This window comes from Myotis yumanensis, unplaced genomic scaffold (genome assembly GCF_028538775.1).
Source record: "Myotis yumanensis isolate MYYU_CA2020_CCGP unplaced genomic scaffold, mMyoYum1.0.hap1 SCAF_16, whole genome shotgun sequence".
Classification (NCBI taxonomy): Eukaryota; Metazoa; Chordata; class Mammalia; order Chiroptera; family Vespertilionidae; genus Myotis; species Myotis yumanensis.
Genome location: NW_027223767.1, coordinates 52,870,254 through 52,922,504, shown reverse-complemented (window position 1 = coordinate 52,922,504; position 52,251 = coordinate 52,870,254). Strand labels below are relative to the sequence as shown.

At 65.7% G+C, this 52,251-nt stretch overlaps 9 protein-coding genes across 11 annotated transcripts in view; 3 read left to right on the top strand and 6 right to left on the bottom strand.

Annotated features, from left to right (window-relative positions):
* GCGR (glucagon receptor) overlaps window positions 1-507 on the bottom strand; it is a 4,598-nt gene extending 4,091 nt beyond the window's left edge. Inside the window, 1 exon segment of the mRNA XM_070395423.1 lies at window positions 429-507. Coding sequence (XP_070251524.1) covers window positions 429-507 — 79 coding nt within the window.
* Window positions 508-9,910: 9,403 nt separating this feature from the next.
* SLC25A10 (solute carrier family 25 member 10) lies at window positions 9,911-16,369 on the bottom strand. Its single transcript, XM_070394204.1, is given in 12 exon segments — window positions 9,911-10,872; window positions 10,989-11,045; window positions 11,546-11,623; window positions 11,850-11,900; window positions 11,902-11,943; window positions 12,241-12,311; window positions 12,508-12,551; window positions 13,173-13,214; window positions 13,318-13,366; window positions 13,445-13,559; window positions 13,944-14,063; window positions 16,162-16,369. Coding segments are annotated over 12 exon segments (864 nt in total). The 5' UTR covers window positions 16,255-16,369; the 3' UTR covers window positions 9,911-10,770.
* A 3,250-nt stretch (window positions 16,370-19,619) lies between these two features.
* On the bottom strand, window positions 19,620-22,615 carry MRPL12 (mitochondrial ribosomal protein L12). The gene is made up of 5 exons (XM_070393003.1): window positions 22,494-22,615; window positions 21,702-21,888; window positions 21,433-21,516; window positions 20,078-20,215; window positions 19,620-20,009 (listed from the first exon to the last, which is right to left on the bottom strand). The coding sequence occupies exons 1-5, from the start codon at window positions 22,565-22,567 to the stop codon at window positions 19,893-19,895; spliced, it is 600 nt and encodes a 199-aa protein (XP_070249104.1). The 5' UTR covers window positions 22,568-22,615; the 3' UTR covers window positions 19,620-19,892.
* A 1,180-nt stretch (window positions 22,616-23,795) lies between these two features.
* HGS (hepatocyte growth factor-regulated tyrosine kinase substrate) lies at window positions 23,796-34,139 on the bottom strand. The gene is given in 23 exon segments (XM_070393374.1): window positions 23,796-24,375; window positions 24,717-24,806; window positions 24,940-25,029; window positions 25,130-25,263; window positions 25,848-26,025; window positions 26,100-26,240; window positions 26,314-26,486; window positions 26,621-26,849; window positions 27,244-27,303; window positions 27,374-27,442; window positions 27,444-27,518; window positions 27,587-27,625; window positions 28,212-28,307; window positions 28,453-28,551; window positions 28,630-28,708; window positions 29,050-29,174; window positions 29,303-29,371; window positions 29,806-29,858; window positions 30,239-30,362; window positions 31,718-31,810; window positions 32,190-32,265; window positions 32,490-32,574; window positions 34,011-34,139. Coding segments are annotated over 23 exon segments (2,325 nt in total). The 5' UTR covers window positions 34,048-34,139; the 3' UTR covers window positions 23,796-24,264.
* Window positions 34,140-34,319: 180 nt separating this feature from the next.
* ARL16 (ARF like GTPase 16) lies at window positions 34,320-36,887 on the top strand. Its single transcript, XM_070393676.1, has 5 exons — window positions 34,320-34,401; window positions 34,635-34,693; window positions 35,132-35,245; window positions 35,594-35,709; window positions 35,864-36,887. The coding sequence occupies exons 1-5, from the start codon at window positions 34,341-34,343 to the stop codon at window positions 36,030-36,032; spliced, it is 519 nt and encodes a 172-aa protein (XP_070249777.1). The 5' UTR covers window positions 34,320-34,340; the 3' UTR covers window positions 36,033-36,887.
* A 244-nt stretch (window positions 36,888-37,131) lies between these two features.
* CCDC137 (coiled-coil domain containing 137) lies at window positions 37,132-41,300 on the bottom strand. Its single transcript, XM_070393675.1, has 6 exons — window positions 41,128-41,300; window positions 40,720-40,853; window positions 39,384-39,603; window positions 38,625-38,707; window positions 38,410-38,489; window positions 37,132-38,284 (listed from the first exon to the last, which is right to left on the bottom strand). Exons 1-6 carry the CDS (start codon window positions 41,253-41,255, stop codon window positions 38,078-38,080), a joined length of 852 nt encoding a protein of 283 aa, XP_070249776.1. The 5' UTR covers window positions 41,256-41,300; the 3' UTR covers window positions 37,132-38,077.
* A 132-nt stretch (window positions 41,301-41,432) lies between these two features.
* OXLD1 (oxidoreductase like domain containing 1) lies at window positions 41,433-42,928 on the top strand. Its single transcript, XM_070394098.1, has 2 exons — window positions 41,433-41,525; window positions 42,356-42,928. Exons 1-2 carry the CDS (start codon window positions 41,466-41,468, stop codon window positions 42,773-42,775), a joined length of 480 nt encoding a protein of 159 aa, XP_070250199.1. The 5' UTR covers window positions 41,433-41,465; the 3' UTR covers window positions 42,776-42,928.
* Window positions 42,355-47,533, top strand: PDE6G (phosphodiesterase 6G). 3 transcript variants are annotated; one of them, XM_070394099.1, is made up of 5 exons: window positions 42,355-42,423; window positions 43,969-44,170; window positions 45,354-45,559; window positions 46,744-46,784; window positions 47,144-47,533. In XM_070394099.1, exons 3-5 carry the CDS (start codon window positions 45,414-45,416, stop codon window positions 47,218-47,220), a joined length of 264 nt encoding a protein of 87 aa, XP_070250200.1. In that variant the 5' UTR covers window positions 42,355-42,423; window positions 43,969-44,170; window positions 45,354-45,413; the 3' UTR covers window positions 47,221-47,533. The 3 variants fall into 3 exon arrangements, with proteins under 3 accessions (XP_070250200.1, XP_070250202.1, XP_070250201.1); XM_070394100.1 differs by having other exon boundaries at window positions 42,361-42,423; window positions 44,097-44,170; XM_070394101.1 differs by lacking the exon at window positions 43,969-44,170 and having other exon boundaries at window positions 42,357-42,423.
* Window positions 47,534-48,858: 1,325 nt separating this feature from the next.
* Window positions 48,859-50,642, bottom strand: TSPAN10 (tetraspanin 10). Its single transcript, XM_070395422.1, has 3 exons — window positions 50,607-50,642; window positions 49,660-50,234; window positions 48,859-49,213 (listed from the first exon to the last, which is right to left on the bottom strand). Exons 1-3 carry the CDS (start codon window positions 50,640-50,642, stop codon window positions 48,859-48,861), a joined length of 966 nt encoding a protein of 321 aa, XP_070251523.1.
* Window positions 50,643-52,251: the final 1,609 nt, after the last annotated feature.

Genomic DNA, 52,251 nt, shown 5'->3' with positions numbered 1-52,251 from the left:
CACCCACAGCCTTGTGCCTGCAGACCCTCGGGGCACCCCCTCTCCTCCCCCAGGTCTACAGCCGGCGCCCCTCACCCGCCAGGCCCCCCAGCAGCCCCCCGCTCAGCGCCATCACCCTCAGGGTCCCCCCCCACACACACTGTGGGGCCCCGTCCTTCCTGGGCTGTCAGCATTCAGGATGGGACGTGGCCGCTCCTTCTAGAAAGTTCTCCCACCGCAGTGGCTTCCAGGGGTCGCTCCCTCCACTGCCCTCACTGTCCACCTGCTCCCCAGGCGTCCCCAGTGCCCAGACCCCACCCGGGCTGCTCGAGCCCCCCCCTGCACCCCCCACCCCGACCCCCACGGGAACCCGGCTCAGCCCAGGCCGCCTCCCACCGCCCCGCCTGTTTCCTGGGATCCCCTGGCCTCTGTCAACTGCCTCCGGTCACCTGGGCGGCTCCCCGCGTCCTTGGTCCCCCGGCTCCCCGGGCCCTTCTCGACTTCAGTTTTGGGGGCACTGGAAGCCATGGTCTCCCCCGGGGCCCTGCCTCCAGCCCCCAGAGCAGAGCCCGTGCTGCCCAGCCCCACAGATGCTGGCAGGGGCCTTAGCCCAACTGTGCCAGCCATGGCCTGGAGCCCAGGTGAGGGGCGCTCTGGGGGTGCCCACCAGACCCCCCCTTCTTACCAGTGCACCTGAAGCCCTGCCCCCAGGGCGGCCTTTCTGTTTCAGTTCAGGTGCCGGCCAGAAGGCGGAGGTCAGCGGCAAAGGTCAGAGGCAAAGGTCAGAGAGCAGCTCGGCCTGCAGAAGGGCCGCTGTGCAAACGCAGGGGCGGGCGGGGGGAGGGGGCCCCAGCCTGTGCCCAGACCTGGCCTTCCTCCCTCATGCCCCTCTCCCTAAGGCACAGGTCTGGACCGCCCCCAAGGCGGGCTGTGATGTCAGAGGTGGGGTGCCCCCTCCCGTGTGACCCTCAGAGATGCCCGGCCCCCCTGGCCCTTCTTCCCGGAGTCTCTGGCCGGGCACAGGCCCAGCAGCCTGGGCAGGCGCTGGGTGGCCCGAGAGGGGACAGATAGGGGGGTTCCCCCCTGGGCTGGGCCACCTCTATTTACATAACTGAATTCATAAGACATAAACAGAGCGGGGATGGGAACGGACAGGCTGGGCCTTCCCAGAGCCGCCCGGGGGCCTGGGAGGAAGGCGCCTGCCCGCCGGGAACCCGAGGGTCCTGTGGGGCAGCCCCGGAGGTGCGGGCACCCATGCCCGGAGCCAGCGGTGGCGGGGGGGGTAGCTGCCTCTGCCTGCGTCTGCCCAGTCCCTGTGCGCCTGCCTGCAGCTGGTACTGCCCCGCCACCCGGGAGGACCACACCCCCACACCTCGTGTTCTTGGGGGGCCCAGACGACAGTAAGTAGTAGAGAGGGGGGGCCAGACCGGGTGGCGCGGGCAGACCCAGGGAGGCGGGAGCTGGTGGGGAGGGCCCGTCGGGGCTGCCGGTGCCCACACACACAGCGCTGGGGGCACCGGCTGGTCCCCGCCCTCCGGCTCCTGGCTGCGCCCACTCATTCCTTTGGGTGAGTTTTCTCCGGCTTTTCTTGGCTCAGCTTAGAACACAGCATCTCCTTCTGCTGATAAGAGGCCTCACCCGCTCGGCAGGGCTCAGAGTTGAGTGTCGACCTAGGAACCAGGAGGTCACGGTTTGATTCCCGGTCAGGGCTCGATTCCCCCCCCCACCCCCCCCAGGCCTGGCTAGTTCTGCTCCAGCCCAGGCCTGACCACGCGGATGGGCCTTGGCTCACCTGCTCCCTCCGGGGTTCGGGGCCTCCCGCCCTGCTCCCTCCTCCGGCCCCTGCCCACCTGGTCCTGGCCAGTGCTGTCCACCCCCAGCCCCCACGTTTCTCATTGACCCGAGCCCGGAACCATCCACAGCTGCAGCCCCGGGGCCCCTCTCTCCGCCGCCGCAGCCATCCCTCTAAGTGGCCTGATTCAATCGGCCTGAACGCGGTGCCCAGAGCCTAACGACCTTGCTGGTGGCTCGGGGCGAGAGGCGCCGGCGAGACCAGGCCAGGGCCCAGCGCCCTTCCCAGGGGACGGGGGGCCACTCGGGGGGAGAGAGGAAACACGGAAGGTCCCTGTCCCCAAACCCGCGATGAAGCCCTACCCCCAGCAGCTCGGGAGGGTCTGTATTTGGAGGGAGGGTCTCTACTGAGGGGCTTACGTAACATGAGGTCATTAGGGCCCGGCCGGCAGGGCTCCGGGGTTGAGCATCGACCTAGGAACCAGGAGGTCACGGTTCAATTCCCATTTGGGGCACAGGCCCGGGTTGCGGGCTTGATCCCCAGTGTGGGGCGTGCAGGAGGCAGCCGGTCCATGATCCTCTCTCATCATGGATGTTTCTGTCTGTCTGTCTCTCTCTCTCCCTTCCTCTCTGAAGTCAATTAAAATAATAATAACAGTATGGAGGGAGGAGATGACAGGCCGGGGGTGGCAGGGGGGCGGGGGGGTGCTGGCAGGGCCGGGCTTCTCTCCTGTGGGATCAGAGAACTGGCTGCTGCCCAGCTCCCTGTGGGCCCAGGGACGGGGGTGGGGGGGTGCAGTGGGTGGCGTCCATGGGAAGATTGTCTCCCTCAGGGCAGGGCCTGCGGAGCCGAGTCCCTGCGTGTCTGTAGGGTGATACTAAGGTGGGGTGCTCGCGGGGCAGGCGCCGATGGCCTCGGGGAGCCCCAGCGGCAGGAGCTGGACACGGCGTCCTCGCCGAGGGCATCAGCCACCCACGGCTGCAGAGCAAATTACCCCGAATGTGTCAGCTCCCAACAGCCAGCACTTATCCCCTCAGGCTCCTGTGGCTCCTGCGGGTCAGGAATCTGGGTCAGGTGTCAGCTGGGGCTGCAGCATCTGGAGGCCCCTGGAGGGCCCTGCCCGGCTCAGCCCTGGCTGTCTCAGGCCCCGTCCCTGCTGGCCGCTGGCTGCTTCCTCGGGCCGAGCAGGATGGCGGCCACCGTCCGCCCTGAGCCTGATCTCGGAAACATCGCCTCGGCCAGGCCCGTGCGTCAGAGGCATGTCCGGTCGGCGCTGCAGGCGGGGTGCCAGGGGGTCAGTGTTGCATGGGACAGAGCTTCAGTTGAGGAAAATGAGGAAGTTCTCACCGGCCAGTGTGGCTCAGTGGCTGAGCATCGACCTGTGAACCGGGAGGTCAGGGCTCGATTCCTGGTCAGGGCACAGGCCCGGGTTATGGGCTCCGTCCCCAGTCAGGGGCACACAGGAGGCAGCCGACCCATGATTCTCTCTCATCACTGATGTTTCTATCTCCCTCTCCCTTCCCCTCTCTCTAAAATCAATTTTTAAAAAAACACTAAAAACAAAAAAACCTCACTATTTATTTTTTTATCCTCACCCGAGGATATTTTTCCAATGACTTTTTAGAGAGTGGAAGGGAGAGAGACAGGTACATCGATGTTAGAGAAACACATCGATCGGTTGCCTCTTGCACGCGCCCCGACCAGAGCCCAGGCCAGGGAGGAGCCGGCAACCCAACTGAAGTACGTGCCCTTGACCGGAATCGAACCCGGGACCCTTCGGTCGGCAGGCCGATGCTCTATCCACTGAGCCAAAGGAGCTAGACTAGAGCAAAACCCTCACTATTTAAAAAAAAAAAGAAAGAAAGTGGGAGCCCTAACCGGTTTGGCTCAGTGGATAGAGCGTCGGCCTCTGGACTGAAGGGTCCCAGGTTCGATTCCAGTCAGGGGCATGTACCTTGGTTGCGGGCACATCCCCAGTAGGGAGTGTGCAGGAGGCAGCTGATCGATGTTTCTAACTCTCTATCCCTCTCCCTTCCTCTCTGTAAAAAAACAATAAAATATATTTAAAAAAAAAAAAGAAAAGAAAGAAAGCGAGACGTGCTGGAGGTGATGTTGTGACGGCTGCACAACAGTGTGAATGGGCTTCATGCCACTGAGCTGAGGGCAGACACGCGGGTCCCAGCCACGGCCCAGCGGCCTGACACCTGCTGCCCGCCCCGCGAGCAGCCTACCCGCCCACGCACCTGCGGGAACGCTTCGCCCTCGGGGTTCGCCTTCCTGAGCGGAGGGCCGCCGACCTCGATGGACACGCAGGGTCTGCAGTGCCCGCACTCAGATTCATGATGTATTAACATCGTTATATGATTATTACATTTTCCCACAATAAAACCATTTAAAAATATTTTTATTGATTTTAGAGAGAAGGGAGAGGGAGAGAGAGAGATAGAAACATCAATGATGAGAATCATTGATCGGCTGCCTCCTGCACGCCCCCTACTGGGAGTAGAGCCTGCAACCCAGGCTTGTGCCCTTGGCTGGAACTGAACCCAGGACCCTTCAGTCCGCAGGCCAACACTCTATCCACTGAGCCAAACCGGCCAGGGCCGTGGTCGGCAAACTGCGGCTCGCGAGCCACATGCGGCTCTTTGGCCCCTTGAGTGTGGCTCTTCCTAAGCCTTAGGAGGACCCTAATTAAGTTAATAACAATGGACCTACCTATATAGTTTAAGTTTAAAAAATGTGACTCTCAAAAGGAATTTCAATCGTTGTCCTGTTGCTATTTGGCTCTGTTGACTGATGAGTTTGCCGACCACTGGGCTAGAGCAATAAAACCATTTTTAAAAACTATATTTTTATTGATTTCAGAGAGAGGAAGGGAGATTGAGAGAGAGAGAGACATCAATGGTGAGAGAGTCATGGACGGGCCGGCTGTGGGCGCGGGGCCAGCACGTCCAGGTCTGGGATGCGTCTCATCGGCGGGGCTGCTTCTGGCCGCGAGGCCTCAGAATCCCAGCTCCAAGCGGCTGCAGATGGTGGATGGGAGCGGGGTGGGGGGGTGGGGGGCGGGTCAGGTGCAGGCCCACCTGAGGGTGCGTCTCCCAGGGGGAGGCCTCAGGGCCCACAGCGGCCAGGCCTCGAGGGACGCAGGGCCCTGGGCCCAGCCTGGGCGAGGGGACCTGTGGGGGGAGGTGGGTGCCCCCCAGAACTAGCCGCCCCTCTTCCCTGCTGCCGGTGCGGCCCCTGCAGCGGCTCTGCCTGGTGGCGGCTGCTCCTCAATGCCCGCCCGGGAGCTCAGTGTCGGGTGCGGGGGAGAGGACCCCCCGCGGGGTCTGGAGCTGTCGCCTGGGAGAGGAGGCTGAGCCCAGTGGCCTTTGGAGGGTGAGGAAGGACTCCGTCACATGCAGGGGGCACCGGGGTCAGAGTAGGAAGTGGGGGTGCAGAGCCCTTGGGGGGGACACACGCTGCACCCTGCGTCCAGCGCCCCCAGGCCGGCTTCCTCTGCAGAGCCCGCTCCCTCCAGCCGCCCATGTCCCTGCACCGCGGCCACCCCGTCAGGCACGGAGGCAGCCAGGGGCTCGCTCCCCACGCTGCGCGGTCTGCGGGGTCTCCCAGGCCCCGCAGCGGGGTCGCGGGACAGACACTCCTGGCTGGACAGGTTGGTCGCACGGCCGGGACTCGCCCTTCCTCCTTCCCAGCTGCGCTCGGGCCACTCGGACCGGCCCGCACCTGCAGCTCCAACGCGCATCACCCCCGTGCGCCCGGCTCCCGGGAGCGCCGGGCAGGTCGGGGTCGGCCGGGCGCCTCCAGTTCGGGGAGCCCTCAGGGTGGGGGCCCCGCCGGCCGAAGCCTGCGCCCTGGTCCCGCCCGGCGGCCCCCTCCCTCGGGCCCTGCTGCCTCCTCCGCGGGGCGGGCGGCTCGGACCGGACCTGGGCCTGAGTTGTCCAGTTCGTATTGTCTCGGCCAAACCCCGGAAAACGGCCGCCAGATCCCCCTCTGCCGCGCCTTCCACTCCGAGTCCCGGCCCCGCCCCGCCCCGCCCCCGTCCCGGGCCCTGCCCCTTCCCGGGCTCCGCCCCGCCCCTTCCCGAGTTCCGACCCGCCCAGGCCCCGCCCCCTTCCCGGGCTCCGCCCCGCCCCCGGCCACACCCCCGCCCTTCCGCGCTGGCCACGCCCACCCGCCCTGCGGTCAGCGTCGCCCGGCTGCCCCCCAGCGGCCGCGCGGGGAGTGACAGGCTCTGCTGTGTCTGCGGGGGGCCCCCGGTGGTCACCCCCCACCCAGGCCTCTCCATCCTCAACTGGGTCTGGGGGGGGGCGGGGGGAGGGTCAGTTCCTGGGTTTGGGAGACGGAGGAGGAGCCGGGAAGACACACGCCATAGGGCGGTAGGATGGACCCCCGGGGGCGGGGGGGGCCACCCTTGGGGTCAGGGTTTGGGGCCATAGATGGTGAGCGGTGGGGCTCATCGTTGTTAGGACTTCGCCTTATTTAAAAAAATATTTTTATTGATTTCAGAGTGGAAGGGAGAGAGACATCAGAGAACACCATTGGTTTGCTGTGTGCCCCCTTCTGGGCATCGAGCCCACAATCCGGGCATGTGCCCCGACTGGCAACCTCTTGGTGCACGGGATGGCGCTCAACCGAGCCCTGACCAGGGCAGGCGTGACTTTTTCTTCTTTTTAAAAGTGTCTGTCTAGCCCTGGCTGGTGTGGCTCAGTGGACAGTGTTGCCCTGCAGACAGAAGGGTCCTGGTCCGATTCCGGCCAAGGGCACATGCCCGGTTGCAGGCACCAATCGGTGTCTCCCTCACGTGGATGTTTCTCTCTCCCCCTGCCCTTCCACTCTCTAAACATCAATGGAAAAGCATCCGGGGGTGAGGATTAACCAAGGAAAAAAGAGCAGCAGCAGAGGGTGTAAGGGGCACGGAAGCACGAGGAGGCCTGGGGTCCGACTCCGGGCTACGACCTCCTCGAGGGTTCATCCCCGGGGGAGGCATTGCTTGGGCATTGGCCGGTATGTTCCTGTGGCCGCCGCGCTGACGGCCGGCAAACACCAGCCTCGCCCTGGAGAAGCCCCGTCCTGGAGCAGCTCGTGCAGGGCCTGCCGGTGAGGCCCACCTTGCGGAGGCACTTCCTGTGGGACCCGCACTTCCTGTGGGACCCGCACTTCCTGTGGGACACCGGGCAGGCGGGAAGCCCGGAGACTGGGGAGCAGAGCAGCTCCTCCCGGGGGCCTCCACCCATGGGAGTGGGAGGCGGGGTGACCTCTGGTGGCCCCGAGGAGCGAGGAAGGGCCACAAACAGGACAAGCAGAGCCCGTGCCTCACTCCAGATGCCTCGCACCCGGGACAGGGCCTGGGCCCTGGCGTGGGAACGGGGTGAGTGTGAGGACCGGACGGACGGAGGGCGCGTTCCCGGGTCACACGGGCCTCCCTCCTCCCTCCTCCCTCCTCCCGGACTGGGTGCAGGGCCTCTGCCCGTTCCCTCAGGTCCTGCCCACGTCTGCGTGTCTTGCTGTGAGCTCTGCCCTTTGGCTCTGGGATGACTTGGTGCTAACGTCTGCGAGTGCCGGAAGGGTCCAAAGTCGCCTTGTGCATGTGACTGCGCGGCCTCTGGCGCCTTGTTGAACCCTGCGCCCAGCCCGGCCGGCGTGGCTCGCGGCTGAGCGTCGACCTATGAACCAGGAGGTCAGGGTTTGGTTCGGTTCCCGGTCCCCAGTGTGGGGCCCGCAAGAGGCAGCCGAACGGAGACTCCCTCTCATCATTGATGTTTCTCTCTCTCCCTCTCTGACATCAATAAAATATATTAAAAAAAATAAGCAAAGCCTGGCTTTTCCGCTGAATCTGCCTGGTGCCCTCGCTGACATTTTAAAAGAAATATTTTCATTGATTTCAGAGAGGAAGGGAGAGGTAGAGGGAGAGGGAGAGGGAGAGGGAGAGACATCCATGATGAGAATCATGGATCGGCTGCCTCCTGCACGCCCCCCACTGGGGATGGAGCCTGCAACCTGGGCCTGTGCCCTTTACTGGAATTGAACCCCCTTCAGTCCGCAGGCCGACGCTCCATCCTGAGCCACACCAGCGAGGGCCTTTTGTGCAGCTTTTTGTAAACCAGACAAAGTCTTTCTTTAAGGAAAAGGCCTGGGCTGACAGGAAAGGCGGGGCTTGCTCTCCTGAGTGTGCATTTTTTCGCTCCCCCCCCCACCCCCCCCGCCCTCCCGGGGCCAGAGGACCCAAGGTGGGCGAAGCGGGACCCACCGAGGGCAGGGTGGCCCGGGCTCTCTCACGCTCCAGGCTGGTGCTGACCCCAGCAATGCCGGCTGTGGGCCCTGAACCTCCTGGGGGGCCCCGCGTCCAGCCCTGCTCCCATTCCTTCTGCTGTGCTGAGTGCTCTGTGCCAAGAGGCCCCGGGGAGCTCTGCCCACGCCCGCCTCTGTGCCCTGGAAACCTCATCCCGTCCACCCCACCCTCTGCTCTCTGCCCTGCACTGGGCCCCGGCCAGGCCCGTCCCTGCCAAACCGCCCAACCAGACGGGGCACTTTCTCCCTCAGTCCTGGCCCAGCAGGCGTGGCATCATGGGGGCCAGGCTGGGAGGAGGCCGGTGAGATGCCAACTGCCCGCTGCCCAGGCACATCGGCTCGCAGGTGAGTCGGTGCCAGGCTGGTGCTCCAAGTCGAAGCAACTGAAGGAGACCAGGCAGCCCTGAGGCCGGAGGACTGACCAGGGGCTGCTGTGGTCGCATCCCTCAGGCTTTCACAGACAGGAAGTATTTCCCTGCAAATGACCTGACTTCCAGCCCCAGCCAGTGTGGCTCAGTGGATGAAGCGCCGGCCTGCGGGCCAAAGGATCCCGGGTTCGATTCTGGTCAAGGGCATGTACCTCGGTTGCAGGCTCCTCCCTGGCCCTGGTGGGGGCCCGTGCAGGAGGCAACCAATAGATGTTTCTCTCACATCAATGCTTCTGCCTTTCCCTCTCTTCCACTCACCCTAAAAATCAATGGAAAAATATCCTCGGTTGAGGATTAACCAAAAACAAAAGAAACCACCACCAAAAAGTGACGTGACTTCAGGGTTTGCTCCCAAATACTCCAGCGGGTGCGGAGGGCCTGGTGCTCACCGCGGGAGCTGGTGGGAGGTGGGTGCGGGCGGCTGGTTCTGACAGCAGCCTCACTGAGGTTCCGCGGTTTTCAGCGTGGTCACAGCTGTGCAACCACCGCCACCTTCTACAGTCCTACTTACCCGCTCGATGCTCCAACCGGGGTTGGGCCCTGAGGTCTGAGCAGGTTGGGCTGCCCAGACCTCCTGGCCTGCTGGTCTCTATCCCGGGCAGTGCCCAGCTCCCCCGCCCCGCCCCGCCCGTCTGAGGGCCTCCGGTCCAGGCTCTCCCCAGCCCTGGGCTTGCTGGACCAGCACCCAGTGTCCAGGAGCCCGGCTCGGACTTGGGCACCTCCCACAGCGAAGGGGAGGGCCACCAGTTCAGCTAAGGGGTCTCCTGTTCCAGGTGCCGCTGGGCAGGGGTCCTGTGGGGTCCTGGTGAGCGGGACCTGGGAGCACAGCACTGACCAGACCTCTCAGCTTGCACACCTACCCACGCCCCATGCTGGTTTAGGGCTGCCATCCCCACACCCCAATCCCTCATCCCCAACCCCTGACCCACACCCCCAACCCCTGACCCACACCCCAACCCCTCACCCTCACCCCCAACCCCTCACCCTCACCCCCAACCCCTCACCCACACCCCAATCCCTCACCCCCAACCCCTCACCCACACTCCCAACCCCTCACCCACACCCCAATCCCTCACCCTTACCCCCAATCCCTCACCCTTACCCCCAATCCCTCACCCTTACCCCCAACCCCTCACCCTTACCCCCAATCCCTCACCCTCACCCCCAACCCCTCACCCTTACCCCCAATCCTTCACCCTTACCCCCAATCCCTCACCCACACCCCAATCCCTCACCCCCAACCCCTCACCCACACCCCAATCCCTCAGCCCACAGGCCTCAAGGCACCAGCCAGGGCTGGGCTTCCCGCTCTGGCCCCCAGTGAGCCCAGCCCTCCTGGGAGGGTGCAGGGAGCCCTCCTGCCCTCGGACAGCAAGGCGGCCACAGACCAGCGGGCGGCCTGGACACAGGGACCCACAAACCAGGGGCAGCTCACTGTTCTTTATTGCCGTCCCTGCCACCCCCCTGCTGGGGGCACAGCCGAGGCGGGAGCAGAGTGACGGAGCCCGAAGAAGGCCCATTTGGGGAGAACAGGCTGCGCCGGCAGCAGAGCCGGCGGGTTCTGGCTGATCAGCTGCTGGGGTCAGGGAGGACCTGAGGACCCCACAGCTCGCCTCTGCCTGGGGCGCGGGAGGGGGAGGCTCGGCGCGGCCAGTGAGGGACACGGCTCAGCCCAGGGACAGCAGTGGCCTCTGGGCGCCGAGTTTTGGCAAACTAACTGTTGGAGCAGCTGGGGGTCGGCTGGTGTGGGGGGGCAAGGGGCCCCGCTCTCGAGCCCGTGGCGCCCGCCCTGCACCTGGCTCTGTGGTCGGCTGGGCTCAGCTGTGGGTCAGCTAACCGTGAGCATCATGGAGGCCGCCCCCCGCGCCCCCGCGCCCCCCCTGCGACAAAGGTGCAGCAGCCACTGCCCTGAGGGAGCTGTGGACGGTGCTGAGGGCCCAGGAGCTGCTCCATGAAAGAACCCTCAGGGCCAGAAGAGGGGCAGGGACCCCGGAAAACCGGACAGCCCAGCGCACCCACCTCCGGTGTGAACTGCCTGCTGGGGGCGGAACTGGGGCCTGGACGCCTCCCTCTGCCTGTGGTCCGTGTGCAGGGCAGGGAGTGGGGGCGGGTGCAGGGAGGCGAAGCTACAGGGGCCACAGGGGTGGGGGCCACGCTGCTGGAAGGAGCTCTGACCAGGCAGGAGGCCAGGCAGTCCAGCCAGGGAAGGGGGCGGCCGAGCCCTGTGGCCGGTGCGGGCTCAGGGCAGTGCCGGCCGCGTGGCCTCGGGAAGGAGCCCCGTCAGGACGGCACTTTGACGCCGAAGTGCTTTCGCAGCTGCTCCAGGAAGACGAACGTGAGCACGGTGTGCGGCATGAGGCGGATGCCGGCAGGCACGAGGCCCTGCGGGGGGGGGGGGAGTTAAAGCTAGGGGACCCCAGCCCCTACCCACTGTGCGCCTCGACCCCCGGCACCACCCCTCCCCCACCACTGTGCCCCCCACGCACCCTCCCCCGAACCTTGTAGAAGGCCAGCGGCCCGAGCTTCGCCGTCTCCATGGTGCAGTGCAGCACGCCCTGCAGGAACGAGTGAGGCAGATGGAGCTGCGCCCCTTCCACGCGGAGCACAACCCCCTCCCACAGCCGGGCCGCAGGCCAGTGCACAGCGCGGCCGGACATTCAGACACGGGACGTGTGAGCCAAAAGGTCACGGCCGCCCGGCCGCTGCCCGGCTGACTGCTGATGCGGCAGAACCAGAGCCCTGAGGGCGGGGGGGTGGGCAGCAGGCTGGCTGTCGGGCACTGAGTGGGGTGGGGAGAACAGGGGCAGGGCCGCAGGCGTGTGAAGATGCAGAAGGCGCCGTGGGCACCATCCGGGCACCGTGGAGCCCAGGTCGTGCTCACTGGTGGGCACCGGGCCCTGCCAGTTAGTCTATCAGAGACTCTGACTCAGGGACACACGGGGCCAGGGCTGCTGGGAGGCGGCTGGGAGGGACCCATCGGGGGGAGAACAGCTGTTGGCCACCCCAGGGCCAGAGCCTGGCAGCTGCAGGGCAGGGACCCCCAGGCCCCGCTCACCTGGTACTCGCCCTTGGAATTCATCAGGCGGGTCTTCAGCACGTCCAGGGGCTGGCACAGGACCGTGGCACACCCGCCCTGGGGGGGAGGGAACACACACGTCACCCAGGCCTGCCATGTACGATGCCCGGGCGTCCCTCAGCCCCCACAGGCCTGCCCAGGCCCGGGAGGCGACCCAGGGCTGCAGGACCCAGGGCTGCAGGGGGCACTGACTACTCTAGCCTGGGCCTGGGTGCCCCTCTCCCGGCCTGGCACCCCCAGTCTGAGGGGGGCATCCAGCGCCCCTGCCCCGCCTGGCACTTACGGCGATGAAGCTGGCGATGAAGTGCGTGAAGATGCCATCGGACAGGTACCCCCGTGCCCAGGACCAGCTGCTTGGCCTGATCGTAGCAGGACAGCTGTGGGTGCAGGGAGGTCAGGGCCCGGCCGCCCCGGCTCCTGGGAGCGCCGACGGGGCCACAGGGACACCACCCGGATCCACTAGCGCTGCTGGCAGTCACCTCATGTACGGGGGCTGCTGGACAGGTGAGACCCGGCAGGGAGGGGCTGCCCAAGGCCATACACCCGACCTGCCTGTGCCCACTTCCCAGTGCCCACCTGTGGCCACCACCTTCCTCTGTGGTCTCTGGGGGGGGCTAGGCAGGGCAGGGACCCCTGGAGGCTCCCCCGAGCCCCCCTCCCTGTAGACAGCCTACCTGGCCTACAGTGACCAGCATCCCCCGACTGGAGGCCATGGTTGCACCCGAGAACAGCTTCCTCAGACCCTCTGTGGAGGGAGAAGGTGGGGCACCGGCACGTCCGTCAGGCTGCCCAGCTCTGGACGATGCTCCCTTCCCCTCTGCTCCTCGGGCTCTGGGCTCCCAGCTGGGGCTGCCCGGCCCCTGCCCGGTCCCTGCCCGGCTCCTGCCCGGTCCCTGCCCGGCTCCTTCCCGGCTCCTGCCCCGCTAAGGCCTGCTCCTCACCTTCACGGGCCACGCGGTACAGGCCGTCCAGGGCGTGGGCGTAGCTGCCGGGACACAGAACGGGCCCACGTGAGGCTCCCTGCGGGGTGGGGAGGGGGTTCCCCAGGACGAGCCCCGAGACCCTCGCAGAAGCCAAGGGCCGGGGCTGTTCCGGAGCTCAGAGCAGCCTCCTCCCTCGGGGACCTCGGCCCCAAGATCCCAGAGACCCACAGGAGCACACCTGATACCAGGACAGGAGGACGGGGCACCCTGCCCGCCCCTCCCCACCCTGTCACCAGGTCGGAGGGTGCACAGCGGGCTGGCTCGGAGCCACCGTCCCCCTGAACTGACGCCCGTGACGGGTTCACCGGGCGTCTGTCCACAGACAGGCCTCAGTGACAGCGCCTTAGACGGCACGGAAAATGGTGCTTTCGTCGTTAAAAAATCCCAGCTCCCAACCCGTGAAAAGCCCAACTCGGACTTCTAGGCCACCCTCCGAGGAAACATAGGCGAGGCGCCGACCGCAGGCGTGACCGGCCGCCCGCCACCCGCCCTGGTCCCAGACCCTCCCCAGGGAAGCCTCAGCACGGTTGGTTCCCAAAGCCGCGCCCCTGCTCTGCTCCCAGCGAGTCCCCTCCCCGCACAGCGCCCACCAGCCACACCCAAGGGCCGAACGCCCGACTCACTTCCGGCGCTGGCTCTGGGGCAGCTTCACGTCGTTCTGCATCCTGAAACAAGGGCGCGGCTCAGGGGGGCGGCCCCCTCGGCTCGCCCCACGGGCTCGGCCGGGCCGTCGGGGGACAGCAGACCCTGACCTTGGGGGTCACTGACCTGACGTTGACCATGTCGGCGGGAGTCCCCACGAAGCCTCCGACGCAGCCTGGCAACAGACCAGACCCAGCACGTGACCCCCGTGTTCCCGCTGCCCCGGCCCCTCTCCGCCCCGCCCCCCACTCACCGCTGACGGCGCCCAGCAGCACCTTCTTGTAGAAGGGCGGGGGCCCCTCGCTGCCCTTGGCCACTCGGTCCCGCACGGTCTCGTAGATGGCGAACCGAGTCAGGGAGTAGGTCATCTGGGGGGAGGGGCCGGCTCAGAGAGTGCGGGGGGAGGGGCAGGACAGGACGACGTGGACCCTGGGCGCGCCCCCCCCCAGCTGGCTGGGTGCACGGGCCTCACCCGACCACAGGGACGAGAAGCCCTCCCAAGGCCGCACGGCCAGCAGGTGGCTGAGCCCAGGCCTCGGTTTCCCCGTCTGTAAGTGGCCATCTCCAGCCGGCTGAGGGTGGGAGCAGCACACCTCACACCGCCCCGTCCTGCGCCCACCCCGGCGCGCCAGCTCCCAGCCCCGGGGTTCCTTCCTCCTGAGCAGCCTCAAAAGGGAGAAAGTCTGGGCCAGCCCTCCCCTCTGCCCGCGGGGCTGCTCGGCGGGGCTCTGGGACTGGGACCCGGGAGGCACCTGTCGGCACAGCGAGGCGCTCAGGCCGTTGTAGAGCGCCAGCACGCCGTCGGAGCGCACCACGTGCAGCGCCATGCCCGTCATGCGCATCCTCACCTCCTGCTGCGTCTGCAGGTGCACCTGGGGGCAGGGACACACCTGCTGAGCCGCCGGCCTGCTGACCTTTCCCACGGCCGGAGCCGCTACCCTCCCCCACGCCCCTGTGGGCCAGGTGCCGCCACCTCCCCCTTTAGAGGCAGGACACTGACGCTCCGGGCAGCAAAGGGCCTCCTGAGGGCACCCAGCCAGGGGGTGGCGCTGGGACACATGCCACGCCCGCCACCAACCTACTGTTTACAAGCGACAATACCAGGGACGGTGCGCCCGCCAGGCCCGCGAGAGTCCTCCGGGCACCTGCTGTGGGTGGGGATCAGCCGCCCCATTTTACAGATGAGGAAACTGAGGCAGGACCCAGCAGGGTGACTCGAGCCCCCTGTTCAGCCTCACTCACTTCGCAGGGGACCAAGTTATGGGCCTCAGAAGCATGGGGACTGGGAGAGGCAGGTGGGGCCTGGGCAGGTCACTGGCCTGTGCCTCAGTTCCTGTCGTGCTGTGAGGATGAAGGAACTCAGTGGATACACCCTCCCCCGCCCCCTTCAGGCTCTTCCCGGGGCTTCCGGTAGGGGAGCAGCACATGGGGATGGAGAGGGCTTGTGCCCAGCTCAGGGACACAAGCCGCGTCCTCCTGCTGCCCGAGCCAAGCTGGGGAGGACAGTGGGCACTGGGCCTGCGGTCAGGGCAGCCACGCGGGCAGCAGCTCCCGTCCAGGCAAGAGGAGGCTGAGGATCAAGTCAGGACATGAGACAGAGAAAGATCCAGGAGCTTTAAAATAATTTCCCCAATGACCATGCTGAGAGGTAAAAACCCCGGCTGGGCCTCCTCCGTGGCCGGCCTCCACCCCCGGCACAAGGCCACATGCTCCCGGGCAGAGGGGAGCCCTGCTCCTGTGGCCACCTGCCTCCCCTGCCTCATCCTGGCAGCAAAACAGCACCTGGGGACGGGGGTAGGGGGGGAAACGGGGGGCAGGGCAAGGGGCAGTGACGCCCAAAGGGGCCTTGGACAATGGGCAGGGGGCTAGGCCAGCCCAGGCCGGGAGGGCTCTGCAGCCCCTGGAGGCTGTGCCAGCTCCTGGTCAGAGCCTGACCCTCGGGACCCCCTGAGGTGGGGCTGGGGACATGCGAGGGCACCCACAGAGCAAATACACAGAGGTGAGGGAGGGAAGCCAGGTGCACCTCCCGCTCACCGCCGTGCCCTCTGCTGGTCAGCGCACCCTCCAGGCCCAGCCAGGCCTCAGGCCGGGCAGCCGGGCTACAGCTTCAGCTTACCGCAGGGCAAGCCCCCCCCCCCCCCCAGGTCCCTGCTCCCCTGGCTCTCGCCCTTGGGATGCATCAGGTGGCATTTTTGCTCATTAGAGAGCCAATGCCCTCCCTTCAGGAGAAGGGCTGCTGCAAGCATGCCCACAGGCAGGGGCGCCCGGGGGTGCCCGGTCAGCTGGCCACAAGCCACGTGGGCACAGACAGCTGGGGGGGGGCAGGGCAGGGGTGGCCGGTGGCTGCCCCTTGCCCACGGGCCCCACGTGACACAGTGCCAGCGCCCTGGGCGGCCCTTTCTCCGTTGTTCCTTGTGGTGAGACAGGGCTTGGCCGGCCTGGAGACAAGGAAGTTTTATCTCGTTCGGCCCCATCAGCGGGCAGGACCGTGTGCGCGCGGGGCCGAGGCTGCCAGGCACCCACCAGGCCAGGGGGAAGCGGCCCCGAGCGGGGGCGCCCGTGCCACTCGCCAGGCCTCCTCCCCGCTCCCTCCGCTGTGCCAGGCCCGCCGCGCGGGGGGCAGCTGGGTCCGCGCCCCGGGTTCGCGGGAACCGCCCCTCAACTGTCGTCGGGCCGGACGACGTCCTCGGAGGCGCGGGGGCCACGGGCGCGCGAGGCCAGGTGGCTGCCCAAGGTCACAGGTAGCGAAGCGCCGGGCCGGAAGGGCCAGGCCTCCAGGAGCCGGGGCACCAGGGCACCGGGCGCCCACCCCCCGGGGCCAGGCCGGGGGCCGCCCCCCCTCCCGCTCCCGGCGGCGTCTGCGGGCGGGGCAGCGAGCCCGTGGGCTGCGGTCCTCGGGGCCAGGCCGGCCGGCCGGTGCCCGCGGGTGCGGGAGCCCGGGTGGCGCGGAGCCCGGCCCGCCGCCCTCACCTTGAGCAGGTCCAGCGGGTGCGTGCAGCAGGCGGCCCCGGACGAGGCCAAGCCCCCGAAGTACCAGCGCGACACGCGCGCCTCGGCCGCCATGCCCGCCGCAGCGCCGGCGGCCCGGTCCGACCCGACTCGACCCGACCCCGCCCGGACCCCGAGCCCGACCCGGACCGGCCGCGCAGCCCCAGCGCCGGGTTCAAAGCGCGTCCGCCACCCGCGCCCGGCGCAGCCAATACGCCCGCGCGGCGCGGGGCGGGACCGCATCCGGGGCGGGGCCGGCGAGACCACGCCCCCTGTGCCTTAAAGGGGCCGCTGTCGCACGAACAGGAGGCGGAGCCGTGATTCCACTGCCCGGCTCTGCTGGCCGCGCGGACTTCGGAGCCTGCTGCGCGGGCCACCCCGATGCCCCCAGGACCCCCCCCACGCCTCGGGCACGTGGCTCTGCCAGCCCCCACCTCCGCGAGCACCCGCCCCGCAGGGTGGGGTCCTCCCCGGACACGTGCAGTGGCCAGAAGCTGAGAATCCCCGGGGACCGGCCTGCGGTTACAGTAAAACTAGGGGCGAAAGGCAAGTCCGAGCCCAGACACCGCCTCAGCCCGGACTTCCCAGCCACGCCCGGCCTCAGGCCTCCCTCCGACCAGGCCGCCCCGGGCTGGAGTCCTGGGGACCGACCCGGGCGACCGTCAGCAGGGAGCCTGCCCCTGCCCGTGGCTCCCACGCTCCTCCGCCCGCAGCCAATGGCCGGAAGTGCCGGCGGGCCCCCAGCCCAGAGGGGAGCCGAGTCCCCAGGGCCACTTCCAGGCAGGATCTTGGGGGCCCAAGAGTTCTCTGCCGGGGCAGCCTCCGATCTCAGGGGGCACAGCCAGACCCCTCCCCCAGGGCAGGACCTGCGGCTCGGCCACTGCAGCCCCCAGCCCAAGGGAGAAGGGGGAGGAGCGCTGGGGAAACCGCTCCTGGTCCCTGAACCCGCAGAGCCTGGCCTCATGGCCTCGGAACCAGCCGGTCTCCAGGATGTGAGCAAACCCGCCATCTATTCATCCGTTTAACTGGAGTGGCCACTTGGAGACTCAGGAGCCAGGTCTTCCGGACCCCCCCCCCCCCCCCCCGGCCTCTGACCCCGAGGTCATCCACTGGGCAGTGACGAGCAGATGGTGTCCTGCCCGGAAATGCTGGGATCCAGGGGGCAGGGGGAGGGGCCGTTGGCACCGGGGCAGCTGCCTGATCTGAAGGGGGAGGGATTGATGTCCACGGGCCACGCGAGGGGCTCAGCTGGCTGAGCCGGTTCCTGTGCCCAGAGGGTTGCTGGTTTGATTCCCAGTCAGGGTCAGGGCGCATGTGGAAGGCAGCCCATCCAGGTTTCTCACATCGGTGCTTCCCTTTCCCGTCCTCTCGCTAAGCATGTCCTGGGGTGTGGATCTTTTTTAAAGATGTCAGATGCAAACTAGGTAAAACCACCAGGGGCTCGAGGGCCGGAGGGTGGCAGGAATTCCCGGGAGGAAATGGGGGGCGGGGGACTCACAGGAAGCCCCTCCAGGAAGCGGAGTGGCTCTCAGTGGGGCACATGCTCTGAGGTCACAGCCGGGGCTGCCCTGGCCTGGGCGCTCGGTTACTGTCCTCCCCGAGCACCAGGGCTGTGGTTTGACCACCAGGGCACCTACAGGACCAGCCAGTGAATGCACAGGGGGGCGGAAGTCAGCGTTTCTCTCTAAATCAATTTCTAGCAAACAGAAAACCAGAACGAACAGCCCAGGCCAGGAGGCAGGAGGCGTGGTCCCTGGCAGGTACCCCAGGGAGGTGAGGTGCCCCTGAGCCCACTCCCTGCCCCCACACCTGCCTCATTCGTGTTGGGACCAGCCCTGGGGGAAGCTGATGAGCAGGGCTCTCTGAACCCTCCGGGGTCCCCCAGGCAGCACAGGGCCAGGCCCGAGGGGAGTGAGGGCTGGACTGGGGCCTGCTGGCAGGGACCCTCCAGCCCTCACGCTGGGGACTGTCCTCAAATTGGGAGGGGCTGGTGGGAGGCTCAGCAGCCTGGACACTTTAAGAATAAAAATGCAAAGAGCAGCCTCTGAAATGTGGTTCCTGGCAAAGCCGGGTCAGAACCCAGGAGGTGGGAAATGCACGGATACTGCGGGTCGGGGACAGAGGACGCCGAGTGGGGTCAGACAGAGCCCAGCCTGGCCACACGCCCGGGGCTGCCGGGCAGACAGGCACATCTGAGGCCAGGGCTGCCAGCCAGGCCGGGCTCTCGGGTGGGGCCCGGGGTCTGTTCTGGGGTGTCTGCACTTTCTCCTGGAGCCTGAAGCCCAGCAGGGAGGACGGAGCCACGTGGGTGGCCTGGCAGACACCAGGCTCCCTGGAACGGGAGGTCGGTGGGGGCAGGAGGCACCAGTCAGCTCCCTCCCAGCCGTGTCCCGTGACCTCGTCAGGCTGGGCAGAGCAGGAATGCTAACTCCTCCTGGGATCCGATGGGGTCTTGTCAGGTGCTCTGTGGGCACCAGCGGGGAACTCGGGACCCACAGATCCCCGCCCCTCCCAGGGCCAGGGCCATCCCTGGGGCACAGGCTACCGGGGTCCTCAGGTCTGACACTGTCTGGGCCACCTGCAGGCTGCAGCACATCCGGGGGAGCCAGGACCCTGACTGTGAGGGTGGGTGCAGGGCACCGAGCAGACACAGGTGCTGGCCTCGCCTGGCGCACAGAAGGCACTTGGCTAAAGGGCCCGGCGGCAGGGTCACTCCCTCTGAGCTGCGACCACGGGATGAGGCAGAGGCCCCATCACCCCAGCTGTGCCCCTGGCTCCCGGGGAAAGTGGACGAGGGTCCCTGAGCTCAGCCCACTTCCTCCCCCCCCACCCCCCCACCGCCCCGGCAGGCAGCTCAGCAGGCCATGCCCGGCCTCAGGTGGCCCAGCAGCCACTTCCGGGGGAAGGCACACCCAGAGATCTGCTGATGGAGAATCATTAACCCTGGGGCGGGCGGGGAAACTCTTCGGGTCAGGGGGCAGCCTTCCCGCCTCCTTAGACCGACGAGGTCCAGGGGGAGCACACACGGGAGGTGGAGGTGGGGGCCCAGCCCCCGGGCTTGGGAACCGCTGGGCTCGCCCACCCAGGAGCTGTCCCACCAGAGGCCGACTCCTGGACACAGCGCCCCCTCTGGTCCCACAGAACTTGCAGGTCATTCTTCCAACAGGCAAAGCTGGAGGGGTCCCAGCACACTGCGGCCCCTCCCTCCCGCTCCTTCCTTCCTGCTCTGGCCCAAGGCCCTGGTCCGTCTTCACTCCGTGCTGGTGCTTTGCAAGGACCTGGGGCACAGCCTCACCCCTGCCGGCCGGGGCGGGAGCCGCACACCCAGCTCCTGGGTGAAGGTCTGGCACCAGCCATGCTGCCGCCGGCCGGGCAGGACGGTTAACGCTGCCGATCACCTGCAGACCCCCTCCCGCTGCCCAGGACACAGAAGCAGCGCGCATGGCCCAAACCATGTATTTTCTCAGCGGCCACCAGGGGGCGGGTGGTAAACCCGGGGGGCGGTCCAGTCAGGCCAGGTGCCCACAGGCAGCGCTGCCTGCTGCCCCCTGCCCACTCGGTAGGTCCATGCCTGATCCAGGGCCCGGCTGCCGCGTAGTGGCGGGTGGGTGTGCCCTTCTGCTCTGAGGTGCCGGTCAGCTGAGCCTGGTGCTGGGCGGGGCGGCCGGGCCTCTCCGGGTCCCAGGGACCCCTGTCCACAGTTCTCGGGGAGCCTACTCCAGGACCACGGTGCCGCCCACCGCCTCCAGCGCCGCCTTGATCTTCTCCGCCTCGGCCTTGGTGACGTTGGCTTTGATTTCCTGGGGCAGCGACTCCACCAGCTTCTTCGCCTGCCGAGAGCCAAGTCAGACGCCGCCCGGGCTCCGCACCCAGCCTGCCCGCAGCGGCGGCCACTCACCTGCACGAGGTTGATGCCCTGGACGTAGTTCTTGATCTCCTTGATCAGCTTCACTTTGTCCACCGGCTTCGCCTCGGTCAGGCGGACGGTGAAGTGTGTCTGCTCCTTCTGCTTGGGGATGTCTTCTTCCTCCACCGCCTGGGGAGGGGGGGGGCGCTGGGTGAGGGAGGATGAGGGGAGCAGGCACCTTTGCTCCTGGGCTGCGGGTCCCCTCGATTCTGGCAGGAGAGACGCCTGGCCGGCCGGCCGCCCCTCCCACTCGGCGCCTCCCCCACCTCGTCCACTCCTCGGTCAGACTGGGTTCCACCACCCAGAACCCTTCCCAGCTCTCCAGAGGCTGTGATGACTGCCTCCCTCTCGGCCCCCAAAACTCATCCTTTTAAAACTGTAACTTGTGAGACAGGGAAGAGCAACCCCAGAAGTGCTTTGTGGGTGAAATGACATGATGGAGAAGCAGCGCCGTCCCAGCCCCGGCAAAGCCAGAGCCGTGTCCCAGCACCAATGACACCAGCTCAGCCCCCGCCTTCGCCAGGCGGCCGGCGGGGGTGGCGGAGCTCCTGAGGTGGGAAGAGTTGGGGTCGGAGTCAAGGCCAATGCCCTCTGCTGTGCAAACGGCGCCAGGCTACCTGTGCTGTCAGAGAGGGGTGTGCAGGGCCCCCGGAGAGAGGACAGGCCGGAAACCTGCCTTCAGCTTCAGGGAAGGAGACACACATGTGGCAAAACCTGAGTTATTTCTAAGGCTGGTGAGGGTGTGATTATTTCTACTTGTGGGTAATTGGAGATTTTAAAAAATAACAAATGTTGAAAACCACACACACATACAAAAAAGCAACACAACCCCGCAAATGAGTGTGCGGCTTCAAGTCTGCTGGTTCCTCGCAGACCCCCAAACCCGTGGTGGAGCTGCCCCCACCTCCCCCTGCTCTCCAGCCCTGGACACGCTCATGGCCCGCGTGCCCGGGAATGCCTTGCCGTCTCCCTCAACTCCTCAGGGCCTTCCTTTGACTTGTCACCCTCCTCTCCCCCAAGCTTCTTCCCCCACCCCCCTCCCGCAGAACTTAGCAAGTCCTGCTATTCAACACAACCTCTTCCTGTCCTTTCCCTTCCATCGGCTCATTGTTTCCCTCCCCTGGAAACACAGTCCCCACTGGACACAGGTCCCCAGTGGGCAGGGCCCTGCCCGTCCTCGGCCCCAGGGAGGCTGACCAGAGCCTCAGCTGGAAGCACACAGATGTGCGGGGTGTGTTGACTGGCGCGGGACAGAGATGAGGGACAAAGAGAATTCAGGACTCGAGGGAAGCTGGGACCTGGGCACCAGAGAAACGGGTCTCTGCGGAGGCCAGCGCCTGGCTCACCTCGGGGGCTGCGGCAGCAGGGGCGGCAGCGGGCATCGCGCCCCCCATGGGCATGAGCCCCACCTCCTGGATCTTGAGCGTTTTCTGCAGGGACAGAGGAGACAGTCTCAGAAGCTGGCGGTCACACCCACACACGCGCAGGGACGAGCCCGGCACATCCCTGCACCCGGGGAGCACACTTTCCACAACTGACCAAACCCTCCCCCCCAAATACACCAGGAGCAAGACACAAGCCCCGGACCCCACTGCCCAGGCCCGGCCGGCAATACCTTCAGGAGCTCATTGAGGTCTGAGATCTCCAGGAGCGTGAGGCTGGCAATGTCCTGGACCAGCTGCTGGATCTTGGGGGGGTACTCCTTGGGGGCGTTATCTAGGGGTGCACCGGCGAGGGCCTCTCCCCTTCGATGGCTGCTGCGTCGCATCAGCCGCACGGTGCTGACGCGCGGCACCTGTTGCCTAGACCCCATGCAAACAGAGCGGTCAGCCGGCACAGGCGGGTGACGGGCAGTCCAGGCAGGTGGTGCCATGAGCTTAGGTCTAGCCCCTTGGTCCCAACCCAGGGTTCTCAGCCTCCAGGCTCCACGTCGAGAGCAAGGGGGTTTCCCCGCTACTTTATATTTTATACTCTTCACAAGCCTTAGAAACCCACGTTGTTTATTATTATTATTAATTATTATTATTATTGCAGGATGTTGCCCTTAACAACTTCCTGGTTTGAATGAACCGTAGCAGCTCACGGGGTAATGCAATCACGTAAATGCACTTTGCTGCACAAAGCCTTTCAGAACCCGGAGCGCCGGATGCACTGGTGGGGGGCCTACACGTCACTGGGCTGCGGGGGAAACTGAGGCCCGGGCAAAGGCGGGAACCCGTCTCTTGATCTGAGGCCACCCCGGCACTCTCCGCGGCCCACACGGGGGGCGGGGGGTCTCTCCACGTCCCGCTTCCCCTTTGGGAACCGCCGGACGTGGGTGGCCTCCCGCCCGCTGCCCCGACCTGAACCATCGGTGGCCGGCTGAGGACTACCCTCTGCCCGCCCGGCCCTCGGCAGCCCGCGGTACCTGGCGAAGCGGAGCGCGGCGCCCCTAAGCCCTAGACACGGCCCCCATAAGGGGCGAGCAGCCGCCGGCAGCATCGCTCCACCGGCGGGAAGGTCACACGAGGCTCCCCGGAGGAGGGACGCTCTAGCTGCCAGAGCAGCCGAGTACACGCGCTGGGGAGGACGCTCTAGCCGCCAGGGCCGCCGAGCATACGAGCTGGGGAGGACGCTCTAGCCGCCAGGGCCGCCGAGCATATGAGCTGAGAGGGACGCTCTAGCTGTCCGGGCCGCCAAGCATACGAGTTGGGGAGGACGCTCTAGCTGCCAAGGCCGCCGAGCATATGAGTTGGGACAGACGCTCTAGCCGCACCTCGCGCTGGCTTCCTCTCGCTCGCTGAGATTACCCACAAGGGACCGGGCCAAGGGAGGCCAGTGGAGGCCGAGGCTGAGCGCGGGCTCCGTCTGAATGGGGGGCGGGCCCGCCCGTGTAAGAGCAGCGCAATGGCTCCTGCGGGACCCTCGCGTCAGCCGACCGCGGCTTTCGGCTCGTGCCGTTGGCTCGGCATCCGCGGTCACCATGCGCGGAGTGCTTGCTGCGCTCTGGCCGGCACGGCTGCCTCTCCCGCCGGCCCGGGAGGGAAGGAGCATGTTTTGTCCTTCGGTGCAGCCGCCCCGGGAGCGAGGACGCCTCCCTCCGCGGGACCGAGCGCGCGTCCCGGGCAGTGTGTGCTGGGGCTGTGATAGCCCGAGGGAACCGGGGCGGCGGGCTAGCGGGTCCCGGGAGAAGAGGATGCATAAGCCTTGGTTCTGTCTCCAGACCCCGGACCCCGCGCGCCCTGCCCGCCTCCTGGCCCAGCTCCCAACACCGGCTGCGGCGCCTGCCCCGAGGGCCTGGGCTTTGCTCTTTAGATGCAGCCAGAGGCACAGGCGGGTTCCTCTCCCGCCGCCACGGTGATGCCTGGAGCCAGCGCTGAGCGGACTTTATGTCAAACGACAAGGCGCTGCCCCTCCGCCCCGCACCTCCGCGTCCTGGCCCTGCCTTTGGCCTGCGCTCCGAGAGCCTCTGGGCCTGTTGACTAGTCCGCCCCGCATGGAGGAGCCACGGCCGCCGTCACCTAGGAGGTCTGGGTGGCTCAGCCGTTGAGTTCTGGATGCAAGCGGCGGACTCTCACATTGAACATCTTCCTCCAACTACAGCTACTGGCCTTGCAGTGGGACCAGAGCCGGGGGCCCTGCGAGCCCGTCCCAGGACTCGGGGCCAGGCTGGCCTGCGGGGATGCCCACACACTCCTGCCCAGCACCTTTCCCCTGAGCAGACGTGTGGTACTTGTTGAAGAGACTTTATTATGGCCAATCCATTCTGTCTAACTGGGGGCACTGGGTGACATGACAGCTCAGAAGCAGAGAAGCTGGAGACTAGCCCCCCTTCCTATGGGGGCCAGGAGCCCCTGCTGACAGCTGGGGGGGTCCTAGAGGGCTCTGGGGGGCACACGCTAGTCATCCATAGGCCCCTGCGGGAGTGGGGGGCAAAGGGACCTGACATTCAGGCTGGGGCTCACCCCCACCCCCCACCCCAGGCCCGGCCGTGGGGAAGGAGGTCGGAGGCCAACTCAGGGACAGGAGGTGGAGCCCGAGGGGTGAGCACAGGTGAGGACAGAAAGGCGGGCTGGGGGCAGGGGCACTACATGGAGAAGGGGAGAGCGAGGAGAGCAGAGGAGGGGACAGGACGCTAGTCAGATGGAGGCGGCGGTCTTGGGGAACGTAGTGTTACTCTGGGCAGCGCGCTGGCCTGGTCAGTCGAAGGAGATGAGCTGGGCTTCACTGCCCTGCACCTGCAGCCCCTGTGTGGGCGGCTGCTGGGCCACGGGCGGAGGCTGCTGGGGAGGGCCGCCAGCAGGTGCCATCTGGGGGACGAGAGGCCACTGGTGCTCCTCCCCAGACCCAGCTCCCCCTCTACTGGCTGCTCTAGAACACCCCACCCCAGCCTTGTCCCGGGTCTCCTCCAGCCCAGGATGCGTCCCCTCCTTGTCATGGGCTCTGAGCTTCACGCCCCAGCAGGGCCCACCCCCGGAATCCCGACAGCGCCTGCGGAGCTGAGCTTGAAGTCAACGTGGTTTGTTCCCCCCGGACGCTGCGTGCACCCAGGGTCTGCAGGCCGAGTGGCCTTCCCACTGGACTGCTTATCTTCCCAGGACGGTCCCCTGTAGAGGGCCGGGGCCCGGGTGGTGGCCTGGGAGGGGCTCACCTGCTGGTACATGGGCTGCTGCCCCGAGATGTAGGGCTGCGGCGGGGGCTGCAGAGATGCGTCCTGGCTGGGGAGGGCGGTCATGAGATTCTGTGGAGAATGAAAGGAACCCCGACATTGAGAAAGCAGCCCTGTAACCTGACTTGGAGGACCAGCTGGGGAGCCCAGTCGGGGGGAGGGGGGGTCAGAAGGACCGGCCTGTCGATGCCCCGCGTGGTCTCACCTGCATGCTGTAGGGCTGGTAGCCCATGGACACCGCCTGGTTCCCCATGTAGCCCATGCCGGCGGGCTGCGGGGGCTGGGAGGGCACCGTCTGTGGAGGGAAGGCCTGTGAGGAGTGTGAGGAGCTGGGAGAAGGGCTGGGCGGGGCGCCTCACAGGGGCCTCTGGGGGAGGGGCGCAGCCTCACCCTACCTGATAGCCCTGGGTGGGGGTGGGCTGGTAGGAGGAGTAGGCTGGGCTGGCGGCGGGTCCGGCTGGGCCCTGGGGGGCTGTCTGTGCGCCAGGGACCCCTGCTGGGTACATGTAGGTGCTCACCACGCTGGGATCTGGAGGAAGAGGAGTGAGGGGGAGACCCTGGAGTTGGGGAGCATTTCTCTGAGTTTTCCTTTTTTGTTGTGAGACTTGGAACCAAGTTCATGTTTCACCTTCTCACTCAAGGGAAATAAAGACATCAACACAGATGGGAGGGGACCCCCAGCGATGAGTGAAGTCAAATGAACACAACTGTATTGCAGCCGAGTCAGGACACTGCAGGGCGGGTGGCGTCGCCCGAACCTCCTGAACCCAGAACCGGGATCGGGACAGCGAGCACCTGTCAGGCCTGGGCTGGATCCTGAAACTCCTTTCCGAATCCCAGGACCCAAGTCAGTCCACACGGGACGGGGTGGGGGTAGGGGTGAAAGGGGAGGAAGCCAGAGCCTCCAGCCGGAAGGTGTCGGAGTGAACGCACGTTAGTGTGCATGTAGAGAGCGAATGTGGAAGAATGTTAACATTCGAGGAATCTTGGAAATTCTTTACACCATTCGTTCTCTTAGCTATTCTATAAAACAAGCCAACGTAAAAATGAAACAAATAAAGTAACGGTCTGGGGCTCATGTTGGCTGGTCGACGCGTCCGCCCACCCGGTTACCTGCTCCGGCCCCGGGCACGCTGGGGTAGGGGCTGCCGGCGGCCGTGGCCGGCTGGCTCATGTACACGGTGTGCATGGGGGAGCCCTCCACCGAGCCTGCCGGGCTGTAGGTCCCTGGGAAGCTTGTGGGGCCAGAGGGCTGGTACAGCACGCCGCCCGCCGCGGGCATGGCCTGGAGCTGGGGAAAGAGACGGCTGTCAGGGGGCTCCCGGCGGCTGCAGGGCAGTGGGAGCGGGAGGGGCGGGCGCCTGCCTGGGCGTAGGGCAGGGAGAAGGCGGGCATCTGGGCGCGCATCTGGATGGTCTGCTTCTGCTGCTCCAGGCGCAGCTGCCGCTCCTTCTCCTGCTCCTGCAGGCGCTGGATGGCCAGCTGCCTCTGCACCTCCAGGTACTCCTGCGGGCACAGGTAGCTGTCAGCACCGGCCGTGCCGGTGCCCGCCACCCGGCCGCCCGGCCACCCAGCGTACCTGCTTCTTCTGCCGCATGATCTCCAGCTTCTGGGCCAGCTGGATCTGGCGCTGGCGCTCCGCCTCCTCGGCCGCCCTGCGCAGCTTCTCCCGGTGCTCCTCCCGCAAGGCGCTCAGCGCCCCCCGTGCGTCTCGGATCTGCGCCAGCTTGTCCTGCAGCCCCTCGTAGTACACTGCAGGGGGCAGAGGGCCGTGGCTGTGGCTGGGGGACGCCTCCTTCAGCTGCCGGCCCCATGCTTGGTGGGCTGGGCTATTTCCCGACATTGGGACCCCCCACAGCCCAGCAGCGCGGGCCCGAGGGACTCACACCGGCGCTCGTCCAGCTGGTTGAGCAGCTCCAGCAGCTGGGGGTGCATGCTGTTGATGGACTGGAAGAGGGACAGCACGGCCGAGTCGTTGGTGATGCTGCGGCCCCGTGCGTGGTTGCTCTTCATGCGGTTGACGAAGGTGCTGACGGCGTTCTGCAGGGCCTTCAGGAACTGCGCGTGGCTCTCCTCCGACTCCCCGTTCTGGAACTGCTGCTGGGGACGGGCACGCTGTGGGGTCCCCCGGCTCCCGAGTCAGGATCTGCCTCCGTGGGCAGGGCCTCTGCCCGGGGCCTCAGCAGCCGCGCCTGCACCAGCCCCGGACCCGGACCGAGGCCAGCACCTCAGGCTCCAGTCCTTCAGTGAGGACAGAGCCGGCTGCAGCCCCTGTGGCCGCCCACAAGCACCGCCCCCCCCCATAGGTGACACGGACCGGCCTCCCTGCAAAGGCCTGGCATCTACTCCAGTGGCAACAAGGCCCGGGGCCCCAGGACGGACAGCGGGTGGCTCTGGGCGCTGGTCCGCTCTGTAGGCAGCCAGGCCCAGGCGCCTCTGGTCGCTGTGGGCGGCGGGGCCTGCGCTCTGCACCCAGAGGCTGTGTCCGTGGCCCGAGGAGGGCGCTTACCTCGCTGAAGAGGCCCCCGGAGGAGGTTATGGGCTGAGGGTCCGTCTCGGGGAGGGAAGTCTGGAAGACACAGAGGGTGAGTGGCTGGCCAGTCCCCGGGGCCTCCCAGGGGCACCGAGAGCGGCCTCACCTCCACCGCGGCCGCAGGGGCTGCGTGCGCCTCCACAGGCTGGGTGGCCGGCTCCGCCAGGGGCGCGGGGGGCGGAGGGCGTGGGGCTCTTCCGAGCCTCCTCCTGCTTCTTCTCCCAGTAGTTCCGGTTGAGGTACCGGGCGAGCTGCGGGCAACGGGAGGTCATCCGAGGGCCAGGGCGCAGGAGGGGAGCCCCGCGCACAGGACACTCACCTCGGGGTCCATGTCCTCAGCCAGAGGCGCCGACGAGTTCTGGGGAGACAGGGGAGGGGCGGAGGGTCACAGGCCACAGCACAGCTCCCCCACAGCCCTCACTCGGGCCGGATGGCCACGGCTGGTGTGAGGGAGCCCAAGGGGCGCCATAACGGCTGACGAGATGCAAGGTGGCACCTGCCCACCAACCGTACAAACGGTCCCCAACGGGCAGGGGCAGGGCTGGCCCCACCCCCCACAGAAAGTCCGTCCTGTCCCGGCCCAGGTGAGGCTAGAAAGGGCAGCCACCTTGGCCTAGGGCTCCGCCTGCTCCCGCCTGGGACAGACAGACGGACAGCACGGGCCTCTGCACCCGCACATGGGGGATGGGGCCTCCCTCCTGGTCCCAGCAGGAGCACAGGCCCTCACATGAACCACCAGGAACCTCAAGCCCAAACTGAGAGGCGTGGGAGAGCCTGGGCTCTCACCATGGGGACCCCTGGCCGGGAGCCGAGAGCGGGGATGGGAGTGCGGAGGGTAGGAGGCCAGGGGGCAGGCGCCATCCTTTCTGGGCAGCCCTCCCGCTCCCTCCCACGGGGAGCAGTCCAGCCAGCGTGTGGGCCACGCGGGGCGGAGGGGGACTCACCACGGGTGACGCGTACAGGCTGCTGGCGGGGGGCGCGGACGAGGCCACGGGTGTGGGCTCCGCCTTGGGGTACGCTGTGTACCCCGACTTGTGTCTCTGTGGGAGAACCAGGAAGAGTGTGTCCCGCAGGGAGCATGGGCATAGCAAGCCCAGCCTCCACACTCAGCCCTCCCCAAACATCGAGGGGTGCTCCCCTAGCTCCCCACCTCGGTGCAGCCTCGGGTTCCTCCTCCCCACTCACCATCCTCTCCTTCTCCTCGGCCTCCGACTGGGACAGCGCCAGGGCCAGCTGCAGCTCCTCCTCCTCCTGCAGGGCCGTCTCGTCCCGCTTGGGGGGCAGCTGGGGGCAGACAGACTGGTGAGCGGGGCCCGGGGAGAAGGGCGGGGTGGGGGGGGAGGCGGGCCGCGTGGGGCGAACCTGGGACTGCTGCGACAGGGGGCTGGTCAGGTACTCCGGGGGCAGCTCCGTCGTGGGGGGGGCCTTGCCGTCCGCTTTCCTGGACAACAGGGTGCTGTGAGGGACCGGGCACCGCACCCGGCCCCCAAGGATTCCCCAGTGATCACGTGGTCACACCCGCACCCCAGAGAAAAACTGAACCTCAGACTAGCCCTCACCTTGTCACGCCCGTGTCTTTCCTGGAAGTTTGACTTCCAGACTAAAAAGTTAAGAGGCAACAAACTCCAACAAGCCCCAGGCTCTGGGTGCCCGCCTGGCTCCGCCCTGAGTCTGGGGCAGCTGAGGCTGGACAGGGGGCAGGGCCGGCCTCTGCCAGGCCTCGCTTCGGGGGACAGAGCCGGGCTGCGGGGAGCGGGGAGCAGGCGGGCGCCGGGGACTCACTTGTTGAGCTGTTCGTAGCAGGGCTCACACACGCGCACCTCCTTCTCGATGCCGAACTTGGGGATGGTGGAGTACCGGGAGGAGCACTTGCCGCAGAAGATCTGGCCGCAGGCCCGGCAGTGGTGCTGCGACACAGGGCGGTGGCGGCTGCAGGACGGGCCACTGACCCCACTCGCCACTCCACCCAGCAGCGCCCACCGGAAGCTGCCAGGCTGGCCTCCCGGGGGGCGGGCCCTCCCGACGCGGCACTCACCTTGCGGGTCACCACCCCGAACTGCACCCTGCAGCGGTGGCACTCCTCGGCGTCCACCCAGTCGGGGGCCTGCGGGCGGGCGGCAGAGTCAGGCCCCGCCCCGCCCCCTGCCCCGCCCCCGCAGAGTCAGGCCCCGCCCAACCCTCCTGTCCCGCCCCCCGCCCCCCCCCCCCCGCAGAGCCAGGCTCCGCCCAGCCTTCCTGCCCCGCCCCCCCGCAGTCAGGCCCCGCCCTCTGCCCCGCCCTCCCTGCTCCCGGAAGCCCCGGCCCAGAGGACAGAGGACGCTTCCTCCTAAGACCGAACACAAGGTGCAGTGGCCTCGGGGACAGGCCGGTGCCACGTAACCGCGAGCCCGCCAGCCACAGCCCGCTCACTCCACTGGGCCACGCTGGGCGCCGCACTTTGCACGCAGACAGCAGCTCCCTGCGGCCCAGGTCCCAGCAGGCCGGTCCCCGGCTCCCTCCGCCCGAGCAGCGCCCCCTCGGCCGGCACCAGAGACTCACTCTCTCCGCAGCGAACATGGCATCGCTCTCCTTGAACTCCGGGAAGACGTGTCCTGGAGAGAGAAGGCTGCGGTCACCGCGGGCCGCCAGGTGCAGAGGCCCCAGGCTCACCTGCCCCCCAGGACCGTGACCAGGCTCAGCACCGCGGTCTCTATGGAGAGAGACCTCCGAGAGCACCCACTGGGGCCGCCCCTTCTGTTCCCGAGCGCGTTGTGTGCTGCTTGGCCCCACCCCGGCCCCAATGGGGTTGAAGTCTGGAAAGGCAAGGGCTCGCGTGCCTGGAGCTGGGCTGACCCACGCTCCTTGGGGTGCCCGATCCTTGGGGGTACCCGCTCCGTGTGCCACTGCTGGTTGGCTGGTGGGTGCCGTCCCCGCCCGCCCAGAGTGAACACTGCCCGGGTCACCCGATGCGGACACTGTCCCGCCGACTCACCCTCCACCTTCATGATCTGGTAGGTGTCCTGGACCACCTTGTACTTGGGCTCGTTCCGGAAGGCGTGCGCCCAGGCCTGGATCAGGTACAGGATCTTGTTTCGGACGTTGACTTCCACCTGCCTCTGCAGAGGAGGGAGGACGACGTGAGGAGGGACACGGAGATGTAGGTGCAAAGGGATGTCAGCGTGACCACGTGGCCGGAGGACCCACTGCTGGGGCAGAGGTGGGCAGGTCCCCAGTGGGGCACAGCCCCAGGCCCAGCCCCCTCCATGGAACCCTGACCCTGAGGAGAACCCCTGGCATCTGTCTGCCCACGGGGCCTGCAGGGTAACCCCAGATCCTGTAACAAGACCGGACTGGGAACCCCTCGCCTGTACCCTGCCTGACGCTGGGCCCTCCTTCCAGTCACAGCCAGGCCCACACCCAGCACCCTCTCCACCACCTGGAGCACCAGCTACACTTCTAGTGCCTCGGGGCCACCCGCCCAGGTCGCCCAGGAGGACGCGGGCAGAGCAGGCGGCTTCAGAGGGGCAGCCACAGCTCAGCGCCGGCTGCTGGGCCTTTCCTGGGATCCGTGTGCCACCGGTGGAGGCCTCATCGCCAAGGGGGACTAAGGGCCTTCGGCCATGATCTGCGGAACTCCTCCCCCTCTTCCCAATGGCCTCTGAGGAGCCAACCATCAGCTCAGGCCCAGATGGGCTCTGGCCCGTGGGCCCAAGGCACCGGCAGGACCAGGAGACCGCCGGAGCCGGGGCTGCGCTCCTCAGAGCACCCAGGCAGCCGCAACTCCGAGGGGCCCTTTCACCCCAAGAATGTCCGCCCCACCCCGCTCTGCATCACACAGCTCGGGGTCACTGCCAGGTCACAATCCCTGAGGGGCAGCGCCGGCCCGGGCTCAGCAGGACTGTCCCTCCTCTGCCCAAGGAGGGCATTGCCCCTGTCCCTCCAGCACACATCCGACCACTGCACCCTGCTCAGCGTGCGGGCGCCCAGCTGCCCTCATCCCTCCTCCCCTCCCCCTCTGCTCACACACATGCAGCTCTTTCCTCCCCTCAGTGAGTGTCCTGCCTTCACGGCTGGGCTCCAGCCCTGCCCTCAGGGCTCCCTGGGCCTCTGCTCTCTCTCTCTCTCTCTCTCTCTCTCTCTCTCTCTCTCTCTCTCTCTCACACACACACACACACACACATGCAGTTCCTTCCTCCACCTTCCTCTCCTCAGTGAGTGTCCCGTGTGTCAGTGTCAGGTGAGGCCTGGCCCCGCCCCCAGATGCCTCGTCCACCTGGAGGCAGAGGGACCTCCGGTGCCCAGACATCCCCGGCTGAGGCCGGCCTGGAGCAGGGACCACCCACACTGGCCTCGCGGCCTCTGCCACACCTGGTGCTGCTCCTGCCACAGGTGCCAGCAAACACCCGGAACGGCCCCGGCCTGGCAGCGGGCGACACCCTCCCCGGCTGGACCCGCCCTGAGGAGCGCCCACCTTCAGCAGCTCCTTCAGCTCCTCCATGGTCTGCTTGTTGGCCACCTCGTCGTGGACGGTCTGGCCACAGTTCTTCACCACGGACTCCATGACCTGCAGACCCCAAGGAGGGGAAGGGACGGGCAGCTGGTCAGCACAGGGACCCCTCGGGATGGGCCCACCGCCCCACAGAGGGCCGCCCTCCACAGGCGTCAGGAGAGCCCCGGGAGCCTGCGCTACCCAGGCTCCACCTGACTCCACGTGCCATCTCCACCAGAGGCTAGAGCCACCCTCCCTGCCCGAGGTCAGTGTCAGGAGGGGCAGGTGAGGCCCGGCCCCGCCCTGGCTCTGCAGGCTGCTCCATCTGCCTCCCGCCCGATGCCTGCACTGTGCGGGCACTGCCCCAGGCGGTGGGGAGGCCGTGGGCCACTCCTCTGCCACCCTGACCGCTCGGGACGGGCCCTGAGAGGGTGCGGTGCAGGCGTCCAGTCACCTCTAGGGCATACAGGGCCACGTGGGGGTTCTTGTCACTGACTTTCTTCTTGATGGAACTCACAGCATATTTTGCCCTGAAAGGAAAGGGCGTTGGTAGAAGCGCAAAGAGACGGGAGAAAGAAACCGTCTCCCATTCTCATAGACGAGAGAAACCCAGCTCCGCCTGGCCCTCGAGGCCCCCACGCTGTACAGAGGCCTCTGGCTGTGCCAGATCTCAAAACCCCCAGGCGCCCGGACCACACGGCTCCGCCCAGGTGCGGGGCCCTGAGGGCAGTGGGCACAAGCTCCCCTCACTTACTGCGTGTCCCCCTGGCGGATCAGGTCACAGATCTGCAGGATGGACTCCCAGTCGGTCTCCAGCAGAAGCTGGCTGGTGGCTTTGTCTAAGACGGAAACGCACCATCATGGGGGCTCGTCCTGCTGGGGTTTCCTCGGGGGCCCCCAGCTCAGCCACAGGGAGGTGCTGCCTCCACCCCGTTTCAAACGCTCGGATGCAATGGAAAACCCCGTGAACATCCTCCGGGCGCAGTGAGAGCCGTGGGAGCACTGGCCTGGCCCAACGAGGCAAAGGCTTGGAAAATAACAACAGAGACCCCGGCCCCCGCGGCCCGTGGCTCAGCGTCGACCTATGAACCAGGAGGGCAGGGCAGGTGCGCGGGTTGTGGGCTCAATGATTTTTCTCTCATCACGGATGTCTCTCTCTCTCCCCTTTCCCTTCCTCTCTGAAGACAATAAACATACGTTAAAAACACAACAGAGAAATCCTGTTGTGTGCGTTACCAGCCTCTGGGCAACCCTCTCCACCAACCCGCTTCTTGCACAGCCTCAGCGGGGAGGGCACTGCCAGGGGTCACGCAGCTCGCTGGGGACACAGCCAGGACCCCACCTCGGGCCGGCTGACTCGAGACAGAGACCCCAGCCCTGGTTTTCGGAGGTTGGGCCTCGCTGGTGAGATTCCCGCGGGGGCCAGGCCCCGGAGCAGCACCTGGACTCCGTCCTCTGCTTCAGGGACTGACCTCGAGGATTCTCCAGAATCCCTCTCTCCCTCCCCATCACGTGCGAGGCTCCAGCCCTGCTGGCACCCTCCTCCCTGGAGACGCCAATCGCCCAGCAAGGCCTGGCCCTTTCGCGCTGATCTGCTGGGAACTCCTGGGTTGGTCCTCTAGAGGCGGAGCCACCCCCTAGCGGGGGTCCCTCGCCTGCTCCCCGCAAAAGCAGGAATGACGCTGGGCCTGAGGGTGGGCTCGGGGAGACCAGGGGGGACCCAGGGCGCCTGTCCATTCCGTGGGAGGGAGGGGCTCGCCCGGGAACATTCCTCCCCCCTGACAGGTGTGACCTCCCGGAGCTCAGAGAGGGTGAGCCACAGCCCGACCGACGGGACCGCCTCCCCGAAGCGCCCGGGCCCGTGGGGACAGCGGGGCTGGCACGGGCCGCAGGGAAGCAGGCCGCAGCAGGTCCCGGGAAGATGTCCTCTTTTGGGGGTGCTCGTGTTTGGGTCAGAAGCCCCAGCCCCACGCGACCTCGGCTTTTTGCGGGGCGGACGTCCACCGAGATGGGCTATTCGGTCGAGTCACCCATCTTGGTGACTCAGAATCTCGAGCTCGCTCGGTCAGGCGGCCGCGGTCGGCTCCCGGAGACCTGCCGGCTCCAGGCCCGGCTCCTCCCCGGACCCTCACCGCCCAGCCAGCGCCCGCGCCTGGCACCGCCAACCCCCGCTCGCGGCGCGCCCACCCAGGGCCCGGGCCGCGCGGAGGCCGGCCGCTCCGCTCGGATCCGCTCGGGGCCGCGGGCCGGCGGGGAGGAGCAGGGGCCGCGTTACCTAGGAGACGCTCGAAGGTGCCGCTGCCGCGCCCCATGGCGACCCGGACCCGACCCGACGCCGAGGCCTCCTTTGCTGCGAGCCAGCGCGTCCCCGACTTCCGCTTCCGCCTTCCCCGCGGGCGCGCGCACGCACACGTCGCCCTCCTCCAACCGCGAGGGGGCGGCCTCTCCGCTCGCCCCAGACTCTGCGCGCCGATTGGGCCTCGGCTGCTGGAAGACCAATGAGCAGCCCGGGAGGCGAGGCTTGTCCAATGAAAGCGGAGCCGGGGGCGGGCCTTGCGTCCCCGCGGGGCGGAGCTACGGGGGCCGAGCGGCGCGAGCGGTGGGGATGTGTCTCCTGTTGGGGGCCGCGGGCGCGGGCAAGTCGCTGTTGGTGAAACGACTGCAGACTATCCTTCCGGCCGGGCGAGGGGCACCGGGGAGGCGGGGGCGCCTGGAGCGGGGCGCGGTGGTGGGGGACGCCTGGGGTGGCCGGGGTGGGCGACGCGGGACTCTCCGGAGGCGGGCGGGGGCTGGAGCAGGAGCCCGGGGGGTCGGGCGGCCCGGGCGGAGTCCCGCACCCGCTGCCCTCGCTGCCCCCGCTGCCCCCGCTGCCCCGCTTGGGTCCTTGACCGCCTCGCACAGCTGAGCTCTCAGGATGGGATGGGCGACCTGGGCGATCCTCCGTCGACGCGGCCCACGGTAGGCGTCGCCCTCCCGCACGTTCAGTGGAAACGGTGCCCCTTGCGTTCTGCCGAGCGCTGTGGCTTCTGAAGCGGAAGCTGGACCCCAGCCGGGCGGCGAGTTAAATTCACCCCCCGGGAAGCGAGTGGGTGTCAGGGAGGCGCTGGGCCCGCGAGGACAGCGCTGCGGAGGCGGCAGGACGGCGCAGGCCGCCCGCGGAGCGCATCCCCTGGCGGGCGCCGCCTCTGGCCACAGCCCGCGGGAGGCGGGGAGGCGGGGAGGCGGGGAGGGGGGCCCGGCCCTGGAAGCCCCTCTTCCTGTGGTTCCGCTCCAGGCCCGAGGCCTTGAGGAGGAAGGGCCTGTGAATTGGGGTCGCGGTGTGAGGGCCGCGCGCGGTGCTCTGCGGGGCCGGTGGGAGCGAGCTGTGCGGCCGCCGCATCCTGCTTTTCCCCGCAGGTGGGCACCAACCTGACCGACATCGTGGCCCACAGAAAGATCACCATCCGGGAGCTGGGCGGGTGCATGGGCCCCATCTGGCCCAGTTACTATGGAAACTGCCGCTCCCTCCTGGTGGGTCACGTCTTTGAACTCTTTCAGGGAAGTATGTTCCCGATCTGACTTGGGGGGGGGGGGGGGCGGGATTTGGCTTCCTGAGCGACTGTGCGAGTGGAGGGGACAGGGCCCACGCTGCTGTGTCCCTCTGGGAACTGGGCCTGAGCCTGGTGGTCCCGCCAGCAGCTCGTGTCAAAGCTGGGGGGCGGGGTGGGGGGGGCGTTCTTGCTCTGCACAGCCCTCCCCGCAGCCTCTGTTTCAAAGTCATTTTGCTGGTCTCAGGCCAAGTCTGTGGTGCCCAGGGGAGGAGATTGGGCGGGGCTGCCTCCATCACAGAGTGGCCCTGAGCTTTCCCCTTCTTCCCAGTTCGTGATCGATGCCTCCAACCCCACCCAGCTCTCCGCAGCCTGCGCGCAGCTCCTGGGCCTGCTCTCTGCAGAACCGCTCGCAGAAGCACAGGTCCTGATCCTCTTCAATAAAACGTACGGGTCCGCGAGCCGAGAGGGAGCTCAGAGGGTTCCCGGAGAAGGGGTCCCTTGGAATGTAGCCAGGAGGGTGGCCCCTTAGGGAGGGGTGCCGTGGGGGTTGGGGTGGGCTTGTGGAGCCCACTTTGACAAGGCGCCCCTTTCGCTCCAGTGACCTGGCCTGTTACATGGCCGTAGAGGAGATGAAGTCGTTAATCAGGCTCCCAGACATCATTGCTTGTTCCAAGCAGAACATCACCGTGGCGGACATCAGTGCCCGCACGGGCACCGGCTTGACCGAGGTGCTGCGCTGGCTCCAGGACACCCACGGAGCCGGCTGACTACCGTTGGGTGGGGGGCGTGGCTGGACCGCTCTGTGGGAGGAGGCGGCGGGCAACCCTGCTTGGCTTCCGGAGGTTTGTCCTTAGGAAGATAAGGACCCAGCGTAAACCTAGAAGCGGGGCTTCAGTGCCGAGTTGCAGTGATGGGTAAACTGAGGCACCCAGGGTGGAAGTCCTGACAGCCGACGTTGGAATGAAGACTATCCAGGGCTAGGAGAGCAGCACCGGCCCCAGACCTCAGCACCCGGAGCAGTATGCAGGCAGGGAGGGCAGCAGGGAGAGGCCTGGTGGAGTGCGGGTGCCGCTGAGCGCATGGTTACATCTGCGAAGACCCTTTCTCCAAGTAAGCTCACGTTGGCACGTCCTGGGGGTCATGCTTGAATGTACCTTTTTGGACCACTGTTCAGCCTCCTGTGATTGGTAAGGAGCTGTCTGCCTGAGTGTGGTGTGACACCTTAGGCCTTGCGGTGCTTCTGCTCTTCTCTGTGCACAGCCCGGGCCACTGCGGGGCGCCACCTCCCCAGACGCCACCGAGCAGCCTGGACGCGGGCCATCTCCACTCCTCATTGGGGTCCTCGTAGACCCAAAGGGCTTTCAGACACCCCCCAGTTTCAAAGGACTTGAGCAAAGCCTGGTTAAAAGCGTGAAGTGTTAGAAGACTCTGGGCTGTAAGTCAGTTCTTCAGCTAAGAGTCTGCGACTCAGAAAGCGGGCGGGCAGCACCGGGTGAGCTCAGGGCCCGCCTGCAGGGCAGCAGCAGGCGGGAAGCTCCCCCTTTCACTGTAAAATCTGAATTATGTAAACCGCGTTCTCTGTATTCAAAAGATGAATTAAAATAGCAAAGCAAAAATGGCAACTTAAAGCCTGAAAACAAAAGATCTTAACTATATCAAATTGGTGCCACAACCAGAGAAAAGAACCTCTTAAGGCGACATTCCAACACCATTGGCCTGTCTAGTTGGATGAGAACAAAAACTGAATCTTAAACCTCGTTCTGTCCATTTACGTTAGTGCTGTTCATATTAGAGCTATTTTATGTTTATTGGAGGATAAAGTGTATCCGTGAAACATTTTCAGTGTAAAAGATACAAAGACAGAAGTAAAACTTAAAATATTAAAATTTAATAGTAAATATCTATAAACTCAGAACTTTAAAGTTACATATATACATTTTTAAAAGTATATTCCTAAGGCCTGTCTGCAAAAATGGTCTAGAAACGACATCTCAGCATCCGCATTCCTAGATCCCAGACGTTGGTCTCTAAGTACCACCCCCACCAGAGGGAACAGAGGTCTCTGACAGGAACGACTCCTGCCACAGGCAGGGAGAGGGCGCCTTGCACCTGAGCTGGGAGCCCAGGCCAGGTCACTGTTGAAAGGTACCCGGTCTCTTTGGAGGACTGACAGCTGCCCAGCGGCTCCAGTGAGAAAGGCTCCCTGCTGCCACGCCCCTTGGGGTGGTGCTGTCATTGGGCTCCACATCAGAACCAAGGCCTGGACGGACTCCAGCTGCCTCTGTGGGGACTAAACTGGCACTGGGAGCCGGCGGTGTAGATGCCGACCACTCCTCATGGTCATGGTCCTGCCCCCGCCCCCCCGCCCCCCTGCACTGGGGGGCCCCGGGAGCCTGCGATGGATGTGGGTGACCCGAGTCCACAGCATCTACAGTCACTTGGCACCTGGGGTTGGGATTATGGGTTATGGGGTTGGCCCGCGGTTGTCTCAGCCTGGACTTGTGTGTGCAGAACAGCTGAGGGTGATGCTAGGCTCGGGAACGGTGCCGGGTGTGACTGGCTGGGACTCAACCAGGCACTGGCCCCTTCTATGGCAGCTCGGCACAGGTGATGTCCCCTGGACAAGGGCCTGGCAGATGATCTCATGTGAAAGAGTGGTCTTCAGGGAGGAAAAAATGAGAGCAGAAAGTGGAGCCCTTTCCCGAACTCAGGAGCTGGTGCACCAGGCTGTGTCCGGGGGGGCATCCAGGGAAAGGACTGATTTGGGGACCCCCTGCCCCTCCCCCCCACCCAGTGCTGGAACCCTAGTCTCTCAAAGGCAGGTCTCTGGCTTCTTCCTGGGAGGGAGATGGGCTGACTGAGGCCCCTGCTGCTGCCGCTTCTTTATCGCCCTGTAGGCCTGCACAGCCCGCTCTCTCTCCTCCGCCACGATCCGCTGTCGGGCCATGGAGGTGGGTGGGGGCTGGGACACACCGCCAGGGCTCAAAAGCATCGCCAGCATCAGGGATTTCTTGCCAGGCTGAGGACCAGACAGAAGGCGGCACAGGGTCAGGGAGGAGGTGACAGAGCCTGGTCCGGAGCTGTTAGGCCCCGTGGGAACCGCACTCCCTGGTGGCAGCCAGGGAAGCCCCCGGCCCTCCTCACCTGGCCGGTGCTCACGCTCTTCCTGGGCTTGGCGGTCAGCTCAGGGGGCTGCAGGGCGACCTCACCAAACTTCACAGTGTCTAGAGGGGCAGAGGAGCACGCCTGAGGCCTGCTGCCACCTGAGCCGCTGGGTGCCCACCCACCGACCCGGGGGGCACATTGGTGCCGCCGGCCCCACCCCCACCTAGGCTGACAGTCCCCTCAGGATGAGCCACCTCTGAGCAGCTCCTGCTCCAGCCTCTCCGCTGCCTTTTCCTGTCTTTTCTTCCGGACTTTATCCCGCCGCCGCTTCTGGAACCTGGGGGAGAAAGCACAACCCGGCAGGTTCCCAACTCATTTCACTGGACTCAGGAGGCGGTGAGGGTCACCCCGCCCTCGAGGGACGCCCGAGGCAGAGCCCAGCCGGCTGCCTCAAGTCCCCAATCCTTCACCCCACAGCTGTCCACCAGAGAGGGCGCTGCACCCCGCCAGCCAACCTGTAAGACAGAGACGCCGGCACCTCCTCTTTACACACGAGGAACTGAGGCTAATAGGAGTCACTGCTAAGGGCTCTCAAATCTCCTCTGGACAAGAAAGGTGACATTGGGAACAGAATCCCAGTCCTGGTCCAGGGACAGACAGTGGCACCTGCTGACCAGAGGGGGAACCCCAGGGCTGCGTGTCAGCCTCACCCAGACCCCCACCCACAGCCCTGATTCCCACGGGGTAGGCATGGTCCTGGAGGACACTGAGCCTCATCCTTTCTCCAGCTCCCGACACCAACCAGCCTGGCTGGACAGCGGGCTCTTGGTCCCCCTTGATGCCTTTCCAGAGAAACACAGAGACAAAGCTGGGCCCTGAGTTCCTGGGTCAGAGCCTCCCTGACCCCCGAGGTGACCAGGGTTCTCAACTTCTTTCCGTGAATCACAGGGTGGGGTTGTCCCTGGCAACAGAAAACCATCATGGGACCCCAAGCCCCTCCAGCCCCCACTCACGCTTTCTTCCCCTCGGACTTCTTCTTGGGAGCCACCTGCGCCTCAGGCTGCTGGTCGGCCTGGTTTTTGCTGAGGAACAGCACGTGCTGGGCCTCCTGCTCCATGCGCTGGATGTAGGCGCCGTCGGACTCCCACTTCTTCCGCTTGAACTTGGGGACCGCGATGTCTGGATCCACTCCCCTCGCCTCCTTCTCCAGCGTCTTTCTGAAGGCCGCCTGGGCTGCGGGTAAAGGGAGATGAGGCATGAGGGGCCGGGAGGAGTGGTGGTCCCAGTCCGGTTGCCATGGTCACCCCCCTCCCAAGGCCACAGGAAGGGAACACCAGGCTCAGGAGGGAGCAGCCCAACGACTGTGGCCGACGAGTTTGTACAATGCCCATCCTGGGGGCACCCACAGGGACGGGGTCGCCCCAGGCCCCTGGTACATGTCGGAGATGTCAGCTCAGCTGAGAAAGGAAACAGGAAGCCACCTAACGTCCATCAGTAGGTGGTCCTGAGTGAGTCCCTGTGCTCACGCAGGGGCCTCCCCACCCCGGTCAGAGGAGAGCACAGGGGAGCTCGCACAGGGGAGCTCGCACAGGGGTGTGGACAGGCCATAAAGCCCACTGCACGCGGAACGTGTAGAGGGCAGCTCGCCCTCACGTCACACGGACGAGGAGGCTCATGCAGGCTCTGGAAGGTACGAAGCAGGAGCCGTGGTTTCTTTAGGGGGAGGAGGCTGTGCCTCATACCCCTCAGAACGGCCTGATTTTACCACATATGTGAGTTTATCTTTCAAAAAGCCCGAGATTTAGGTTAAATTACCCAGCAGCAGTGCTGCAAAATCAGTCCTACATTTGGGAGAACAAACACGTCTACACAAAACAGAAACTCCGTTCCAGCACACGTGCGAAGGGCCACCTCTGGCAGAAGCTGGTGGAGGGCACTGGCCTGGCCTGGGGGAGGGGTGTGATGGGTCAGTTTGTCCGAGTGAGCCTCCTCACTGCCCTCCTTACCCCGACACCCCCACTGCTCCCCGCATTCTCCCTCACAAGAGGCTCACTGGCTGGCCCTGTCCACCCTCCCTCCCTCGCTACACAGTGAGCTTCCCTCAAAGTACATCTGCACCGACCTCCCGTCCGACGGGTCCCCTGCTCTTGGGGGAAGTGAATGCTGCTCACCCCAGGCCCAGGGCTCCCCTGGAGCCTCTTCTGAAACCAGAGGCGGCGGTGGCCCTGGAGACGCCGGCCTGGGGTCAGCCCTCGCCCCGCCCCCGCCCCGCCCCCTCGGGCCCCTGGCAGGCCCTCGGCTATTTGGGCAGTGACGCTCTATTGCCACCCACACGGGCCCGCACATTACCCTCTTTCTTCCTCCTCTTGTTACTGACGGGGTTTTTCATTTCCTGGCGGCTCCTCATAATCTCCCGGAGACGGAAAGGGATCTCCTGTTCATCCTGGTTCTTGGGCTTGCAATTCACTCTCTTCTTTTCTTGGCTAAGAAGGAGAACACGGGGTGAGATGTGTCCTACGTCCAGCAGAAGCAGAGAAAACGAAGCTTTGCAGGCCGCCCCGCTGCATTGGGCACGCGGGCCGAGGCAGCATCCTCACCCGCAGAACGCTCCGAGCGCCCCAGGGACCGCCGCTCCCTGGCCTCGCCCAGGATGGCCAAGACGGCACCCTGGAAGGTGGCAGTGTCCCCTCCTTCGCGCCTCCCCTCGCGGCACGGACAGGGCAGAACGCGAGGGGCCCGGCAGGGGGAGAGACCCACCTCCGCGGCCTGGGCCACGGCGCCGACTGCTTCCCCAGCAGCTGCTGCCGCCGCCCCTGCGGCCGCTCCGGACCCCCAGGCCTCCCTGTCCTCGGGGGGCCCGCTGCTCGGAGCCTGGCTCCCGCCATCTGCACGCGCCAGGGTCGGGGAGAAGCTACTTCCTCTCTCGCGGGCGGTCCTGCCCCAAGACAGCCACTTCCACTTCCTGCACCCAGCCCCACGCTCATTGGGGCGGTGGAGCACCTAGCGGAGTCGCGATTGGCTAAAGTGGTCGCCGCTCACGGCCCGGAAGGGGCGGAGACTGGAGCGCGCGTGCGCAATGGGTCGGGCCGCGGGCGATGCTGCTGCGGAGCATAGCCGCGGGCGGCCGGGCGGCGGCCTCAGCTTCCCTGTGCTCGGTGAGTACCTGGCGGGGATGGGGACCGCGTGGTGAGGGTGGGCGCGGGGCCGGGGCGGCACAGACCGGAGAAATCTCGGCCTCCCCGTTTCCCAGGGACCGCGCTGCAGCCCGCGCCGCCGGCGGGCAGGGCAGCCTTGGACGCGGCTCCTCGTGCTGCTCCTGCTAGGCCCGCTCCCTGTCGGGGAGGAGGGCTGCTTTGCTTCTGGGCCGAGCCCTGCGATTGGGCCAGCGGGTTCTGGCTCGTCCACCCGCTCGGCCATATCTAGGAGCGCCTGCTGCATGCGCGCCCTTTGGGGAGGCCGCCGTGAACAGGGAGCTCATGGTCCTCGCAGGTGCTGGCGACATAGTTCGGGCTGAGTCTTGGTTTTCAGTGCCCTGGAGACACGTGGAGCGGGGAGGGGGCCCCGGGGCTGGAGGAGGCAGGTGACCCGGGCCGCCCGGGCTTCTCCTGCGACGGAAACAGGACGACGGGTGATGCGGTCAGTGAGAAGGTCAGAGGGCACGGGCCCTCTGTGCTGGGTGGAGGGAGAGGGGGCTTGGCTGGAGGTGCCGAGCTTCCCCCCACCCTCCATCTGCTGGAATGCATTCCAGTGACAGGCCCTGAAACCAGCACTTCTCTTCAGTCGCATCATGTCGTCATGCCAACCATCACATCCGGTTACAGGTGGAAACCGAGTCTAGACTTGTCTAAGGTCACATGGGAAGTGAGGAAGCAGAGAAGACTGCGGAGCCTTGGCCACAGCCCAGAGGCCGAGATTCCCCTGGAGCTGCAGCCGGGCCAGGCCTGAACAGCTTCCTGGAGGCTCATAGGCTTATTTGCGTTCTTAGGGGCCAGGCCGCCTCGCCAGCTGGGAGCGGTGCCGCGGGCTTCCTGGAGGCGGCAGCACTCTGCACAGGTACCGTGCCTGGATCCTGGTCTGCGAAGGCCGTAGAGAGTTCGGGAGGGACCATGGGGAGGAGGGCTCCCAAGCAGGTGCCGACGGCACCAGGCATCCTGAGTCCTCCCTGCCCGGCGGGAGCACCTCGGAGGCCCCGTACCCCCTGCCACCTGAGCTGCAGCCCCCCACAAACTGCTGCATGAGCGGCTGCCCCAACTGCGTGTGGGTGGACTACGCAGAGGCGCTGCTGCAGCACTACCAGGACGGCGGGGAGCGGGCCCTGGCCGCCCTGCAGGAGCACGTGGCCGACGAGAACCTCAAGGCCTTCCTCCGGACGGAGATCCAGCTCCGCATGAGGACCAGAGGCTGAGCGGCCCGGCCCCGCCGACAGCTCACCCGCGGGAGCCCGAGCTCCTGCCCAGCAGCGCGCGGCCCCTCTGTCCCGGGCGGCTTCATGGGGCTTGTGTCGGGTGGGAATCAACTTGGCCTGAAAATAAATAAGCTCCCTGCTGCTGAGACTAGAGGCTTTGTGGTCTGAGCGGCTGCTGTGGCCTCGGCGGAGAGCAGGTGTCCTCAGTTGGTCCCTAAGCACCTGCCGTCGCACCAGCCTGTGGGTGAAATAAGACTCTTCCTTGAATATTCAGATGACACTGAGCCCAGGGCCCCCTTCCGTGTCCCGCATCCAGGAGTCCTGCCGGAGGTCAGCTGTGGGGCAGAGGGAGGACTGTCTGCTCCCAGGAAGGTGCCCTTGGCAGCCCAGAACATTCCCCATTTGTCCTTGAGGAGACACCCGTCTGCCAGCCAAGTAGCCAGCTGCCAATCAGTCTGCAGGGGCCTGAGCACGGAGCCAGCGGTCCTTCCAGCTCACTTAGGCCCAGCCTCCCAGGCAGGTGGCCAGGGAAGGACTAGGAGGCCTCAGGCATTAACCCTAGAACCAGCGTCCCGACACCGGCCTGGTCCTTGGCTGCAGACCTGGCCCTGGGACCATCGGCCCAAGTGGGACTTTATCTTAGGGCCCTCGCTGCCCATCCCTATCTTCCCTCATCCGCATCCATGGAAATTTCCCGCCTCATCCCCCACCCCAGCAATCGCAAGCTCCGATGCTAGTGGCCGGGGCAGGGCAAGGATTAAAAGAATTTATGCCGGTTTATTGCCTCATTGAAGGGAAAAGCTCAGGTGGTAACACGACTTCACGAGGGATTTGAGCTGACAAACAGGCCTCCCCTTTGATGTGAAACCAAAGAAGGGGGTGCTAATTCCTCCTGGGATCCCATGGGGTCTTGTAAGGTGCTGTGTGGGCCCCAGCAGGGAACGCGGGGCGCACAGCGGGTCCACCTCCCAGCGCAGAGCCCACGGGGTCCCCAGGCCTGACTCCGCTGTGGGCCACCTGCAGGCGGCATGAAGGCGGTTTTCTGGACGTCGGGACTGGACTGAGGTGGGGAGGCCAGGACAGCAGCAGCGTTGTGCTTTGTTTTTGTCTCGAAGAAGAGCTGCTTCAGGAGAGAGTCCTGCCCTGCTCCCTGTCCTGATCACACTTCCCTCCCTGTCCTGGCCCGTCCCTAGCTCCCTAGCTTGCTAGCTCGCCCTCCCTTCAGGCCCCTGGAATCCTGGGCAGTGCCCACCCCAGCGGCCCCGGCAAGCTCATTAGCGTGGCGTCAGGGGACAGTGCTAATCGGCTTACCCGGCAGCAGGATAAATGCCCGCTGACCCTGGCGAGGGAGGCCGCCCTCACACCGCTGGCCCCCTGAGACCTGCCCAGTGCCTGGTGAGTAGTGACCTCCCGCTGCCTTTCCTGGCAGCCCCCCACCCAAGGGTGTTCGTGGGCGGCTGCGCAGAGGGTGGGGAGCGGGCGGCGTTTCACCACCACGCTGAGGCCTGGGTCAGAGGATGCGCAGCCAGTCACCTCTGCTCCCCCAAGTCAAGCGAGGTGCAGGCCGTCCCCAGGCCAGCGACACTCTGGGTCTCACGTGCCCAGTCAACTTGAGGGGCAGCTCAGGCAGCAGTTTCCATGGGAACAGCATCTGCTCCTGGAGCTCCCTTGGGGCACAGAGCTGTCCACGCCAGGCCCGGGGCCCAGGACTGAGGAAAGGACCTGGCCAGGCCTGCTGCTGTCCTCCTGGGACCCTCCTGGGCTGGTTCTGGTCTCAGCACAGAGGCTGAATCTTAGGGAGGGAAGGTCCATGGCAGGGCCACCCCAATCCCAGGCACCCAGCACCCACCACTGAGCCTTCCTTCCCAGCGGGACGACCTGTCCTTGCTTCTCACTTGGTGTCAGCCAGCAGGTGGCTGTTGGCAGCCCAAGGCTGGACTCCAGCATTGCAGCCCATCAGACTGGGGACAAAAAGGGGACCCAAGGGACGGCGCCTGGGCCTGTGCTGTGGGCACCGCACTCCTGTCTGTCACCTGCTTAGGCCCTGAACCTCCTGGGCCCCAGTGGCCGAGGGATTAGTCTCCCTCTGCTGCTAATAGGCTTAGAGGAAGCCCAGCTGCCCTTGTTCTGGGCCAGGGTCACTGGGCTTAGGGCATCGGGGAGTGGCCCAGGGGAGAGGAGGTCACCTGGCCGGTGTTGCACGGACACCAACAGGTGACACTGGCGCCCACAGGGAGCTCCGAGCACAGTGAGCGGCTGGGAAGACACTGCCACAGCTCAGCGCAGCGTCTCCTGTGAGACCGGCCCCTTCCCTGCCGGCATCCCGCCCCCTTCTCTCGGGTCCCCCTTCATTGGCGCTGCCGGGTGAATGGGATAGCACGTCCCAGCCTCAGGGCGGAGGGGTGCACTCGGGGGCCTCCAGCACTGCATTCCCGTGTGGCCCCAGTGCAGCCCTGCATGCAGGTGGCAGGGGCTGCTGTCGGCCAGGCTGAGGGCCCCTAGGTCTCACACTTGGGGGTTCCCTCTGGTGGGTTGGAAGCAGGAGGCTGACTGGGATCCCCACCTGGTCTGCCCCCAGCGCCCAGCGTGAGGGAGTCCAGAAGCCCAAGGTCGCCACAGGGTCTCTGCCAGCCTGGCCATGAACCTGGAGCCGCCCAAGGCCGAGATCCGCTCGGCCACCAGGGTGACGGGGGGCCCCGTCACTCCCAGGAAAGGGCCCCCCAAATTTAAGCAGCGGCAAACCAGGCAGTTCAAGAGCAAGCCCCCCAAGAAAGGTGTCCAAGGGTAAGCAGAGCTGGGGAAGGGGCTGGAGGGGCCCGGCAGGGAGGCCGGGGCGGGGGCTCAGCCATCCTTTGCTGGTGGAGGTGGTTCCATTGTCCTCTACGGGGTCTGGAGAGCCCGAGCAGGGCCTGTCTCAGGGCGCCCCACTCCCAGCAGGAGGGGAGAGGAGTGGGGGGTGGGGGGCTCCTGTCACTGTCTCCAGTTGTTATTGCCAAACAGGCCCAGAAAGCGGGCTCACTGTCATCTCGACTCCATCACAGCCACCAGTATGGTCCCTGCACACACGCACAGCCCACACTCCACACTCAGGCACCTGCACACCCCACACTCCACACTCAGATACCCGCACACCCCACACTCCACACTCAGACACCCGCACACGCCACACACTCCACACTCAGACACCCGCACACCCCACACACTCCACACTCAGACACCTGCACACCCCACACTCCACACTCAGACACCCGCACACCCACACACTCCACACTCAGACACCCGCACACCCCACACTCCACACTCAGACACCCGCACACCCCACACTCCACACTCAGGCACCTGCACACCCGCACACCCACACACTCCACACTCAGACACCCGCACACCCACACACTCCACACTCAGACACCCGCACACCCACACACTCCACACTCAGACACCTGCACACCCGCACACCCACACACTCCACACTCAGATACCCGCACACCCACACACTCCACACTCAGGCACCTGCACACCCACACACCCCACACTCAGACACCCGCACACCCCACACTCCACACTCAGACACCCGCACACCCCACACTCCACACTCAGACACCCGCACACCCCACACTCCACACTCAGACACCCGAATACCCCACACTCCACACTCAGACACCCGCACACCCACACACTCCACACTCAGACACCTGCACACCCCACACTCAGACACCTGCACACCCCACACTCCACACTCAGGCACCTGCACACCCTACACTCCACACTCAGACACCCACACACCCACACTCCACACTCAGACACCCGCACACCCCACACTCCACACTCAGACACCTGCACACCCCACACTCCACACTCAGACACCCGCACACCCACACTCCACACTCAGACACCTGCATTTGAGGGCAGACACCCCCCACCCCATTCCACTCTCTTCGTGGCCACAGTCCTGACCGCTGTGCTTGCAGGTTTGGGGACGACATCCCTGGAATGGAAGGCCTGGGGACAGGTATGACAATGCCGGGTCCCGCCCAGTTCTCCCCACTCACCTGCCACAGCAGGCAGGGTCCCCCCTCCTCTGGCTTCCCCTGGCCAAGGCTCACTTAGAGATGCCCCCAGCCTGTCCTTCATTTTCTCCCCAACATCAAAGGTGAGGTCCCCCTGAAGTGGGGTCGTTCCCACAAGTGGCTTCACCGGGTGCTTGGAGGGGCTGGGAGAGGAGGAGGAGCCCTTGCTGCCCCTCCCTGGGGCCTGCTGCACCCACCGTCTTCCTGGGCGGGGTGTCCACTCGACACCCCCAAAGCTGGTGTGTCCTGGGAGGTGGGTCTTCCCCACTGGAGGTGTGGACAGCGGCCCCCTTCTCCGCAGACATCACGGTCATCTGCCCGTGGGAGGCCTTCAACCACCTGGAGCTGCACGAGCTGGCCCAGTACGGCATCATCTAGCCGCACCTGCCGTCCGACCCCCTGCGGCCCCCCCACCCCAGCCCGGGCGTCAGGATTGCGAGATCGTGTCTGGAGCCTTCAAAGGGCAGCAACATCAGGAGCCCCTGCCTCCCCTCAGGATGCCCTTGCAGGCCGGCCAGGCCCTGCCTGTCCTCCCGGGAGGCTGGCCCACATCCCCTCTCCTCCTGCAGCTGGAAAACCAGGGCAGGATGAGCTCCGCCCATAACTACTCGTGGCTGGCTGGTGCCGGGTCAGCGTGGTGGGTGGCCATGCTCACTGTCCCTGTTTCAAAATAAAATGATCATGCCTCCTCGCTCGCTCGCTCGTCTGGGGGTGTTGGGAGGGTGTAGGTTGCTTCTGCAGGAGCGTATGGATGAAGGCAAGGGCGGTGGGGCAGCAGCGGCCTGGCCAGGCTGAGAGGGAAGAAAATCCACTGGGCGCTGAACCTAGACCTGTGGTGGCTGGGCACACGCGGCCAGGGCAGGGCGGGTAGCCGAACGCACTCCCGGCGGCCAGAGCAGGAGGTGGCCTGGACCTGGCCCAGCAGCAGCTTGCAGGGGGAACTCCTATCCCCACCTGCCAGGGCAGGAAGCAGGTACAGAGATGGTGGGCAACTCACCAGTGGCCCAGCCATCCCTGCCTCCGTGTCCCCTAGAGCTGGACAGGCTGGCCCCTGGGACCCAGCAATTCCGCTCCTGACACCACCCCTAGGAGAAGCAGACGCCCCACGGGGACCTGTGCCAACGGCAAGTGCATGTCCACATGGCCAGGTGCAGTGGCCAGAGGCGACTATCCCAATCTCGGAAAGGCCCCTCTGGGGCCCCACGTATGTGAGAGCCAGAAAAGACCACCCTGAAGAAAGGGGAGGAGCCCACACAGGGATGGCGAGGGTGGGGAGGGGTGGGGGGGGTCGAGGGAGCCGCTGGGGCCTAGGGCTGGGCCTGAAGGCGTGTCCGCAGGACTCTAGATGGTAAGAACTCACTGCCCATTGAGATCGGTGCAATTTACTGTGCGAATGACGCCTCTCGAGAATGTACTCCCTCCCCAAACAAGCCCTCTAGAGCAGCGGTTCTCAACCTGTGGGTCCCGACCCCTTTGGGGGGTCGAACGACCCTTTCACAGGGGTCGCCTAAGACCATCGGAAAACACATATGTCATTACATATTGTTTTGTGATTAATCACTATGCTTTAATTATGTTCAATTTGTAACAATGAAATTGGGGGTCACCACAACATGAGGAACTGTATTAAGGGGTCGCGGCATTAGAAAGGTTGAGAACCACTGCTCTAGAGGGAGAGGCCTGAGGGAGGGGGAGGGGGGGAGGGCTCAGGGGTCACAGCTGGCAGTGTTGGGGGCTGGGCACCAGGACTTCATTAGCCCCTACCCTGGGGCTGGGTGGCCTCGTGGGCACCTTCCGTGGTGGCCAGGCTGCGCGGGGGGATGGCCTGTACTCCGACCAGGGCAGGTTACAGGGAGCGGCCCTGCCAGTGGGTGGTCCCAGGGGCAAAAGCCTCTAAGAAAGGAATCAGGCGGCGGCCGGGCTTCGGGGGACTAGCAGGACCGGCAGGCGGCGGTGGGCACCTCGGGAGGGGGGGCCGCGGCGCGGCGGGTGTCCAAGGCGCGTCCACAGCCTCGGTCAGCCGGACACAGGCGCGGACAGGGCCCCGGCGCGGGGTCCGCAGCGCCCCGCCGCCCCCTTGCGGCCGGCCAGGGCCCGCAGCAGGTGCGCGGCCACCAGCAGCTCCGCGCCCTGCACCAGCGCCGCCGCGATCGCCAGGCAGCCCGCCGCCCGCACCGTCCCGCGCAGCCACCGGCGGAGCGGCGCGCCGCAGCCCTGCACGTGCACCAGCCTCTGGGCCGCGTCCTCCTCCAGGCCCAGCGCCCCGAAGCCGCACTGTTCGTTGACGGAGGCTCCGTCCTCGCGGGGGTCGAGGCAGCAGGAGGCGGGCAGGCTGCAGGCCTGGACGCCCGGGGCGCTGCAGTTAAAGTACCTGCGGGGGGGCGGGGGGGGGCGCGTCAGTGTGCAGGGCGGGGCCCAGGGTCCGGGGACCCCACTCTGCACGGGACACCTCCTCCCACCTCCACACCTTTCCAGGGCCACACACAGGCCTGAATGCACACGCATGAGGCACACAGACGTGAGTCCACACATGCACACGTGCACAGGCACACAATTGTGCACACAGACACAGACACGCACACACCGTGGCAGGAGAACATCCTGAATTAACCTAAAAGCTATTTTCATTTGACACTGAGATGGTTCGTGTGCCGTCCTTATTAAAAAACTCCCAAAAGTAACTTCCTAGGTGCTGGCTGAGCTTCTGCATGGCCACCTGACTGTGCACGTGGGTGGGTGTAGGAGTGAGTCCACGTGGGCGTGTGTAGAAGTGAGTCCATGTGGGTGGGTGTGCCCCCTCTGGGCATGAGGACTCACAGGTTCTGCTGCCAGTCCTGGTAGGAGGCCGCCCCACAGCACTGCAGCCCGAGCTGGACTTGGTCCATGAGGAAGCACAGGTCAGGGTCATCCTGGTAGTGGGTGATGGCCACGTGCAGGGCGCCCTCCAGGCCGGCCTGCAGGGGGCCCCAGAGGGCCACCACCAGGGCCCCTGCCAGGGCCTCCAGCACCAGGAAGGCCAGGAGGCCCCCAGAGAAGCAGCGCAGCAGGCAGGTGTTCTCACAGAGGGCGCCCAGGCAGCCGGCCAGGCTCACCGCGCTGACCGCCAGCCCCCCCAGCACCAGCCCCAGCATGGGGTCTGCAGGCAGGGGGCCCCCCCAGCTGCTCCCCAGAGAGCCCTTGACAGCCAGGCCCCAGAGCCCGATGGCCAGGGCCAGCAGGCCGAGCAGAGAGAAGAGGAAGTTGGACAGAAAGATCAGGCACTGGAGGCAGCTGCTTCTCAGCGGGAGGGAGGGGGCCCTGCCTCCCCCCAGGCCTGCCCTCCAGGCCCGTCCCTCCTGGAGCGCTGGGCCCAGGCAGCTGGCAGGGAGGGGTGGCTCCTGGCCCCCAGCATCCTGCAGAGGGAGGAGGGCCAGGGTTCAGAGCCTGCAGGGCGAGGGAGCGGTCAGTGGAGGGGGCATTTCGGAGACCCTAGACAGCCAGGGACATGGGCATGGGGAAGGGGCGCCGGGGAGGTGAGGGGGCTGAGGAGTCGGGTGTTGGAGGGGGGTGGGGAGGACGTGAGGAAGGCCCGAGGCCCCGTGCTTTCCTGGGGGCAGGGATGCACCCCGAACTAGGTCAAATGCAAGGGCAAGGCTGGGCCACACCCCAGAGTCCAAACGGGGTGCGGGGTGAGGTGAACAGCCCACCCCAATCCTAGCAGCTCCTACGGGCCTTGGGCCTGGGGACATCTCCAACTGGGGGAGGCCTCCAGGGCACTGACTCACCTGGGACAGCAGGGGGCTCTTCTCCCCCTCCTCCATCCGCCCCGCCCCCCAGGACTGGTGCGCTGGTCTCTGCAGCCCCGCTGACGGGGACACAGATGCGGGCCGGTGCTGTCCTGTGCCCACCACTCTGGGAGCTGGGAGCTCAGGGCCGGGTGAGCCGATGCCGCGTCACGAGGGGATCATGTGAGGAGTCACAGTTTAGGGCCCAGGACCGCCCCTGCTTGTCCAGACGCAGCCGCCTTTCTTTCTGAGCCAGTTCTCAGCCTCACTCTGTGGGCACCAAGGGGTGGGCTGCCCCATGGCCATCAGATTTTGTAATCCACAGAAAACACAATAATTTCAAGAGAAACATCAAAAGTGCTTTATTCAAAGTAATGTCCATCGCTAGCTACACATTCCCCCATCTTTCAGGTGATTTGTGGAGACCGTCCCAATAGAACTTTTCTTGTTTTGAGGCAGACCATTCAGAGACCCAATTTCCACTTCGTACGTTTTTGAAGTGCTGCTCAGAAAGTGCGTGTGCCATCGATCGGAACAAGTGGTGACCTGAAGGAGCAATACAACAAAATAGCATACATGTCAAATCGCATATATATCAATATATGTGTAACTCCATCTATTGAAAAAATCCGCATTATTAACCGGTACACCTGGTATGTATTAAAAAAACAACAAACAAGTAAACAAACAGAAAACCCCCAAGGGGTAGGACTTTGTCATGGTGACCATTGTGCCCAGTGCCTAATACGCCCTAAGGAAAATCAGCGTAGCCCCGGGCGGTGTGGCTCAGTTGTTTGGATTGTTGTCCCATAAACTGAAGGTTCATGGGTTCAATTCCCGGTCAGGACACATGTCCAGGCTGTGGGTTTGATCCCCGGTTGGGGCGCTTACGGAGGCAGCTGATCAATGCTTCTCTCTCTCTCTCCTTCTCCCTCTCCCTTCCTCTCTGAAATCAATAAAAACATGTGAGAGATGGAACCACTCCTTAAAAATAAAAGTATTTGGTGATGAAATAAGTCAGTGGAATAGCATGTGTCCCAAACACTGACATTGTAACTGTCACAACAAAACCAGGTGGAGAGGGTAACAGGTCCAGACTGTCTCCAGCACAGCAGTTACATGGACACCATCTGAAAGTGAACCACGGGGTTAAAAGCATAGCTTTTCACCTCTTGGATGTTCAGTAACTGTTTTGCAATCAAGGGCAAAGTCAGCTACAAAACCTGCAGGGCCCAGCGCAACCTGAAAACGCGGAGCTCCTTGTGCAAAATTACTAACAATTTCAAGACGGTGCGCTGAGCTGGGGGCCTCTGCGGCTGAGGGGGGACGCGGCCGGACACGCCTGCAGGAGGGACATTGCTCTAAAACGCAGCCAAGCCCTGGCCCGTGAGGCCAGGAGGCTAGAGCGCCGGCCGCAGACCAAGGCTCCCGGCTCCCACCCCGGGGGTCAGGGCCCGCGCCTGGGTGGTGGGCTCCCTCCCCAGTGGGGGCGAAGCCCAGCAGCGACTCTCATCATCATGTTTCCCTCTTCCTCTCCCTTTCTCCCTGAAATCAAGAAAAAAATATATAAATTTTTGTTCAGTTGCGGCGCACAGGCAACAGGACTTCACGTCAGCTCCCGATGTACAGAACCTGCCTCTCCAAG

Excerpts from the sequence above, each read along its gene's own strand:
- MRPL12 (XM_070393003.1), bottom strand. The coding sequence starts at position 22,567 with ATGCTGCCGGCGGCTGCTCGCCCCTTATGGGGGCCGTGTCTAGGGCTT. Across the intron at positions 21,889-22,493 it reads GCCGCGCTCCGCTTCGCCAG|GCAACAGGTGCCGCGCGTCA; the intron begins GTACCGCGGGCT and ends CATGGGGTCTAG. Across the intron at positions 20,010-20,077 it reads AGGGCATCAACCTCGTGCAG|GCGAAGAAGCTGGTGGAGTC; the intron begins GTGAGTGGCCGC and ends GGCTCTCGGCAG.
- ARL16 (XM_070393676.1), top strand. The coding sequence starts at position 34,341 with ATGTGTCTCCTGTTGGGGGCCGCGGGCGCGGGCAAGTCGCTGTTGGTG. Across the intron at positions 34,694-35,131 it reads CTCCGTCGACGCGGCCCACG|GTGGGCACCAACCTGACCGA; the intron begins GTAGGCGTCGCC and ends TTTTCCCCGCAG. Across the intron at positions 35,710-35,863 it reads CTGATCCTCTTCAATAAAAC|TGACCTGGCCTGTTACATGG; the intron begins GTACGGGTCCGC and ends CTTTCGCTCCAG.
- CCDC137 (XM_070393675.1), bottom strand. The coding sequence starts at position 41,255 with ATGGCGGGAGCCAGGCTCCGAGCAGCGGGCCCCCCGAGGACAGGGAGG. Across the intron at positions 38,708-39,383 it reads AAGTCCGAGGGGAAGAAAGC|GTTCCAGAAGCGGCGGCGGG; the intron begins GTGAGTGGGGGC and ends TTTCTCCCCCAG. Across the intron at positions 38,490-38,624 it reads GGAGCAGGAGCTGCTCAGAG|ACACTGTGAAGTTTGGTGAG; the intron begins GTGGCTCATCCT and ends CTGCCCCTCTAG.
- OXLD1 (XM_070394098.1), top strand. The coding sequence starts at position 41,466 with ATGCTGCTGCGGAGCATAGCCGCGGGCGGCCGGGCGGCGGCCTCAGCT. Across the intron at positions 41,526-42,355 it reads CCTCAGCTTCCCTGTGCTCG|GGGCCAGGCCGCCTCGCCAG; the intron begins GTGAGTACCTGG and ends TTGCGTTCTTAG.
- PDE6G (XM_070394099.1), top strand. The coding sequence starts at position 45,414 with ATGAACCTGGAGCCGCCCAAGGCCGAGATCCGCTCGGCCACCAGGGTG. Across the intron at positions 45,560-46,743 it reads CCCAAGAAAGGTGTCCAAGG|GTTTGGGGACGACATCCCTG; the intron begins GTAAGCAGAGCT and ends CTGTGCTTGCAG. Across the intron at positions 46,785-47,143 it reads AATGGAAGGCCTGGGGACAG|ACATCACGGTCATCTGCCCG; the intron begins GTATGACAATGC and ends CCTTCTCCGCAG.
- TSPAN10 (XM_070395422.1), bottom strand. The coding sequence starts at position 50,642 with ATGGAGGAGGGGGAGAAGAGCCCCCTGCTGTCCCAG. Across the intron at positions 50,235-50,606 it reads AGAGCCCCCTGCTGTCCCAG|GATGCTGGGGGCCAGGAGCC; the intron begins GTGAGTCAGTGC and ends CTCCCTCTGCAG. Across the intron at positions 49,214-49,659 it reads CAGGACTGGCAGCAGAACCT|GTACTTTAACTGCAGCGCCC; the intron begins GTGAGTCCTCAT and ends GCCCCCCCGCAG.